The sequence below is a fragment of the Peromyscus maniculatus genome, chromosome 2 (assembly GCF_049852395.1).
Source record: "Peromyscus maniculatus bairdii isolate BWxNUB_F1_BW_parent chromosome 2, HU_Pman_BW_mat_3.1, whole genome shotgun sequence".
Classification (NCBI taxonomy): Eukaryota; Metazoa; Chordata; class Mammalia; order Rodentia; family Cricetidae; genus Peromyscus; species Peromyscus maniculatus.
The window spans coordinates 21,279,624-21,343,815 of NC_134853.1; the positions used below are offsets into that span (position 1 = coordinate 21,279,624).

The 64,192-nt window shown below is 39.1% G+C and overlaps 1 protein-coding gene and 1 pseudogene across 1 annotated transcript; both read right to left on the reverse strand.

The window, feature by feature from the left end:
* Positions 1 to 9,585: 9,585 nt before the first annotated feature.
* Positions 9,586 to 20,586, reverse strand: LOC102915639 (TNF receptor-associated factor 4 pseudogene; annotated as a pseudogene).
* A 24,779-nt stretch (positions 20,587 to 45,365) lies between these two features.
* On the reverse strand, positions 45,366 to 55,447 carry LOC102913152 (solute carrier family 7 member 13-like). The gene is made up of 4 exons (XM_006994729.4): positions 54,638 to 55,447; positions 53,271 to 53,402; positions 46,596 to 46,957; positions 45,366 to 45,761 (listed from the first exon to the last, which is right to left on the reverse strand). The coding sequence occupies exons 1-4, from the start codon at positions 55,320 to 55,322 to the stop codon at positions 45,513 to 45,515; spliced, it is 1,428 nt and encodes a 475-aa protein (XP_006994791.2). The 5' UTR covers positions 55,323 to 55,447; the 3' UTR covers positions 45,366 to 45,512.
* Between the last annotated feature and the right edge of the window lie 8,745 nt (positions 55,448 to 64,192).

The following is a 64,192-nucleotide window of genomic DNA, read 5'->3' on the forward strand; positions in this document are numbered from 1 at the left end:
TTTCTCCATACTAAAATGCAAATGGGTGCTCTTCACAACTTTTTATGAAAATAATGGTTTGGATTTTTGTTTGATTTTCCTTTCTTTTTTAAAATACTGAGATGTCTAGGGCTTTTCTCCTAGAGTTCATCATTGTACTTGGCTGTACTAAGACAGTAATTTAACACATCTCCCCCTTCCCTCTTAACCTTTCTATTCCTTCTCTCCCTCCTCTCCTTCATAAAGAGAACAGGTTAAATCACAGAAACAGAGGTGAAGATTGTCTTTGTCCACTACTTTCTTAAAGGTCTTCTACTTTGGCCTTTCCTGTCCCAGTCCCTCTTACTTCTTACATAATTATTACAGCATTTCTTTGAAATTTCAAAGAGACACAGTATTAGGAGTTGTGGATGATTTCTATGAATTTACATGTGTTGATTCACTTATTTTCTCATTTTTCCAAGATGACAAGAGTAATTCCCACTCCAAAACATCTCCTATCCTTTTACTTCACAAATACATATCTTTATATGAGTTTCAAATATCTACATTATTGCAAGAAAAGGTAAGGCAAAGTGTCCTGTGCTTAGATTACTGTAATGATACCAAGGTCTTAGGGTAACAGGCAGTGTCTGTTTCTCCAGAGCTATTAGAATTTCTTTGTAGATTGTGAAAATGGTTATTTAATACAGATGCAAGAAAACAATACTAACTCCCAATGCCAGTGAATTTCCAGTGAGGTCACTCTCAGACTGAACACTGACTGATTTAGGATCCATGGATGAAAGACTATTGTGTTCCAAATATATTTTCAACTTTGAACTCTTTGTTAGCTAATTTGTATTGAGTCTTCCAAATAGGAGTTTGCAGAAGTCATTCAACCTTATGCAACTCCATCAAGTGAGTAATAAAATCCTCCTAAATATCTCACCGAAGAGGAACTTGAGACTCTCAAGTCTCACACTCTCAGAGCTAAAATACAGACACATAATTAAAAGCCAATTTACTTTGAAATACTACATTGGACTACGTGTTCTCTGAAAGGTGTTCAGAGGTGGGCTTTGTGGAAGTGATTGGGTCATGAATGTTCTTCATGGATGGATTAACTCTGATGCCTTGACTGGGCAGTAATGGTAGGGGAGACCTAGTTAAGGGAATTGGGACTCTGAGGACATGGCTTTTAAGGGAGGGATCTTTGCCCTGTCTTGTTGCCTTGGTCTCTTTCTTTCTGCTTCAGAATTATCACAAAGGGGATAGCTTCTGGCACACACTATTGCTGTCATGGTGTTCTACTTCATCTAACCTAAAGCAATGAATCCAGCCTGTCTTGGACAAAACCCATGACAAAACTGTCATGAGACAGTTTTACTTAAAATTTCTCTTGTTCACTATCTGACACAGCAACAGAAAGTATGAATAAGTTATTGTGTCTTCCTAGAGCTCCATTTTGGTGTCAGACATGTTACAGAATTTGAAACTCTCTTAAGATCCAAGTAAGAAATGCCATCATAGTTGTAGCAAAAGGAACACTTCTCCCTATTTTCCCATGTAGGAACGTCAGATGGGAAGAGTCTACCAGAAATCCATCAGTCCCAGAAAGTGTGTGAATCACCATGCTGTTTCTGTACACTGTTTTCCAATGGCCTGCTCTGGGTAGCTTACAGATTTCTCATCATGGAGCACAGCTGAGGTCTATGTAGCCTGAAGCTACTGAAGCTATATAACTTACATTCTGCCTTCACTCCACTGCTCACTATCTCAACCCAGTCACACCCAATGCCTATCTTCAGATTTTCCATAATGTTTTCATGACAAAGCATGTACATTTCTTCTTTCTGGAATGCCCCTCCTTTTTTCTGTCACATGGCATGTTCCAAATTTGATGTCATTGTCTCTCTGTAGCCTCTTTAACTCTTCTCTGTTCTGCACATTTCAATGAGAGTTGATTGTAGTCCTTGCTTTTATTTGTTTCATTGTGACCATCTTTTGGTTGTTTATTGTCACAAAAACTTATCAGCAAACTGTAATCCCAGGAAAAAATCTGGGATTGCAACTGTTTTTCCCTGAATTTCTATCTTTCTCTGTCAACGCATGCCCACTTTTATGCTTGTATTTTCTCCCTATGTCAGTCCAACCAACCTAATAACTTCTCAAATAAATTTATTTATTTATATAAATTTACCTTCATGCTCATCAAGTTCCTATGACTACACAGTGTATTGTTAACTTATTAATTAAAATTCAAAAAGTCCTTTCCTTGGCCAAGAAAACAATCTGTCTTGAGCTCTCTGGAGCTGAATGAAGTCAAATACACATTTTTGGACAGTCCTCAAGCACCTCTCCCAAACATATGTCTCTCTACTCAGCTACCAGAATGACTTCTTAAAGGAGCTAGGCTTGTGAGTCTACACATAATATACATTTAGAGTTTTGTATCTATATATATATATATTATCAGTAAAAGTGTCATGTGAGATTCTGAGAAAACTGGAGCTTTCTGGTCTAAGGGGAAAATAGAAATAATAATGAACAGTACCACATTAATAAGTGATCACTCAGATTAGCCTGGAGCTACCAGACTGTGCAGCTGTCCCAGCAGGGGTAGGTTGTGACCAGATCTGTGCTTCAGAAAGCCATTTCAAACTTTTTTGAGGGAGACAAGGTTGAAGCCAAGAAGACTAGGTAAAAGAGACTAATAAATTCAGGCATATTTACAAAGTCCATGAAAATGAAAGGCAATGAACTTTGTAGGTGAATTTAAAAGTGATTTTAGACTGAGGTTTAATAGGCCTTGATGACTGTTTCTTAGGATGCAATGGGCCTGAATGGAGAGACATAAGGCAGAGCAGCTCATATTACCTAAGCACAGCACTATTTGCTTTACCTTTCTCATTTATCTTTCCTAGTGAAGCTTTCTTTTCCAAGATGTAACAATGACTTCAAGCCTATATGGTTGACTGGGTCATTAGGAGAAAAAAAACAAAAAAACAAAAACAAAAAAAACCCTCACCCTTCACCAAACAGAACAATCCTAGCTAATATATATGAAGGGAAGGCCCAGGTACAAAGTAGAAAAACAATAATGGGTGCCAAAGCCAGGAGAAGAAACAAATCTAGGGAGGCCAAGCAAACCTGAGTCTGAGCTGAGTTGAGGCCTCAGGGCTGGACATTAAGGTATGATGGCCCATGGAGTGGGAGATGGGATACTACACTGAGAGATGTTTCTGTCCCAGTACAGGAGCTTGAAAGGCCATCCATAAACACTTCCATAACTAAGCCTAGATGTAAACCCATTCTCCCATAAGCTTTGGGACAGTATGGAAAGGCCTCGGGAAGAGAATCACTCCCAAGAAATCAGAGCATCAAATCCCCACCTGTTCGAATGTGATAGATGGGACACTGCCCATGATAGGCCCCACCCAAGCAGAAGTGATCATTGGTGCTGGTCCAGACCTACAAAGTTAAGTGTGAACATACTCCATGGGCCATGTTCACAGCCAGGGGGCTTGCACAACAGCCATGGGAAATAGTCATTACTAGGATAAGTTCACAATTAAGTCACAAACTACTTAAGGGAACAGGCATGGAGAAGAAATCACTGATTAATTTCTCAAGAACTTAGGATCATAGAGCATTTGGGAATAAAGGAGGACACAATGATGAATATAACATTTATTGAGCATTCATCATATACAAAGTACTATGCTGATTGTTCCATGTGACTTTATATGTTGACAATGACCCTGTGAGTAGGTGTTACTTTCTTGTAATAATTGAGAAAAATGAAGCAAAGGGAAGTCCTGAGAACACACAGCCAGTGAACTAATGGCACCATGATACAAGCCAGGTTGTCTCACTCTGTAAACTCCATCCTTATTTAATTTCTGCATTAAACTGCCTCCCCTGTGAGATCCCTTTGACAAGTTTTAGTGAAAAAGAACAGACAAAGAAATGAAGCAGGACTGGAAACATAAGAACAGAGGGTTGGTCTGAAGATTGAGCAACAAAGGAATACGGCTTTGTATTTAATTCCAACTCTTAGGAGTGTGTGTATGCAGGGGTGGGAGTGGGGGAGAGGGGGGATTAAACAACAGACTGGGCGCCCTAGTTGAAAGAAATTGCAAAATCAGATTGAAGGAAATTATCCAGGGTACAGCAAGGAGTGATAAAGAAATGAAAAGCATGATGTTTGGAAGACAGGGAAAGGAGCCTCCCCTTCCCCCCACATTTACATCATAGAACCAGCTGATGAGTGAAGAGAGACAGGAGAGAGATTTGAAGAGCTAATAAAGAATTGAATGTCAGAATTTCCATTGAGGTATGCATTTGGTCTTAAACAACCTGACACAAACTCCATCATTCTGCCATTTATTAGCAATATAGTCTCTTAAAATTTTCAGCTTCTTTGACACTGGTTTTCTCTCACAGAGAAGGAATCCTAGCACTCAGTTTCTTTTTGAAAAATGATGATATTTATGTTTGAAAACTCTCAACTCAGACTCTGATGCACAAGGCACTCAATCAGTGCTCCCTTGTTCAAATGGAATTTAAATCATCAAATACTTTCACACTACAGTTCTATTTCTCTGTTTTCTCTCTGGTGTTTTCTTCAAAGCCTTATGAAAAGCAGCTTGTTGGAAAACATCGTCATGACTAGAAGAAGTACTAGCCTCACTTGTATAATATTTTTCACTGAAGACAGCAACTATTTAAAAGAGCTGAACCTGAAAATCAGAAAATTGGAGGTACATGTTATCTGATAAATTTTGAATGAAAAACATGTATTTTATAATCATATAAAATGTATATGACACACTTGGAATTGTAAAGTCATATAACTCTATGAATATAAAATCTGTTAACTTTATTGTGTCATTTCTGTAATGTAATTTTCAACCTGGAGCTTTTGTTTTAGCTAGTATCTCTCTGGTCCGCCCAAACACTAAAATACACATGTCTTAGGGCTCCATCTAGTGTCTGATGGCCAGCAGTACAATGGGATTTATGAAAAATAAGTGTCCTTGACATAGTATAGACACCCACAGACTTTATGAAATAGTTTGCAAAGGGTCATGTGTGCCTGCTGTGCTAGTACATCAGTCTCTGTCAGCATCACACAGCACATATTTACAAATGGCTACGAGTAGGTAACCATGCTTTTCTGTGTAAGGCCTACTTACTCTAACTGACTTTTCCTTTTTTTTTTTTTAATTCATCCAAAGATGAGAAGTGATTTGTTATATATAAATTGAACTGTCTTTGATATTTCAAAGAATAAGAAGTTGCCTTTTCATTCCTTGTGGGAAGTTGTCAGTGACTGGGCAGATTTGAACATTTTCTATATCTTTGATAAGAAAGCATACATTAGATAGCCACAACTACTGAAGCTGCATAAAGGCCCAGAAGGTGTGTCCAAATTGTAAGAACAGATCCGTAGAGCTTTTCTGAGAGTGTGAAGAGACACTATGGAGACAAAATCAACAAGATCCTCCCACTTTTTTCTCTTTTTTTAACCAACATTTCTTACAATGAGGAATTTTGGGCAAATGACACTCTGTTCACGCCCATGCTTCAAATCAAATGTTACAAACCATCATTACTCCTTCCCTTCCGTCCTGAGCTCAAAAGGGACTCATCTTTGAACTGTAAGTGTTCCTGCAACTCCTACTCAGTTCTGATGTTGACAGCAGGAACATCGCGGGAACACCAAGAATACCTCATTGAATAGCAACTTAGGGAGCCGAGCTGTACTCAGTTGCCAGGGTGCTTGCCTAACTTGCAGAGCCTTATGAGTGATCCCCAGCCCCTCATAAAACCAGGTTATTTCCCAAGACTGTAATCCAGGTACAAGAGAGGTGAGGCAGGAAGAAGATCAGGAGTTCAAAGTTCATCATTGCTATACTGTGAGTTTGCAGCTTAGGCTTTGTAAGATTTTGTCTCAAAATAATAAAATAAATCGTTATTTTGTATAATTTGCCAAGAAGCCGTAGTACAATGTTCTTACTATTATTTTTTGTTTATTCCTGACAAGCAAAAAGATGAAGAATATTAATAATGGAACAAATAACAGAGCAGATATACACACTATATTTCTATTCTCTAAATTGTCATAGAGATTATTTTCAATTGATTGTGCTAGATAACTTTGTGGATGGTTTTGAAACTGTCTTGTTTGGTCCTTTATCCATAAATACATGCATTAATTGACTTTATATTTTTAATTAATTGACTTTATATATTTACATTATATTGCCATATGCATTAGAAAGGTCATGCTTAAATAAATTTTTCAGAAGTAGAAAAATACTTTTGTTGCTTTGAAACAAAGTCTCACTATGCAATTCACACTGGTCCCAAGCTCATGAAAATCCTGCCTCGGATTCCCCAGGAATCCACAAAGATAACTCCACCATAGACTACTGACAATGGTCGAGAGGGTGCCAGAGCTGACCTACACTGGAGATCAGATGGCTGAATGCCCTAACTGACATCATAGAACCAGAACTCTCATCTAGTGACTGATGGAGACAGATGCAGAGATCCACGGCTGGGTCCCAGGCAAAGCTCCAGGAGTCCAAGTGATGGGGGAGAGGAGGGATTCTTGAGCAAGGGATATCAAGACCATGACTGAAAAAAGTACAGAGACAACTAGCCAAATGAGTGGAAACACATGAACTGTGAACCAATAACTGAGGAGCCCCTATAGCACTGGACTAGACCCCCCTGGATAAGTGAGACAGTTGTTTAGCTTGAACTGTTTGGGCGGCCCCAGGCAGTGGGACTGGTACCTGTCCCTACTGCATGAGCCGGCCTTTTGGAGCCTAGTGTGTGGCCTTGGTGCAGGGAGGAGGGGCTTGGACTTGCCTCAACTGAATGTGCCAGGCTCTGCTGACTTCCCATGGGAGACCTTGCCTTGGAGGAGGTGGGAATGGGGGGCGGGCTGAGGAGGAAGGCTGGGGGGTGGGAGGAGGGAGGACAGGGGAATCTGTGGCTGACAAGTAGAATGAATAGAAAAATCTCTTAATAAAAAAAGAAAGAAAATTCTGCCTCAGCTTCCATACCCAGTCAATAATATTTTTTTTTTTTTTTTTTTTTTGGTTTTTCGAGACAGGGTTTCTCTGTGTAGCTTTGCGCCTTTCCTGGAGCTCACTTGGTAGACCAGGCTGGCCTCGAACTCACAGAGATCCGCCTGCCTCTGCCTCCCGAGTGCTGGGATTAAAGGCGTGCGCCACCAACGCCCGGCTGAGTCAATAATATTTTAAAATAATTATTTATTCAAAAATTAAAAAGGATTAAAAAATAGTCTTAGATTACAATTTAATGCTAAAACACTATCAATATTTGATAAATTGAAATCAATATTTAATAGGAGTAATGCTGTGAGCAATGACTCCCGCTGGGGCAGTACACTTCTTCCTGAAAAGGAGGCCACTTCACATGGCTAGCTTTCATACATAGTCACAGTTCCAGCCTCCTGACTTTGCTACAGGACAGCAATGAACAAAGTCCCCAGCTAGTCATGTTTGGGAAGGAGCTGTGTCTTGAATGACCATGGAAAGAGGATACCCCTCAGAAAGAAGGGGCCAGTCCTGAGCCTCCTGTCTCAGCAGGAGCCTGATTAGCTGATTAGCGAAAGCCTGAAGCCCTACTCTGAGTCTCAGGCAGGTAAACCCCGTGTCTTCTCCACTCTAGAGAGAGGTTGCTTTCAGTTTGATGCTCCCTGGGAAGATGAGCCACCTAGTTACTGCTGTACTAGTAACGAGTGTGCACTAAGATGGGGTCGTGTCCTAATTCCTTTCTCTTCTGTCTTAATGAGTGCACTTGTCTCCTAGAGAGACATGAAAACCCCTCATGTGCCCCATGAACCCTCTGCTCACCTTACTGTTGACCCTAAGCCACTCAGAGGATAGGAACATTGTGTTCACTGTGGCAAAGAATGTTGTGAGCAACTGAAGACACAGAAATGCAAGGTGCCAAGTACTAACTTTCTCCAGCCACTTGAAACCCTGGCACCACTGAAGCAGGCTTCTTCTAAGTTGATCTAAAGTGTGGCCAGAGCAGGCACATCAAGCAGGTAACAGGGCCACATCCCGGGGCACAAATCTAACTTTAGATTATTTACAAGAACAGGGAGAATGTCCTTTGCATCCAGAGAACTACCCAGATGAACCCATGAGTTAATCCCCTGGATGGTGCTACAAACACGAAGTGGCCTCAGGCACTCCCTACTGGAGTCTCTCTGCCCATTTTATAAATGCTAGAGCTGTTGGCCACAAAGAAGGCAGGAGAGGTATGCAGCAAAGTCTACAGCTCTGCCTCCAGGCCACTATCATGGGAAACGAGTGAGATCAGCTTTTCTCTGGTTCAGGATTACTATTAACCAAAAATGAGCCTGCCCGCTGATAACTGTTGAAAGAAGGGCTAGTGATCTACTTTTCTTCAACGGCAAAGTCAGTTCTTAAAAATGATCCCCAACTTATTACTAGAAATGGAGTATTCATTCTGCCCATGCTAATTTAGTTCAAAATCTTTACAGATTTTTTATATTGGAATTATTTCAGTACAAACACCCGGATTTTTTTTTTTCAAATATAGTGATCCATGGCATTTGTTATTGCTTTGGGGTGACCTTGTTTGCCTTCTATTTTAAGCAATGCAGCAGACTCCTCCGGTTTCTGAACATAAAATTCAGGCAGCCTTCAAAGGTGACCCTCATCCTACCTCCACGTGAAGGATAGAAGAGAAACCTGCTCAATGCATGCAATGCACTTGCTGCTCCCTTCCCCTGATGACTAAAGCACAGGACTGTGTCCCAAGATGGCTCTGTGGGCAACCTTCCTTCAGGGACTGGTTATGACTACAGCCTAGAATCACCACTGTGACCTGAAAACAAAAAAGTCACAGCAAGAAACTACTTTGGAATGTGCTTGAGAGGTATGAAGCTATCTATTGCAACTAATTAGAACTAATTTGTTTTCATTCTCTGCAGATGTTAAGGAATGCACATGCTGTGGGATGGTCTTTCTGTATGCTGTGAATGTGTTGCTACCACTGGTTAAAAAAGAAGCTGTTTGGCCTATGGCAAGACAGGTTAGAGCCAGGCGAGAAATCCAAGCAAAGTTACAGGGGGAAAAAAGGTGGAGTCAGGAGACGCTGCAACACAACCAGAGAAGCAAGATGCGATAGTATACAGGTAAAGACACGTGAGATAGATATATTAATAGAAATAGGTTAATTTAAGATGTTATTATTGAGCTATAGACCAAACAGTTTGTAAACAGTTAATATTAAGCCTCTGACTGATTATTTTATAAGCTGCTGCGGACTGGAACTTCCAGTTACAATTTGCACCCAACATGAGGCACGAACCCAGGACCCTGAGATTAAGAGTCTCATGCTCTACCAACTGAGTTAGCCAAGCTTTTGGAAGTTCTTCCAGTTTGGATCAGGGTGGAAGGTCTCAATAACGTGCTATGGCTTTACCAGACCTGGGTCACTCTGATCTGACAGGGAGAAGGTGACATGATGGCCAAAGGGACACTCAATGAGCTTGTCAAAGATGCCTGGTAACACAGGAATGTAGACTGAGAGATGTGTGCCCCCACCACTGCCATTGAAGAATGCAGCTTGTAACTGTACTTATGCATATAGAAAGCTGGGTTGAAACACTGCAGGTTAGGTAGGCCTCGGCCTCTTGGAGATGCTGCCCATAGCTGCCAATCTTCCAGATGAGCACTCCATCACTGTCTGTGGATAGCTCCTCCAGCTCTCTCTGAGCTTGCCGTTGCTAGCTCACCAGGACACACATTTTAGCCAGATGTGCCTTTACACTTTCCTCCACGTGACGTGCCATTGCCAGCTTAGGGTACTGTTGGCAAAACTCAGGGCCATGGGGGGAAAGAAAAAGTTACCAAAAGAGGAAGGTCCAGGGGAGAGAAGAAGCAGGTAAGGGTAGCAGGCATCTAATTCCACAGGGTGATGGCAGAGGGTGTTGGGAAGAAGCAGGAGTTAGCTAGCAGGAGCCATGAAGGCCTCAGCTGTGCCAGCAAACGGATACTCTTGTCTAGGACTTCAAAGGCTAAAAGGGGCGGAGAAAGGGGCATCTCACCCTGTGCTTGCAGCCAGACTCTTTGAAAGGGCAGAGCACCAAGGCAGTGCTGCAGCTATCCTTCAGATGGCTGGGCAGGTTCTCACGACCCACAGTGCCCACGCCACATTAGTTGGGGCAGGGAACAGGCAGCTGTGGGCACTGGTACTGATGGCTCTGGATGATGTCAAAAACAAACTCCTTGGTATAGTAGGCACAAGGCTGAATGTTCTTGGGTACTAAGAAGTGACATGCTGACCAACAGTCTCATCATATGGGCATCACACTTCTCACGGTACACACTCTCTTTGGGGGCACATGCCCTCATAACTCTGGTAGGCATCTCCACTAAAGTCACAGCCACAGAATTCACACTTGAGGTGGCGCTTAGGACAGTCTTGCTGCAAGTGGGCAGGCAGAGGGGATTGCATTGAAGCTGCAAGTGTCCAAGTGGTCCTGTAGATGGCAAAGTGGCCCACTCCAGTGGCAGCCCTCCTCATTGTGAATGCAGCCTAACACCTCCAAACACTGGGCAAGCTTAACACCTGGACCTCCAGCTCCGGGTCTGGGAGGATCTTGGTATAGTCCAGAGGGAGCTAGTCCTCGGGGCATCTGTGGCTCCTTCCCTGAGGAACTCCTGCAGGCAGGTGTCGCAGAAGTGGTGGCCACAAGCAGACACCTGCACAGGCTCATGCATGGGCTTCCTGTACAGTGGGCACAGCAGCCGCGGCTTGGGCTTTTCCAGGAACTTCTAGTCGAAGCCGGGCGTGGTGGGCTGGCAGCAGGCATGGGCACAGCGGCAGCCCCACAGCCCACACCTCGCTCCAGCTCCGTTCACGAAGCTCACTAAAGAGGCGTAAAGTGGATCTCTCGAGCTCCAGGAATCCAGTTTAAGAGAGGGAAGAGGGATTCTATGAGCTAGGGACGCCAAGATCATAATGAGGAAACCTACAGAGACAACTGAACCAAGCTAGTGGGAGCTCATGAACTTTAGAGTCTGCATGGGACCTCACTAGGCCCTCTGCATAAGACAGTTGTGACCCCTGGCAGTGGGATCAGGATTTATCCCCGATGCGTGAGCTGGCTTTTTGGAGCCCATTACCTGTGGTGGGACACCTTGCACGGCCTTGATACAGTGGGGAGGGGCTTGGACTTGCTTCAATTGAATGTAGCAGGCTTTGCTGAATCCTATGAGAGACCTTACCTTTACAAAGGAAAGGATGGGGTGGGTGGGTTGGGGGGAAGGCTGGGAGCAAGTGGAAGGAGGGATGAAAAAGGGATCTGTGGTTGGTTTGTAAAATGAATAAAAAAAATCCTTAATAAAGTATACATGGTTGAGAGACATTGAAAGATAATTTTGATAATGCAAATTAGGATAGAAGGTGAATTAGGTACAACCCTTTAGATTCACCAAGATAGGATAGATAATGGAGTATTTTCTCTGAATTTGTCAAATGCAAGTGGACTATACATTGTTGATTTATTTATTGACTGTATATATTGTATCTAGTTATTATACTTATTGTATATAGTTTTCTTATATTAGTTATAACCTTTTTTAATTTTAGACAAAAAAGAGGAAATGGGGTGATACTTTATTTGTGCTCTAACAAATAACGCTTGCCTGAAAATCAGAAGGAGCAGCTAGCCATTAGTTAACCATAGAGGTCTGTAGGTGTGTACAGATAGACAGGAAGTGATGTGGCTGGATGGAGAGAGGAAGTGATAAGGCAGGGTGGAAAGAGGAGCTCATCTCTTTTTAGCTGAGGATTTTATAGAGAAAAGAACTAGTGGCTGGCTGCAATGCCTCGCTGATCTTTCAGCATTTACCCCTATATCTGACTCCAGGTTTTTATTATTAAGACCAATTAGAGTTTGCGTGCCATGCACATGCTTATTTTCTTTAAATTAATTATTAGAAAACTGAGACTCAAACAGGACATTTAACTTCATCACATTGATATTGACGATTTGATTTTTAATTTTTATTTTGTATGCTAGTCTTACCTTCTAGCCCTTTTCTCTCTCTTATATTTTCCTGTATTCATATGCTATTTAAGTCAAATATATAGCATACCTTAAAACATTTATGTTTGAAAAACTAATAAACAAGCAAATAAAGACTTGTGTATCTAATCACTTAAGTAATTATTTCCGAGAAAGAAATAAAATACTTTCCCAAATTAATATAATAAGGAATATGACAACTTTGCATCACTGGAACAATTATATATAATATTTTTTTCAAAAAATTATTTTATTTTTATTTTTTATTTTATTTTATTTTTATTTTTTCAAACAAATTTAGTAACTAATACTAAAAGCACCATTTCATGAAATATTGAAAGGCGTTTTCTAAAACTAAGGCCAGGGAAAACAGAACAAGGAAGATAATGATTTATGAAGCCAGTTTTAAGGTAAGATATTAAGTATTTTATTCAATTCATATACAATAACTTGGATGTGAAATAATTTCTGCTAGGGTTTGAATCTGAAATGTTTCACATGGGCTAATGTTCTGAATGTCTAATCCCCAGCTCTAGGTGATAATATTGGAGGCTTTGGACTCTTTAGGAGGTATTATCTACAGATGACTTGGGGTGGTCTTCCAGAGTCTAGCCTGGCTGTTTCCTGTTCCACTGTAACTGGAACAGTCCCTAACCATGAACTCCTACCACTATGACTGAGCAGATCCACCATGCTTTCCCTTGTGGTTACTACACACTGGTATTATATGTATTAGGGTAAGAAGATGACTAGATTTTGCCAGAGCATGATCTCTGTTTTTGATATTATGTCACACACATATATGAAGCCCTCAAGTATAAGTATCAGTACCCCTTACACATCATGGAAAAGAGGATTTGTTGACAGACATTTTTAAAGACTGACAAAGATCATAGTAAGATACATCACACAAGCCAGGAGATGTGGAAAAGGGTGAAAGTATAAATAATAAGATAAGAGCTCTCAGGGCACATAATAAAAAAAGACAAAATCCAAGTGCATAGTAGACAGTGCTGAAAGATGACATTAGGATTCAGAAGAAACTTGTTTTATCCTATTAGGAAATATAAACATGATTTATAACACTAATAATATGATTATAAAATGGTTTTAATACACTTATTATGAAATAATCTGGGTATTCTTTTCATTCTAATTATATCAACCTGCTAAAGAAAAGAGATCCATCCACTACTTAGACATTGGATTGTAATGCCTCATTTTACCAGAAGATGGTGGAACACAGCCAAAGCATATGAAAAGTGCAACTCTCCCAGAGTTCACAGCAATGTTGAATGATATTTCTAATCAACAGAATTGTCAGAATCTCCTCTTAGTAAAAGCAAAACGTGGAAGGATGATATGGTTGGTTGGTTAATTTGCTGGTTAGTCTGTGTGAAGCAGGGAAAGGAGAGTGGGGAACTTCAGAACTCAACACTGAAGAATAAATTTTGGCAAGTTCAAAATTATCAACATAGCAGAAAATTAATCCCATGAAATAACTATGATCATGTCAGAAAACATGTTTGAAAAGAGACAGAGCTGATTTTTTAAGACCTTTACAAATTTTCAGAAAAAGAGAATCAACTAACCACATCCATCCATTCAAAAACTTTAGCAGTTACAAGGATACTAAAGCAGGGTCAGGGGAGTGCTCAGAAGGAATGAGGGTGAGTATTTTTCTACTGGTGATAGTTTCCAGTATGTCCTGATAATACCTGTGCCCTTTCTCATTGTCACTTCTGCCTTTCCATCCCACTCACTCAACCTGAACACATTACCAAGATATTAAGATCCTCAGTGGGAAACTCAGTAGCTGAACAAAGAACTGTTGAACAAAGGAATAAATAAATATCTCAGAATTCATTTTTAAACACTTTGTGTCTGCTATATGTGGGCTATGAAGTTTTGAAGTTTCCCAGATCTGGTTAGGTCTTGGTAATAAAATATGATGAACAAATAAACCTATCCCACAGGACTTAAAAATGTAGAAGTTAAGAGCCTGTGGGAGTCCATTTTCAGATCCCTCATGGCTTTACCCAGCAAGTCTGCATAGAGAGGATGATTAGGACCAAGGGCCTGAGTGCAGGGTCTGAGATGGTCTGCTCTTGGCTGTGCTGGGGGGGAGGTCTTTTGCTCCACCCTTTGGTGTCTCTATAAATACCCTGGGGCAGAGACAGTTGGGGCCCGTTGGAAAAGGTTCCAGGCCTTCTCGAGGCTATCCTTTATTTTCTATCTGTTTATCTCCGCAATATTCTCCGCAACGAATCTTTCTATCTAATATTTCCTGCTGCTCACACTCAAGAAAACTCTGGGGAGCTGTGGGGTTGGTGAGTAAACGCCCCACAAGAACCAAAGTCTGCTTCTTAGACATTCCATCCTATTGGCTCCCTCATTAATAGTCCCTTAGGTACCATTTTGACTATGAGGATGATAGGCCAATGCCAAACCTCTTGTTAGAAAGTGATACATTATTTATTGTTTTCCATTTCCTGAGTTCCTGACTTTTCTTGTCCTAACTACTTGTCTTGTCTCCTAGTCTCCTCTGCCCCTACAGTCTCCGTAAATTTCAAACTCTGCTGATCTCCAAGGCTTGACCCTCCTTCCCAGGTCAGTTCCACCTCTCTACAATCACACTCATCTTTTATTCAGTATTATTTTCACCCAACAGCAGAGGCCTGCCTCTAGACTTAAAGGTGCAACCAGGAAGTGTATTAAAGCTACAAAAGAAAAGAAAAGAAAAGAAAAGAAAAGAAAAGAAAAGAAAAGAAAAGAAAAGAAAAGAAAAGAAAAGAAAAGAAAAGGAAAGGAAAGGAAAGGAAAGGAAAGGAAAGGAAAGGAAAGGAAAGGAAAGGAAAGGAAAGGAAAGGAAAGGAAAGGAAAGGAAAGGAAAGGAAAAAGCATCTCAAGGCAGTCTCTATGGAAAAGGAAGAGTAAGCCATAAGCCATATGGCCCTAGAAATGTCTGATACTGCACAGTAACTATGCATAACATGCATAACATTGTACCTCATTGTCTCCCCATGGCAGTGTAAGCAAACTATAAGATATCAGATCTACCCTTTGATTTTATATTTCTTGGAAATTAATTAACATAGATAGAACTTAAGAAATGAATTCTGGGTTCTTGAATCCACATCAGCTATGTCTATGATGATGTTCTATGACATCATATCTCCAAGCTTCAATTTCCTCACATAGTTTATCTCAGTAAATGTTAGGTTAGCATTACATGGCTACATGTTATAACATGTTTTGATTTGTGTTTGATTTTCTAAGACATGGACATGCTATGTAGTATAAGGTAGCCTCAATTTTAAGATTGCCCTGCCTTAGCCTCCCAAGTACTTAGGATGTGTTTGCCAGAATCTCAGGTGTATATAAGAGTGTGCTACCATCACATATTATTTATATTTTTAAAATCTCTTTTCTGGTTTTAAGAAATATGAAACTGCCAGCATTTACTATTGTTTTACTTTTTTTTTTTTTTTTTTTTTTTTGGTTTTTCGAGACAGGGTTTCTCTGCGTAGCTTTGTGCCTTTCCTGGAGCTCACTTGGTAGCCCAGGCTGGCCTCGAACTCACAGAGATCCGCCTGGCTCTGCCTCCCGAGTGCTGGGATTAAAGGCGTGCGCCACCACCACCCGGCTTATTGTTTTACTTATTATTTTGAAGATTTTTAATGGCCAATCAGCAAAATAACCAATTAATAAGAAACTAGTTCCAAGTTCATCAATGTCCTGCAAGAATCCCATAGTATTCCAGTAGTTAAGTTACTAATTATTCAATAGCCAATCTGCCTGGAAAATGAAGATGTCTGTCCTCTGACCAAAACAGTTATGTCTGAGATGCATTAATTTTTGTGTGGTAATCAAGGTCTTTCAATACTTCTGAAAGCCATTTATTATTCTCATTATAAAAGTAAGTAAGTACTTTCCATGCTTATATACAACATGTTTATATACATGTTTATATACAACATGTTATAAAAGTAAGTAAGTACTCTCCATGCTTATATACAACTATCTGTAAGTTTCTATACTATTAATTCACTTTCCTACTTGGATTCTAGAGAAAGGATGTATTTTACAAAATGTACCATACTTGAAATTCTAGTTATCAACCAGATGACTTTTCAATGGAAAATTATTACTTTATAGTACTGCAGATCAAAATGGGCCATTAAGACTAATATCAAGCTCTCACCAAAGCCATGTTCCTTCTGGTAGCTCTGAAGAAAAATTTGCTCTTTGCTTGTCTGTATCAGTTAGGGTTTCTATTGCTATGACAAAACATCATGGTCAAGGCAACTTATAAAAGAAAGTGTTTGATTGGGCTTATGGTTCCAGGGGGTTAGAGTCTGTGATGGCAGAGCAAAGGCATGGCAGCAGAAACAACTGAGCAGAAACAAAAGATCACAGTTTGATCTGCAAGCAGGAAGCCAAGAACATACTAGGGATGGCTTCAGTCCTTTGAAACTTCAATCTCTTCCTTAATGACAAACCTCTTCCAACAAAGCTATACTCCCTAATCCTTCTCAAACAGTTCCATCAGCTGGAGAGCAAATATTAAAAAAAAAAAAAAAAAGCCTATGGGGAGAATTCTTATTCAAACTAATGTACTGCCCTAGTATCTAGAGATACCCACTCTGCAGCTCATGATCTTTTCTTAAACTTAAAGCTCATTACTCCAGCTTATTTCCATAGTCACCTCCTATCTCTGACCAAGACCCTCTTGTTTTCCTGTCACAGGGCCATTGTGATCATATAGAGCCAGTGCAATAATCCAAAGGAATCTCTCCACCTTAAAATCCCTAACATAATCACATCTACACATTTCCTTTTGCATGTTAGGCAGCAGTCACAGGTTCTGTATATTAGAACATGGCCATCTATGGTGTCCACTTTCTTGTCTACTACACCTTTGCTTCCAGATTTTATGGTCACATTAATTTTCAAGTAAATGTGTACATTTAGAAATAATAAGACTGGTCACTCAGTGCTAAATAGACAATAATATGATGGTAGGAAAACACTTTTATGAATCTACCACTCTATGGTCCTTGGTGATAGAGACTAAATGTTCTTGTCTCCCCTAAATTCATGTGTTAAAACATGGATATATTTGAAAATAAGGCCTTAGCTTGTCTTAGTCACTGTTCTATTGCTGTGAAGAGACACCACAACCAAGGCAACTCTTAAAAGAAAAGGTATTTAACTGGGGAGTTGCTCATAATTTCAGGTTTAGTCTATTATCTCCATGGCAGAGAGCATGGCGTCAGGCAGGTGGGCATGTTGCTGGAAAAGTAGTTAAGAGCTCCATCCTCATCTGAAGGCAGATAGTGAGGGAGAGACTGAGCCTGGCATCAGCTTTTGAAACCTCAAAGACTACCCTCATTGACACACTTCCTCCAACAAGATCACAAGGCCACACCTCCTAATCCTCTCAAATAGTACCAATCTCTGATGACTAAGTATTCAGATATATAAGTCTATGGGACCATTCTCATTCAAATCACCACATTCAACTCCCTGCCTCCATAGGCTTATAGCCATATCATAATGCATATGTATTTAGTCCAACTTTTAAAGTCTCCATAGTCTATCACAATCTCTATACCATTTAAAGGACCAAAGTTCAGTGTCTCTGAGACTCATGGCAATCTCTAAATAATAAATCCCTGTAAAATCAAAATAAAAAAGCAGATCACATTACAAGAAAATGTTATTACAGACACCAGTTGTCTGACAAGTATGAGAGGTATCTCAAGGGGATGAGAATGCGGTACCTCACTGTCAGCACCACACTCCTGCTTTGTGGTTTGTACTGTAGGTGCTCTAGGGCTACAGGTGGACATTTTCTGAAGGAAGAGAGGCTGCCATAATAATCTCATAGAGGAAAAATGGTCAGTGCTGCATCTGAACTCTGGGCTGCTATCTTTGATATGTACATGGCCCTGCTTTGAAGTGGTTTGTTTCTAACATATTTCTTTCTCCCTTTTCCTTTGCCTTGATTTGGAGAGCCCAAGACTACTTCTATTGCTAACCCTGCTGAACAATAGATATGTGGATGACTGAAAACACAGCTATCAGCCTCTGAGCAGTGCTGAGAGGCTGAGAGGTTATGCTTCTGAAGAAGAGACTGGCCTCCCGTGACAAGGGCCACTCTAATGTCCCCTGTTTTGCATCTCTAGTCCCTTCTCTATCCCCTGCGAACCTGCCCTCAATAATTCATATGGTATGAATCCACATCTTAGAACTTCTTTAAGGGGGCTTAAAACCATAACTCCCTGGCTTTGACAAAAAAGCTGGGGTGTCCTTACAATCTTAGCACTTGAGATGCAAGAGAATCATGAGTTAAAATCTAATGTGAGCTACTAAAACCCTGTTTCAAAAAATCAAGGGCTAGAGATGTGAGTCAGGAGCAGAAAGAATGCTTGCCTAGAGCGTGCTGTATCCTACTTTCAATCATTAACAGTAAAACAGAAAAAATAATCAAGAAACCCTTTGGAATAAATACAGCAAAAGAATTTTTACATGGAATATTTTTTTTCCATCACAGGCAATTTATTTTGTTCTATTCATTCACAGTTAATACAGAAAATACTTGGAAACGTTTCCATATAATGTTTGACACAGAAATCATCAAATAGAAGTATACAATGTTGACAGGAAGCAAAACATTTATAATTTATAACCCCAAATGTATTTATAAATTAGAAATAGAAAGATCTACAAATGAAATTATGAAGGTTCACCAAAGTCATTTAATCTGTCAGTTTCTCATTCATTTTTATGTCTTAATAATATTCTATTGTATGAATAAGCCACATTTTATTTCTCTCCAGTATTTGATAGCTATTTGAGTTGTTTTAATTTTTTTACTATTAGCAACACACTGCTGTAAACCTTCATGTACATGTTTCATAGGTGCACATTTTCAGTAGTTTGAGGATATATTCCTAAGGGTAGAATTGTTGAGTAACAGAGTAACAATGTTTTGCATTTTGACCAACCACCAAACTGTTTTGCCAAAGTGGCACACCATTTTACAATCTCACCAAATCCTTGTTTTTAAGGCTCTGATTTTTATACAAAAGCATTCAATCATTCTGTCAGACCAAACCAGGAAAAGTAAGCTATAGTTCAGAGCTGTTCTATTCCATTTACTATGCAAAGCCATTCTTGGTGTTTGCAACTCTCAGCCCTTTTGAGTATTCTTGCAGTGTTCACCTTTTCCTCCACCACTTTTTTTTTCTTCTTTTTTTCTGGTTTATTTCTATCTATTACAAATGTATAAAAAATCCTCCATCAACGCTGCTGATAGCAGAACCTTGAGAAATATACCTTTGGTTTGCCTCAGAAAAGGAACACATATTTCACTGTAAAGTTTATAAAATTGGTGCAAAACATTGTGATAATGTTACAATACCAGGTTTAAGAGTTCAGTGACTAATGGGGAGCCGATGGGATACATGCAGAACTGTGAAAGCGATCTCACTTAGCCAGCTGTACGCGTAGACTATAAATCTACATTCAGATTATTTCTGAACTAAGACTATCATCTCAGTTTATCTGTTGAGGTCAACCAGGAAACCCTAGAATATACCTTGATTTTTGCAAAAAAAAAAAAAATAGGGGGAGGGGTTTCTTCAGCATTTCAGTCCACGAGTAACAGTATCCTAACGGGCAAAGTGTTCTCTCACTGTCAATATAGAATGAACTGCTGCTGGAGGTCAACTTGGGCTTTAATTTGCATTAGCACTTACATGCATAGTAGTCCAAATTGTTGACCTCATGACTTTAAAAAGTAACTCTAAAAAAGTAAAATGGCCCTTCTTGGAAGACTAAAGAAAGACAACCAGCCACAGTTGTAAAAAGTCTCATCAAAACAATATGCCCTTTTATGAATTACGCCTCAATTAAAAAAAAAATAGCCCCAAATAAGAAGCAGCTCTGAAAAAGAAAATATAACTTAAGATATTTGAAAAAAACAAGGTGAATACAGGTTCAAAAATAATTAAGATACATTTCCTTAAGGGTACCTAGAATTAGGCTTTAAAGAATTCTACCATTTCAAGTTTACCACTAGTTACTAGATACCTATTTACAAACAAGATGTTCACTTTTTTTATTCCTTTATCAAGAGAAAAATCTACCTTCAGACTATGAGGGTGGTGATGGGGAGGAACTAGAAAACAAGATTCAAACAATCCCATGCAAATATCACATTTTTCAAATGGAAGAACTCCAAACTGCACTAGAAGTTCCAATCACTAAGACACTTTCCATTGAAATGATTTAAGTACAACTACATGGCACCAAGGTTTAGGCCTAATATAGGCCTGACAACCAAGTCCTTGTTTTCTGGAAGAAAGGCCTCAAAAGTCCCACTCAATTCCACATAACAATACTTCAGCCTAAACAAGGAACTAAAAATAGCAAGTGAAGTGAAAAGGGCAGAACACCTGACCGGTTCCAAACAGGTAGATACCCCGGAGAACGTTATCTACCATCCCGCCCTTCTTCACTGCACTGCACAAGCTAACAGATTAAGTATCTGTTTTCTTACATTAACTCCCTAGGATATGGGTTCTGTTTTCTTATCCATTCTGTTAGCCTATGTCTTTTTATAGGTGAGTTGAGACCATTGATATTGATGGATATTAATGACCAGTGATTGTTAATTCCTGTTATTTTTTGTGGTTGTGTTGTGTTGTCCTTCCGTGGTGTATGTTGGTGTGGGATTATCTATTGCTTGATTTTTCTTGGATGTGTTTAGCTTCTTTGGGTTGAATTTTCCCTTCTAGTGCTTTCTGTAGGGCTGGGTTTGTGGACAGGTATTGATTAAATCTGGTTTTATCCTGGAATATTTTGTTTACTCCGCCTATGGTAATTGAGAGTTTTGCTGGGTATAATAGTCTGGGTTGGCATCCGTGGTCTCTTAGTGTCTGCATGAGATTTGTCCATGATCTTCTAGCTTTCATAGTCTCTATTGAGTAGTCTGGTGTTATTCTGATGGGTTTACCTTTATCTGTTACTTGGTCTTTTTCCTTTGCGGCTCTTAATATTTTTTCTTTGTTCTGTGTGTTTAGTGTTTTGATTATTATGTGGCGAGGGGACTTTTTTTTTGGATCCAGCCTATTCGGTGTTCTGTAAGCTTCTTGTATCTTCATAGGTATTTCTTTCTTTAGGTTAGGAAAATTTTCTTCTATGATTTTGTTGAATATATTTTCTGTGCCTTTGAGTTGGTATTCTTCTCCTTCTTCTATCCCTATTATTCTTAGGTTTGGTCTTTTCATGGTGTCCCAAATTTCCTGGACGTTTTGTGTTATGACTTTTTTGTCTTTAGTGTTTTCTTTGACTGACAAATCTATTTTCTCTATTGTGTCTTCAGTGTCAGAGATTCTCTGTTCCATCTCTTGCAATCGGTTGGTTATGCTTGTTTCTGTAGTTCCTGTTCGTTTTGTCAGGATTTCTATTTCCAGCATTCCCTCAGCATGTGTTTTCTTTATAGTCTCAAATTCATTTTTCAGATCTTGGAATGTTTCTTTCATCTGTTTAATTGTTTTTTCTTGGTTTGATTTGATTTCTTCCCATTTTTTGTTCGTTTTTTTCTTCCATTTCTTTAAGGGAGTTTTTCATTTCCTCTTTAAGGGAAGTTTTTACTTCCTCTTTAAGAGAGTTTTTCATTTCCTCTTTAAGGAAAGTTTTCATTTCCTCTTTAAGGAAAGTTTTTATTTCCTCATTGAGGGAATGTTTTATTTCTTCTTTAAGGGCCTCTATCATCTTCTTAAAGTCATTTTTAGGGTTGATTTCTTCTGTTTCTTCTGTCATGGTATGTTTAGGTCTTGCAGGTGTAGAATCACTAGGTTCTGATGTTGCCATATAGGTCTTTATGTTTTTGCCTGTATTTTTGCACTGGTGTCTACTCATCTTTTCCTCTGTGCGGTGCAGGTGGTGTCTGTGTCTGAGAGTGCCTCTCTTGTCTAATTTTTAGTCTTGGTTTAGTAGGGGTTCTTGGTTAAATTGGTGCTATTGAGCTGTTTCTTCAGGGACAGCTGATTTCAGTCGGTGAATTATATACTTATGATTCTGGTGATCTGGTTTAGTGGCTGGGTAGCGCCTTCTTCTGTGTTCCCAGGTCACGTTTTGTTCATTTGTCAACTCCTCAGCTGATCTTGTTTCTTCAGACTTCAAACTGTAGGCATCTGAATCCTCTCCCAGATGGGTTTCAGCTGAGCAGGGTAGTCTCACCAACACCTCCAAGTTGTTGGGTTTCACAGGATCAGCAGTTGGGCCCTGGGTTGCCCAGACTCGCCCTGGTTCCGACCCACGGAGATAGCCTCTTCCCCAGGTGTTGGGGCTAGGGGCATCCCTGTTCCAAGCTGTGTCCGCCCCTCTCCGTCCCCGGGCCTGTCCACCCCTGCGCCACCACCACAGGCCCACCTGAGTCCGCTTGTCTTCGCTGCCCGGCCTGTATGTCCCCCCGGCCTGTATGTCCCCCCGGCCTGTATGTCCCCATCAGCTGCCGCTGGGTCTGTCTACCTCTGCGGGCCGCCAAAGGGCCCACACATCTCTGCCGGCTGCCGCTGTGGGCCTACCTACCTCTGCTTGTCACTGCTGCCGGGGCCCATCTACCTCTGCGGACCGCCACCGGGCCTGTATGTCTCTGCCAGCTGCCGCTGGTCCTGTATGTCCCTGTTGGCCGCCGCCACCGGGCCCTTCCACCTCCGCGAGTCACCGACCTGCGTCCGCCTGTCTCCATCACATGGCCTGTATACTTCTGTGGACCGCCGCCGGGCCTGAATGTCTTTGTCAGCCACCGCCGCCGGGCCTGTCCACCTCCGTCTACTTATCTTCGCCGCAGGGCCTGTCCATCTCTGTGGGCCGCCGCCGGGCCTAAATGTGTCGCCGGCTGCTGCCAGGCCTGAATGTCCCTGTTGGCGACCACCGCCGCTGGGCCCATCTACCTCCACGGGCTCCTGCCACAGGCCTACCTGTGTCTGCTTGTCTCCACCATCTTGAATTACAACATATTTTGGAATATTTTTAAGTTACTTCTTTTCTGATTAAAAAACTACTGAGGATCATATGGAGAGCACATATCTTGAAAAACAAAAAAGTCCTTGTAAAAACTTTGTAATAATACACCATACCTTTTTACCCTCATATTTGTGACTCTCCATATCAAATCTCGGTTGACCTCATAGTAACCAATAGTGTTAGGCAAAAGTGATTCTGTTTCTAGATTCCAGAAGGAAGATGGGGCCCCAACAACAACTCTACCCAATCCAGAATGATACCATGGTAATCATCATCATACTACACTTCTTGCCAGAATTTCAGACAATCTTACTCATTACTCTAAGACTTGCTGCAGAACCTATAGTTAGTCTAACTGAGATTTAACTATCTGAGCTTTCTCACAGTACCCAACAGAGATGCCATCACCCCCTAAACTGCAGGAAGCAATTATAAGAAAACAACGTCCCTTCTCCCTTAGGTTTCATAATTCTCAGGGTTATGGATGATGGTTATAGAGTTGGGGGTGGAAGAAAATATTAGCCCCAGTATTCTCCTAATTGAAAAAAAAAATAAGAGAAAAGAAGAAATGGAATGGATAGGTATAAGATATTTTGGTAGATTATTGTATATACTAGTAAACAAATTTAGTAAAATAGCAGCCTTAGATAATTTGCACTGTTATGGATTCTTATATGTTGATACAAATGTAACTATTTTTATATTCCTCTTTAAGATAATTTGTATATTGATACAAATACAGAACTATATTTGTTATAAGGAACATATATTTCTACTCTTATTTGAAATATTTGTGTATTGATGCAAATGTAAATTTATATCTGTCATACTTTATGTATGTTCTACTTCTGTTTAGGATATATGGTATATTGATATATATTTAAGATTATTGTCATATTGCATATCGCACTATACATTCCTACCTCTGTTAAAAATATCTTGTGTATTGTCACAATTTTGAAGTCATCGTTCCTTACCATACATTTGCTTATAGACTGTTAACCTTGTTTACATGAAACCTTAGTCCTTAGGTTATTTCAGTAGATAAGACTTATAGATTTATAGTCACCTATGCTTGTCATCTCTATAGTTACGTTAGTTAGGTTATCCAGATTTACAGATACATAGGTCAGATGGACAGGTAATCTTCAAACACTTCATAGACCTAGAGAATATGGCATTTAAATAACTTAGAATTCTGTTGACGTGAGGCACGATTGCTCCTGGCAACACCAATTTGATCCCAAGCAAATGCTGGGCTTCTAAGACATTTACATTTGGAAGTTTGTCTTCTTGGCACAAAAGGGCCTACTGGGCAAAGAACTGCCCTTGCCTCGACTGTTGACAGTACGAATGCAATGCTGTCCTTTCTGGACAAGTGGGGCACGAGGAAAGCGACCACTGTATTCTGCCAAGACAGGGTAAGATGGTCTTTCAGAATTCCTGCTTCTGAAAATGGTCTGTCAAATACTCTAGGCCTGTAGCCAATTTGAATGCACCAACAAAGCTGAGAAACATTAGGTGACTGTCCAGGCTGCCAGCTGTCTCGGTCTACTCTTGCATGATTCCCGAAAGTTGCTTGCATTTCTCAGGTACCATTATATTCCTTCTCAGGTCTTTGATGGGATTGAAGATTAGCAGTTATAGTTGCAACTTAGTGTATATATATACTTATATATAATATATATTGATGTATACTTATATATAATATATATTTATGTATACTTATATATATACTTATATATAATATCTTAGATAGAACATATTAAGTATTAGATTCAGGTTCTTTAGGATAGGACACCCTTTGGAATGATCTTTGTAACATACCATTTACCTATGCTCTATACTTCTCTGGATTTTAGTATGTGTTTCTTGCTTGACATTGTTCACATTAATTGTAGTTCCATCTTATCTAGGTCATTATCCCTCATTACTCTTGGACAATATTTGATAACCATTCCTTTGTATATAGTCTTGTATTAAGTTAGAACCTTCTTATTTAGACAAAAAGGGGGGGGGGGTGTAGTGGGTAGCCATTCCAGCTTTGATCTGGAAGTTCCAACCCCCATTGAGGTTTTGGTAACTATCACGCCCACAAGGCGGGGCCAAGGGAGGGCCTGAAGACCCGAGATCTGGACGTGCTGTGCTCTCTTGCTGCTGGGAGCCCAGATGATAGAGATGCATGGAGGAGAGTTCTCCAGAGAATATTGCTGGACTACTGTTGCATCTTTCCCAGAACCCTCAACTTACCTATTCCTTCATTTGTAAGTTATGCCATTTAATAAATCTCCTTTTAACTATGTGGAGTGGCCATAATAATTTAACCAATATTCCAGCATTTGTTTATATCATTCTTTAACTGAACCAGGTGGAGAAAAACTAGCTTACTCTTGCTATAACTTTTGTCAAGAGAGAGGATGCCACCTAAGGAGGCACCAAGCATAGAACATCCCTTTAGCCTATGTGAGTGAACTGAGCCCCAGGACACTTCAACCACAGCTGTATTAATACAGAAGAGCACAGTGACTGGGATATTACAATAGAGGTTTGAACGATGGTAGGAGTAGGATGGCCCGCTCTGCAGTCACAGCTCATCACAGCGCCTACATCCACCCCAATACACTTGCAGTTTTTGTGATGGACAGAATCCTAACATGAGGCTTAGGACAAGAATGTATCAATCATCTCACCAAAAGGCCAGAGCATGCACTTAGATCCAGAAGCTAGGAATCTTAAATTTGAGTGCTCTTTGTATACTTACTTAAATTTAAGAATTATATCAAATTTAACTCTATCATTATTGAAGTAATGTTGAGGAAATGCTGCACTTAAAATCCATGTTCTACAGCTAGAAATGAGATTAAAAGTTGATTTAATCAAATCCCTTACTATGCAAACAAAGAAATTTAAAAAACAGGTTAGGTAAATTGTCATTAAAATTATGGAGTCAACATTAGGACAAAGATTCCTTCACATGCACCATAATTTAATGTTCTTCATGCTTCTGTATTAAAAAACCTTTCCCAGAAGCCAGACTTGGTAGTACACACCTATAATCATAACACTTGGCAGGCTGAGGAAGGATAATTGCCAGTTGGAGGTCAGCCTAAATCTGATGGTTAGATCCTGTTTCAATGCCGCTATTCACACATTCTCCCAGGGAAGTATGTCAAAGGATGAAATGTGCTCAGCAGCACCAGTATTAGGTAATTGTTATATTACATATTCAATGCCAAAATTTAAAATGCAAATATCAATGTGTGCTTTAATAGTCTTGGTCCTACTCAATGTATTTAATTTTCTAGCCAATTACATTATCAAAGAGATAGTAATGGAGCAATGTTAAACAGAGTCCTCTCCTCCCTATCCCACTTTACTTTTTCATTCACACTATTCACAGGGTGGTGCTGAAGATAATCATGGGCATTGCAAAACCTTTTCAGACCAAATAAGTCTTGCATTATCACTAATGGATGAAGGCACTTTTCAGATACTTATTTATCACTGCAACCTCAAATATTTAAGAAAAATCATTCACTCTTTGAATTAACCAACAAATATCAAAGAATCTACCATTTGTGTGGAACTGCACTCTTCAGCTCAAATAAAAGGAACATTCTTCAGTATTGTGAAGGGGACATCATGGGTCAAATATTTGCAAAATGCTAGCTATTTACCATTGAGACACACAGTAGGCCTAGACCTACAGGCACAATTTAGAATAGTGGAAATTAATGATCTCATATTAGCAACTGAAGGCCATCTCCCACTATAAGTTCCAGTGACCACAGCCTTGTTCTGGAGTCTCTGCCATTTTGGGGTGTTAATCATCTATGACTAAAGCATTCTGCAGTGCACAACAGGACAGGCAGCAATAAAAGCTGCATGAGAGAATCACTACTGGAAAGTATGATTTTCCTAACCCATCACATGAGTTTTGAAAACATTAAGTGGCAATGGAATCTGGCAGAGAAGCATGCATTATGATTTCTTTCTGTTTACTTCACCTTATGCCCTCCACTCCCACCTCCCATTCTCTACCCCTCACCTCCCATTCTCTACCCTCACCTCCCACAAAGCAGTCTCAAAACCAGCTTTGTAGGTGGTATAATTTGACACATCCCAATGATTGTATAACATAAGATCTATTACATTAACCTCAACTGCTACAAGCAGGTACTTTTTGAACATGGATTTTAAAATTAAATATGGAAATCATACATTGTTATTACTACCTGTCTGATAAAAGAAGTGAATTCATTATAACGAATTCTCTAGAAGAAAATATATATTGTCAGATTTGAATTCTATCACCTCAGGTGCATGATATGCTCAATGGTAGAGTACTCGCCTAACATGTGTGAGTCCTGGATTAGACCTCTAGGACTGTCAACATCATCAAGACACAGAGAAGAAGAGAAGGGAGGCAGGATGAGGAGGAAGAACAGTAGGTGGCTCTATAATTTTTATTCTGCAGGAATAATAAATAGTTTCACTATGTAGAAGAAAGACAACTGTGTTGTATGGTGCAATTATGTTACTAACTTGACAAGTGGCTTCACCTTCTGGAGATCAATTCTTATAAGTTAAAAAAATAAAGTTTGACTTAGTCTCTGAAGTCCTTATATTGTTGAGATTCCTTCCTATTCTAAGATTTGGGACTACTCAGGAGCAGAATTTAGAAAGGTGGGTATGGACTAGATCACAAAATTATCCTGTCCATAACAATATCTGATCAGCGTTGCCATTAAGCCAAGACCTGCCCATCCACTCAGACTCAAGTTCAGTTCACATCAGGCTGCTGTGCAGTTCTCTAAGTTTAGCAGTTACTGTACTGTGCTGCTCAAAGCCTAAAAGCTTATCCAGCCAAATGCTTCTAGTTTCTGGTCTTCACGCCTTATATATCTTTCTGGTTTTGCTATCACTCTCTGGCATTAAAGGCTCATTTCTTGGGATTAAGGGCATGAGTCACCACACCTGGCTGTTTCCAATGTGGCCTTGAACTCACAGAGATCCAGAGGGATTTCTACCTCTGGAATGCTAGGATTAAAGTTGTGAGTGTCACCATTTTCTAGCCTTTGTATCTAGTGGCTGTTCTGTCTCCAACCCCAGATAAGTTTATTAGGGTACACAATATTTGGGGGAATACAATACCACCACACTGTCAGTCATTATTGCCCTTAAAATTGTCTATGAAACAAGTTGTGCTAAGCCTATATGCGGAGCACGTGATAAGGTGTGCACAGGTATAGGAGGAAAAGGGAAAGCCAGCTGCTGTGTTTCATCAAACACTGAAAAGCTGAAGGAGAGACTAATTTCTTTGGTGAACATGATCAACATGGCATGAGGTATTTAGTTCTCATGACAACAAACTTGCAGTCTTCACTCATTTCCTACATGGGACAGCCATGTCTTCCTTGTATTTCATGAAGGTAGTAATGAGTGTTGCACTGATGGCTGAATGAGGGCTTGTGACATGCTCTGTCAAGTGCAACTTACAATACTGCTTTAATAATTTATTTACAACAAGTAAACATTGTTATTGCCATTGTACAGAAAATGGAGATGAAGAGAAAGAAAATAGACAAAGTTAAAGATCAGAAAGTAGGAAGGTTTAGAAGTTAGTCTGTAGGCAACTGCCTGAGGAAGGGACTTTGGAATTATGAGCATATATCCTGTTATGGGGGCAATTAAATCTTCCATTTTCTTTTCTTGTCTTCAAGTATATTGTGCTGCTGTGGGATGTCCTGTATGTCTTGATTGTAAAGGCAGTGTAGTTAAACCAATATGTATATTTTAAAGGTACCTTGACTTAAAAATTTGGATGTAAGGATATGTTGCTTTGGAAAAGAGGCTCTGCTTTTGTTTCCAAAGAAAGCCAGAGGCTATGGATTTGTTCCAGATTAAGATACATCAGGTTTGACCAACTAAGACCCCCTGAATGGTCTCCAATGACATCATGGCCCAGATGGGCCAATATCCAAAACAGTTTTAAGGCAACTGGCTCAGACAATACACCCTCACGGACTACTCCATAATCCTAAAATTTTCTTTGTGTCCCCATAAGATACAGCGCCCCCTCCAGCAGGAAGTAGTAAAAAAATAAAACTTTGCCCAAATTCTCAAATATATCAAACTGGGTTTGGAGATGGAATTGCCTCACACCTTCTCTAAACCCAGGCATATTGCTAAAAAAAAAAAAAAAAAAAAAAAAAAAAAAAAAAAAAAAAAAAAAAAAAAAAAGGTTAAGAGATTCTTCTGTCTCAAATCAGAAGAGCCCTCTGGTGTGGGACAGAGAAAACCAATATTTTTATTTAAAACAGGTTGATTATAAATGCAATCTCTTTTGAAAGAAGAAAAGGGAATATGATATAGATATGATAAGATAAAAGGGTAAATTGCTGAACCTATTTTAAAGAGCAACAACTTGTTTGAAATGTTTTACATTGGTATAGATTTTAGTTTATTGATATAAACTTAAAATTAACTTCTTATACTGCGTGTATATTTCTACTCTTGTTTAAGGTATTATGTTTGTACAGCTCATTTAAAATTGTAATGGATTAATTAAAAATAGATTAATAATTAGTCATCTATGATAATCATACTCGTAGCCATATTAGTTAAGTCTTCTAGGTATACATAGATATATTTCAGATAGACAGGTAATTTTCAAATACTTCAAAGACCTACAGAATATGGCATTTAAAATATTTTTAAAATTTAGGCTTTCTAGACAGTAAGACATGTCTGCTCCTGGCAGCACCAATTTACTTCAGAGAGGAGGATGGGCATCAAAGACACTCCATATTTTCTTCTGGGCAAAAATAGCCATTTGGGCAAGAAACTGTTCTTGCCTGGCCTGCTTGATCGACTGGACATGCAGGACCCATAGGAAGATGAGCACTGAACTTTGCTTAGCAAAAGGTCCTCCAGGTTCCTGCTTCGCAAAGGAAACTGCCAGACATTCTACAGGGCACAGAGAAAAGTGACTGAGAGACTATAGGCCTGTGGGCTGAAGACAGATGCCCCAACTTTATAGAAGAACTTTGGATGACTGCCCAGGCTGCCAGCTGTCTCTGTCTACCCTGCAAGACTCACAAAAGTTGCTTGCATCCTTATCCCATTTCTCAGGAAATATTATATCCTTCTGAGGTCTTCGATGTAGTTGAAGACTAGAGATAGTTATAATTTTCCTTGGTTATGATAAAAGATAAGTTAGATATGAAACCTTAGACTCACAGATATAGGATAGATAGGATATCTTCTTTAATTTTGCCAAATACAAATAGGTTAGATATTATAAATAGACTAGGTATTGTAACTATAATTCTTGCTTGATAATTGTTTTGTTATATGTAATTTTACTATGTTAAAGTTAAAACCTTCCTTTAAAAAAAGAAAAAAAGAAAAAGGGGAAGTGCTGTGGATGATTGTTTGATAAATAAAACACTGACTGGCCAGTAGCCAGGCAGGAAATATAAGCAGGAATAGAGAGAGAAAAAAGAAAAGGACAGGAAGGCAGGGAGGGAAGACACCAGCTGCTGTCCAGGGAGCATCATGTAGAGGTAACAGGTAAAGCCATGGAACACGTGACGACATATAAACAAAAATGGGCTTAATATAAGAATAAGAGCTAGACAATGGTAGGTCTGAGCTAGTGGCCGAGAAGTTTAAATAATATAAGAGTCGGTGTGTTTATTTTATAAGTGGGCTCCAGGACTGGCGGGGCTTGGCGGGAGCTTGAGAGAAACCCTCCAGCTACATTGTACTTCTTTTCACTTTTGGACTTCAGATTGGTCATTTTTAAGTTTGTAAAATATATTTTGCCTGTACTACAGGCTGTCTCCATGTTTATATACACAAGAGAAGTGCCTGCTGCCCACTTCAAAGTGATGTTATCAACTGCATAGTGACCCATTTATGGAAGGTATTACTGAGGATGTCAACATTTTGGTATTCTACTTCTCAGAAGGGAATTCCAGAAACAGATAGCACCCATTGTCTACATCACAAAGGGTGTTACAGTCATTGTTCATGCCATTTGTTTCAGAAGAAGCTAACACAGATACACATGTATCCCAAATGGTGTCCAGGAAGCAGCTGGCTGTAAATGGCCCTTTCCTTTTTCCTACCCAGCATACCATATCAGGACCACATGCTGTTCTCTCATTAACTACTTATAGTTTGTTAAGTTGTATATGTTGACCTATTTAAAATCATAAAAAAACATACAGATGATATTTATTGTCAGCTCTGTGAACTTTATTCCAGTGGTGTTTTATGTAGACTAAGTAGTCTGAAGTTCCAGCTTTTAAACAAAAATATCTCTCCTGAACTGCATTTACTGTTTCAATGTCACAAATGTTTATGTGACAGTCAGGAGTGACATCAGAATACCCCATTTCAGTCCTTCAATGTTTAGCTCCCACATACATTTAGTTTACAAAATGCAAACTCCAGAATGTATAATCGGCAATACAGATTCCAAACCATTGAAAACTGTAGATTCACAAACTTTTTTCATTAATTAACTTGGTTTGTGACAGATATACTCCACAAGGTATAACCACCACAAAAGAGTCTTACTGAAATTGTTTAGAGATCTATGTCAAACCTACGCTACCTTTTAGGATCAGACTATCATGTGGGGAAAACTAATTTTTCTCTCATTTGAATACTATTGCCATAAAATAAGAAAAAAATCTTTACAAATGTGTTATATTCTTGTCTATTTCCAGTCTTTAATACAGTTCAGTAAGTTGAAGAGGGCAAAAGAAATTGTTAGGGAAATCTCAGGGAGTGATACACTCCAAAGTCCTATGATAGTATCATTCCTAGGTCCTAAAATGGAAGCTAGAACCAGGTGTTTTTTAAATTGAAAATGGATCTTTTTACATATTTGTCTGATTATTGTTTCCCCACATCCAGCTCTTTTCAAATTCTCCTCAGTACATCATCCACCCAAATCCACATACTTTCTCTCATTAGAAAACAAACAGGCATCTGAATAAGTACATAAAATAAAAATAAACAAACAAGAATAGGACAAAATAAAAAAATCAAAAAAAACTAAAGAACAAACAAACAAAACAGAAACAACAACAAAAAAAACAGAGACAAAGAAAAAGCGCAAGAAACATATGGGACTGTGACACACAAAAGTCAAACATCCAGAAATCCCCAAAAACACAAAATTGGAAACCATAATATATAAGCAATAGACCTGTAACATTAAAAAAAATACCTAGACAAAACATAATGAGGCAAAATAATTCCAAAAACATTATTTAATTCACCTTGTGTTATCTGTATACTGCTTGGTATGGGGCCCACCCTTAAGTGTGGTTTGTATATTCAGTGAGGCAAGCAGATGTCAACAAGAGATATATTCTGTGTTAGCAATGGGGGCTTATTGCATCCTCTCCCAGCACTGGGATGCCATCTGGCTTAGACTTGTGCAGGCCCTGTGCAAACAGCCACAGACTCCATGGGTTCATATGTGCATCACTCCTGCTGTGTTGAGAAGACCTTGTTTCCTTGGTGTTCTCTGTCCTCTGCCCTCTCTCTCTTACAATCCTTCTGCCTCTTCTTCCTCAGAGTTCCCTGAGTCCTGAAGGAAGGGATTTGATGGAGGCATCCCATTTAGGACTGGGGATTCTAAGTTTTCTCACTCTCTGTAAATTGTGGTCTCTGTCTTTATTCCCCTCATCTACTGCAGGAGGAAGCTTCTCTGTGGTGGCTGGGGAAGACACCGATTCATGAGTATAACAGAATGCCATTGGGGATCATTTGGTTGCTACCTTCCTTTATCAGAACAGTACTTGATTGTCCTTCAGGTCCATGGCCTAATTAGTCTCATGTTCTTGGCCCCTCAAGCTGCATCTACCTCGTGAAGTGGGTCATAAATCCAATCAAATAGTGGTTGGTTACTACTACAACTTTGGTTCTACTGTTCCACCAGTGCATCTTGCATGAATGTCAGTACTATAAATAGAAGGCTTTGTAGCTGGATTGGTGTTTACCTTTTTCCTTTAGTAGTATGCAAAGAACCTTCCAATATAATGAACACTAGTCAGTAGAGGTCAAGGCTCTAGGTAGACACCAGCTCAACTTCTCTATATTCAGTAAGTTATGCAGGTGTTGTGCTCAGAAATAGTATCTTACCATTAGTTTGTAAGTATCCTTGGCAATCACCTCAGCTGTTTGGAGCTTTGATGGGGTACCTTTGGCCAACAACTCAATTAGATGCAACCTATTCCCAGAGGCTTCCATTTGTGGCCAGAAATGTCTACTTGGGTCCCTGTCTCCCATATTATTTGGTGACTCCACTTAGATTTCTTTTATATATGTATACATTTTAAGAAGCTTCTTCTGTAGTAGGTTTCCATACGGCCCCTCAAATGGTCCTTAGTGTTAGCTGTCCATCTCAGTATTCCCTCCTTCTTTCCTCCTCCTCTGTTTAATCTTCCCATTCCAGCTTGTCCCCACATCCATTCATAAGTATATACTCTATTTTCTTTTCTTCTGGTGACTGTTCCCTCCCCCAAATCCTTACTCTATACCTAACCTCTGTGCTATAACAATTGTAGCCTGTTTATTGAAGACTTAACAGCTAACACCACATATAAGCAAATACATACCATATTTGCCTTTTGGGGTTTGGATTACTTCACTCAGGATCATTTTTTTCTAGCTCTGTCCACTTAACCTGTGAATTTCATTTTTTTTTTGAAAAAAAAAAAGCCGATTGATAATCCATTGTATAAATGAACAATGTTTTCTTTATCCATTCATCTTTTGATGGACATCTAGGTGGTTTCCAATTTTTGGCTATTATAAATTGAGCAGCATTGAACATGGAGAAGGAGGTGTCTCTATAGTAGGATTTAGAGTCCTTTGGGTTCGTGCCCAAAGCTGGATCTTTTGGTTGATCTACTATAAGCTTTTAGAAATCATCTTGGACTGGCAGCTGGGGAGCCTGCATGGGACTACACTAGGCCCTCTGAATGAGGGTGACATTTGTATGGCTTGATCTGTTTGTGGGGCCAGGACTCATCCTGGGTACATGAACTTTTTTCGAGTCCATTCCCTATGGTGCCATTCCTTACTCAGCCTTGACACAGGGGGGAATGGAGCTTGAGCCTGCCCCAACTTGGTATGCCAACCCATGTTGAATACCCGAAGGAGGCCTTACACTCTATGAAGAGTGGATGGGAGTAAGATGGGGAAAGGTGGGTGGAGCAGGAGAAAGGGAGGGAGGGAGGGCGAACAGTGAGTGATATGTAAAATGAAAAAATTTAAATACATAAGTAAATTTAAATAAATAAGTAAAACTTAAAAAGAAGAAATCATATTTCCTTGAATACCTGAAAGTTTATTGTTCTCTTTCAAGGTTTATAAATGAAATGATAATATGACTGCTCCAAGGTATGGTTGAAGAGAAGGATTACATTGTAGATAAGGGAGAGCAGAGCCAGAAGCATCTGGAAAGTCTAGACTGAATCAGTCCTGAGAGAAGAGAGGAAGAGAAGAGAGAGGGACAAGATTGGGGAAGGAGAAACAAGGAAGCCTGTAGTCAAAAATGGCAGTGTTTTGGGAATCAGAAGCAAGAGAAGGGAAGAGACATCCAAGGGCTGGAGAAATTTAGGGTAGGGGGCAGGGGCGAGGGGCAGAGAGGAGCCTAGAGGCCAGCATGCACTTTCATGTGATACTAGGCACCTCAGTTAGCCATTTGTCCTGAGTTTCTTTAAAACTCCTCTGTTGGGATTAATATTTTCTGTAAGACAAATTGCTAAACTGTCTTATTAATAAAAAAAAACAGAGCCAGATATTGGGGTGAAAGCTGAGAGATCAGAGGAATAGAACAAGCCACAGCCAACCTCACCTTACTAACTCCTCAGCCTCCAGAGAGAGTTACTTCCTGTATACTTATGCCTATATGCCTTTCTGTGCTCTGCCATCTTACTTCCTCTTTCTGCCCAGTTCTACCACTGTCTGTCTGTCCAGACCTCCAGACCTCTATGGTTAACTAACACTGGGATTAAAAGCATGTGTCACCACACCTGGCTTTGTTCCCAATGTACCCTTGAACTGAGAGATCCAGATGGATCTCTGCCTCCCAGATGCTAGGATTAAAGGCATGAGCTACCACTGTCTGACTTCTGTGTTTAATATAGTGTCTGGCTTTTTCTTCTGATCCCCAGAGAAGCTTTATTGGGATGCACAAATAAAATGTCACCACAAATTTCTATTGTGATTTTTTTTTGCCTTAAAGATCACATTGAAGGTGTTGGATTTGTTTTTATAATGGTAACTAAACTGGAGGTCTTTTAAGACTTTCACATCAGGTGTTGCAGCAGTGCAAAAATACTCTCAGGATTTTCTTGCCTCACAGGAAAGAAAAATGCAATTGTCCCTAGGCAGACGTGTTTTAGTAAACTCAATAGGGTAAGTATATTCTTTCTAATCTTGTCAGACTTGAGCTTACCATCCCAAAACTTCAGAAATGAGTTAAACAGGTCATAATAGCTTTTCAATTATTGGCTGTATTCCTTCACCACATTAGTGGATATGTGTGTGTAAATAAATGTAAAATATATACTTATAAATATATGTGATTATAAATACATATTTATATTTAGCACTAAAGAAAGATTTGGGAGCTGGGGATATAGCTATGCTAGAGTGCTTGCTTAGTATGTATGAAACCCTAGTACAACCCCTAGGACAACAAAACAAAATGAAAGAGAATTTAACTTTGGAAGATTTCAGATTTTACTCGTTATTTATCTTAAAAATACAAAAAGAAAACAAGTATCAGTATATAGTCATCAATAAGTACATGAAACCAAACTGCTATCAAGTTAAACCAAAATAAAAATCTTCACTGACAATTTGAAGAAAGAACCAGCTAAGGCAGTGAATGGAGCTTCTGTCTTAATGCACAACATAAAAAAGATAGTCAAAGATATTTGGTTACATTTCAGCTTATTTGCATAAAGGACTTTTGTTTTATTAACTTGGAAATTTTACATGCAAAACTGATAATCAGAAATATAAATATGTCTAGTTATATTAAAATGCTGACACTATTTAGATTAAAAAATAGAAGAAATTTCTATAGCAAGATCTGTTATTTAAATCTCTAATGAAATGAGTTCCTGAAGTAGCCCAGAGACTGGAAAGGCATAAAGGGCCAGACACTAAAGCCTTTTCAGAGTCCTACCTTGATGAACACATATATAGTTGAATTAAACACACAGAGGCTTATATTACTTGCAAACTGTATGGTCTATGGCAGGCATCTTGCTAGCTAGCTCTTATATCTTTTTTTTTTTTTTTTTTTTTTTTGGTTTTTCGAGACAGGGTTTCTCTGTGTAGCTTTGCGCCTTTCCTGGAGCTCACTTGGTAGCCCAGGCTGGCCTTGAACTCACAGAGATCCGCCTGGCTCTGCCTCCCGAGTGCTGGGATTAAAGGCGTGCGCCACCAACGCCCGGCCAGCTCTTATATCTTAAATTAACCCATTTCTATTAATCTATGTTTTGCCACATGTTCTGTGACTTTACCCATTTGTTGGCTTGTTGATTCTCCTTCCATGGCAGCTGGCATCTCTCCCCACCTTCTTCCGGTCTCTCTGTTTAGATTTTCTGCCTGCCTCTAAGCCGCCTTGCCATAGGCCAACCAAATGGCTTTATTTATCAACCAATCAGAGCAACACATATTCACAGCATACAGAAAGACATCACCAATTACACATAGATTTAACAATAGCTCTATCTGAAGCCTCACCTGAGCTTCCTAAGAATGTACCTCTGAATTCAAACTTCCTGAGTTCAAGTCCTGATTTGAACACTTATGCCTAACCCTTAGGAAAGTTATTTAGCTTCTCTGGTCCCCTAACTTTCTTTCTAAAACTGGTATAATAATAATGTAAATGTCACTGGATTCTTGTGAACAACTTAGTCCAAATGAAGCAATTAGAATTAGTACCTGGAATTCTAGAATTGCTCACTCAAGATTTGCTTCTGTAATGGCTTTAAAGTATTATATATTTAAAGTTATTTATTGCTGCATAGCAAGATACTCATCTGCTCTCTAGAGCTTGATGGTTCACATTCCCTCCTGGCTGTTAGAAGGCCAGTTGCCATGCTATGAGGATACCTAATCAGCTTTTAGACTGTCTTTCTGATGCACCATGGAAGCCTTCTACCAATAGCCAGCAAGGAACCCAGACCTGCTGAGATCACATGTGTGAGCATGGAAGTGCTCCAGCCAGAGAGCTTGTAATGAAAATAGCTCCACCAGATAGCATGGCTATAATCCCTCTACTAGGTCCACAGCTTCCACCAAAATAGAGCTAGACTAAAAAATGAAGTTTCTTCCTTAACAATAACATTGAAAGTCAAAGATAGATCTCTGCATAGACACATACCTAGGAAGTCCAAGCCCTCTGTGACTACAGCTATTCATATAGTCATGGTATTCTGAGCTTTGCTGAGGAACAGGAAAGTGAAGCACATTCAGATCTGTCCCTAAGCCTGGGATTCTATGTCTTTTTCATTGATGTAGGCAATTTTTTTTAATTGAAACTATTTTTTTTCATGTAATATATTCTGGTCATAGTATCCTATGGGCAATTTTAAGCATAATTAGATCCTAAGGTCTTAAGAATCTGACTTTTGTGTCCATCCAAGTTTTGAAAACAATAGGTGACTTTTTTATGATTTGGTCAGTAGAATATCTGATATTAAAACTGTTGTTTTGTTTGGGTATATTTTACCTCCTGTTATTTTGTTTGTATATTATGGCTTGCAGTTTTGTATTTTTATAGATCATGTCTGTGAGTGAATTGTGTGTATGTATTTCTACTGCTTTTTTTTAGTATTGCTTGTTTTAATAGTTATTTGTTTGTTTTTCTTATTTGTCTGTCTGTTTTCTAATAAGAGACAGTAGGCATAAAAATGGATAGGTGGGGAGGTGAGGAGGATCTGAGACAAGATGAGGGTGATCAGAATATATTGTATGAAAAAATTTTATTTTCAATAAAAAACACTTGTTAGAATAAAGAAGCATTTATGTGTTTATACTTTTATAATTTAATATGTTCATATAATTTTGAGATCAAATTCTTTGCTTTTTGTATTGCTGTCCTCTTCTGTTACCTGACTGTAGGCAGTTCTCTCTTGTTTTGTTGTCTATTTAAAGGTTTAGGACAGGAGTTTTCAACCTTCTTAATACTGTGACCCTTTAACACAGTTCCTCAGGTTATGGGGACCCCCCCAACCATAAATTTATTTTCATTGCTCCTTCATAAATGTAATTTTGCTACAGTTATCAATCATAATATCTGATATTTCTGATGATCTTAGGTGACCCCTGTGAAAGGATCATTTAACTCTGGTGTGTGTGTGTGTGTGTGTGTGTGTGTGTGTGTGTGTGTGTGTGTGTGTGTGTGTGTGATGACCCACAGGTTGAGAACCACTGGTGTAGGCTAACTACTAATGAGTGTGATTCCATCTCCTAAGAAAAATGTGCACTTTCTTTAGGCAGAGAAATCCACAAAAAAAAAAAAAAAGGAGGATCAAATTACCCAAGATAAATAATGAGAGAGTGAAAACACAAAATAATGACATTACACACTAGCCAGGGCAGCAAGCCCTAACTCCACCTGGCACTCCCTGGGAACCCACAGGCCACTCTGATCAGGGAGACATAAAGGCTAACTACAGATCTTCACCTCTCAGTCTAGTCCTCTAAGTCCAACCCCCTAGTTTCATCCCCAGCTCTTGAGAAGAACATCTGGTGCAGCCCCACCACCCCCATCTCCAGTGGAATACAGATCTCCACCTCCTGAACTCCCTCCTCACTGTGTGTGCAGTCAGGAAGATGAGAGAAAAGGGCTGATGCTCACCTTGCTTTTCCTTTTATCCTTCCTGTGACTGTACCCTACCAATGGTTCTTCTCAGTTCAAGCTCAGGATTTTCTTCTCTAGCGAAACCCTCCTGGCAACACACTCATAGACACACCCATATCTGTGTTCTAGTGGTGATTCTAAATCTAATCAAGTTGACACTGAATATTAACCATCTAAGACCTTAATATCTTTCTTAAATCTACAGACCCATCATCCAGAGAAAAAAAACAAAAAAAATTAAGCATCTGATTTAAAAGTTTTAACTCATTTATTGAACATTTTTTCCCCTACAGCTACAGAAAAAAAGAACATTTTTTTTGCATGTGTATGTGTGTGGTGTATATATATGTGAGCTTGAATGAGTTTGGAAGTGCATGTATGTGGTTGCATGTGCACATATGTTTGTGTGCATGTAAATGTGGGGGGCCAGATTTTGTCATTAGATATTCTCTTAGTTAGGGTTTTGATTGCTCTGAAGAGATATTATGACAATGGCAATGCTTAAAAAATAAAATATCTATTTGGGACAGCTCACTTACAGCTCAGAGATTCAGGCCATTATCATCATGGTGGGGAGCATGATGGTGTGCAGGCTGACACAGTGCTGGGGAAGTAGCACTTCTAAGAGTGCCCCTCCCTTTGGGGGGCATTTTCTTTCAAAATACCACAGATATCTTCCTCAATCATGCTCCATCTTTTTCACCAAGGGAAGGGTGCTTGCTGAACTCATTAATTAGGCTAGTCTAGCTAGCCAGCTTGCCCCATGGATCACCTGTCCCTGCTTCCTATGAGCTGGGATTACAAGCAGGCTGTCATACACACCTAGTTTTTATATAGGTTTTGGAGATCCAAACTATGGCTTGCATGCTTGCATGCCAAGTGTTTTATCCACTGAATCATCTCTCCAAGGTCTTACTATTTTGCCCAGTCTGGCCTTGAACTCATAATCCCTTATTTTTACTCTTCTAGTGATAAGATTAGAAAAACATACCCTTATACTTAATCACACATTCCTTTTTCCTTCAATAAATGGATAACACTATAACATAGACCTTATGAGGTCACAAACAACTTTTAGACACCCAGAAGTACTGAAATAAGATCATGTACTGCTCTGACTATTATGAAATCAAACTTGAAGTTAAGAATAATCATTGCAACAGCAAAATCTTCAGAGTCAGAAGCAAGCAGATCTCTGTAAACTCAAGGCCAACTTGATCTGTATAGTGAATTCCATACTATCATCTAGGATTAAATAGAGAGACCCTATCTCAAAAAAAAACCTACAGAAAATATGCAAGTTCATGAATATTTACCAAAATGCTACTGAACAAATAATGGGAAATGGAGAAAATATACAAATTTATGGAAATTAATGGGACTGGATATGAAACAGCCTGAATCTCAGGAGGCACAGTAAAAGTAGCAGCAAGAGGGAAGTTTGTGGTAAACTCCTTCATTACAAAATCAGGAAGGTTTCATAAACAATTTAACAGTGTATCTCAAGGGTCTAGAAAAGCAAGCAACCCAAACACAGAATTGAAGACAGAGAAGAGAGGTGGTGGAGAATAACTAAGAAGAAAGTATATACGGAAAATGCAAGGCTGAGAGGAGGATCACTGGGTAAAAGAGCTTTCTGCTCAAGCATGAGAACCTTTGTTGACATGGCCCAGAACCCACGGCACAGCTGAAAACAGCAATGTGAGCTTTTTAATCCTATCTCTACTATGCAGTAATGGGAGGTGGAGACAGGAAAATTTCCAGGAGCTTGACGACCATCTTGTGGAGTAGACAGAGAAAAGAACAACAACAAGGAGACTTGTCTTAAACAAGATAGAAGGCAGGACTGTCACCTAAGGTAGCCATCTGATCTCTCTCTCTTTCTCTCTCTCTCTCTCTCTCTCTCTCTCTCTCTCTCTCTCTCTCTCTCTCTCTCTCTCTCACACACACACACACACACACACACACAGTGCTTGCATGTGTCTGTATTCACACATGAATATTGGTACATAGACAGATATACATGTACATATACAAATACACACATTGTGTATACACACACACACAAAAAAAGAAATGAATACAAAAAAATATAAGCAATTAATGAATCAAAGAATTGGTGTTGTAAAATGTTAAAATAAGAAAAAGGTCCACTATATTAAAAACCATTGAGACAATGCCCTGTTGCTGGAGAGCTTCTCTCCAGGTTCCACCAATCCCCGCAGTCCCACAATCCATGTATAAAATAATCACTCAGACAGTTATATTACTTATAAACTGTATGGCCGTGGCAGGTTTCTTGCTAACTGTTCTTATATCTTAAATTAACCCATTTCTATAAATCTATACCTTGCCACATGGCTGGTGGCTTACCGGCATCTTTACATGCTGCTTGTCCTGGCGGTGGCTGCAGTGTCTCTCCGCCTCAGCCTTCCGCTTCCCAGAATTCTCCTCTCTCTTTGTCCCACCTACTTCCTGCCTGGCCACTGGCCAATCAGTATTTTATTTATTGACCAATCAGAGCAATTTGACATACAGACCATCCCACAGCAATGCTCAAATAAATAAAATTAGAAACAGTCAAAACAAAAAGAGTATGTGCAGAACTGCTATAGGATGAAAGGAATTTGCACAATACATCAAAGCTAAAACCCAGTAGCCTACAAATATAACTGTATTTGGCACTAAGTCTTTAGAGATACAGTAATTAAAATGATCTGAGTCCCTGGAGTGTGACTCCATCCATCATGCAAAAAAGGGGACATACACAGAGATAGGCAGAGGAAGGAGCCCATGTGAAGACAGAGGGAAAGATGCTACCTACAAGGCAGAGAGAGGAGCCTAAGAAGAGAACAGCCCATCAAACATCTTCTGTCTGGGATTCTAGACTCAAGAATTGTGAGGACATGTTTGAGCATTGTTTTTAGCCCTTCAGTCTATAGTACATTACTATGGCAACCCTGGCAAGACAGGCACCATTAAGAAGAACACCTGGTACCTCTTAAGGAGGTGGAAGTAGGTAGTAAGACTCATTATGTGCAGGGAAGGTGGAGGACAGAGCACACAGTGAAGAACCACACTGAGGGAGGGTGGAGCTGAGCAGCTGTAGGGACAAAGAATCATTGCCCACATCTACCACTTATGTCTCAGACTTCTCAGACTCCACAGCCTCAGTGCGTGAGCATATAGTGCTGAGGATGAGTTTAGGCAGCCCCATCAGCTGCTTCTGAGACAGCTCTGCTTCTGAAGGGGCTCAGAGCTGGAGGGATTTAAATAATTCTTCTGAAAAGAATTTTGTCAAATGAGGCGTTAAAATTTCATTGCTGTTTGAAGTATGATCTGGTTGGACACTTCTGGCTACCCCTGCAGCTGATGGACCTATGGAGCCAGTGCTCATAGGGGTCACAGACAGTGCCCTCACCTTCCCTTCTGTGGCAGTGCCTGTGTTTTTCTGGAGCTGCTGGATTCTATAGGCAGGGCAGACCCACAGGCAAGGAGGAATGGATTCTACTGAGACATAGCATCAGGAGTGTCAGCAGCAGGACACTGTGAGGAGTCTCAGGGCAGGAGTCAGGGTCAGACAACATGAGATCTAAGGAAGTCTGCTCTTTCTGATGTCTGTGAAGATGAGAGAACCTATTCTGCTCTGAAGAAAAGAGATGCCTTGGTTCTCTCTGCACACAATGACTTAGTGTGAGATGGGAACCATGTCTATTATTTAGAAATAAAAATAATGTGGTTCAGGCAGCTGTATGGGGGCAGCTGTTCAGGGTACATTTTCAGAAAGACTCATAAACCTAGCAGAAATAATCCTTTTCTGAAACTTACACTGTATCCACTTAGTCCCTAAGGGCCTGTTGAGGCTGTGGTGCCTCACTAACTGGTATCTAGTCCAAGACAAGCTAGGAAACCCTGTCTACTCTACTTCCCCTAACCCCATCCACACTGAGAAAACTTTGAATTGAACGGTGCCAAAAGCCCAGTTCCACATTTCTGGCAGATGTTGTAACTGCCTTTCTGACATGGCCAGCCCACCCAAGTGCCTTCACAGGGGTTTAGCCTTTCACTATACTTGGACACAGTCCCATCTATGGGCTGGTAGGTCATCACCCCTCACCTAAGGTCTATTAAAAACTCCCTGCCTTCACCCTGGTGCTCAACTTCTCTGTCCCCATTATTTGGGATCTACGAACCCACCCAGAAGCAATGCCTATAAACTTGTATTTATCTGCTTTTAGTCTGGTCTGATCTGGCCTTTTGCGTCAGCAGAAACATATCATCTACCTTTGATAATGAACTGTAATTTAGAAGGGTAAGCCAAATAAAGCTGCTTTTGGTCACGATGTTCTTGTAATGACATTTCATTTACCTCTCTGCTTCAAAATGTTAAAACCCATTTGTCAATTCTAGTGCAGTTGAGTTAAGAAAATCACTCATTTTGCCTATTGCCCTAGCTTCATTTCTATTGCCATGATAAAATGCACTGATAATAGCAACTTAGCAGAGAAAGGCTTAATTCTGTCTCTCTATTCCAAATTGCAGTCCTTCACTGATGGGAAGTCAAGGTGGCAGGCATTGGAAACAGCTTGTCATGTTACTTCACAGTCCAATGCAGAGAGAGAATGAATGCATGTCTGCACACCTCAACCTACTTTCTATGTTCTTCATAAACATTCCAGGACCCAAGCATGGGATGGAGAGCCTCACAATGGAATGGATCTTCCTACATCAACTAATGTAATCAAGGAGATCTTCCACAATCATGCCTACAATATACCTGATCTAGAAAACCCCTCCTTGAGTCTCCCTTCAGGCGATATTAGATTGCATCACATTCTGAGTGGTGTAAGGAGATACCCAGAAAGACAAACATGGTATATACTCACTTATAAGTGGATATTAGATATAAAGTAAAGGAGAACCATGCTATAATCCACAGACCATGAGAAACTAAGTAACACGGAGGGCTCAAGAGGGAAAACTTGGGTCTCCCTTGGAGACTGGACTACATTGTCTACCTTTAATATGAAGGGAGGCACTTAGTCTTCCTGCAACGTGTTATGCCATGTTTTGTTGATATCACAGGAGGATTGCAAATTTCTAAACAAATTGAGAAGTGGATGGGGGTGAAGCAGGGGGGAGGTTGGGTGAGTAGGGACTGGGAGAAGAGGAAGGAGGGGAAACTGCAGGTCTGGATGTAAAAATAAATAATACAAATAAAAAAAAGAAAAAAGATAAAAAATCATCTTAAGTGATGTATCCCAGACCAAGAAAGAAAATGTGGTATGTATTTGCTTATATGAGAGTGCTAGGTATTAAGTCAATAATACCCAGCTACAATAAAACCACAGAGTTAGGTACTAGAGGGAACAGATAGATCTCATTAGGAAAATTAAGTAGAATAGATAGATCTTGATGAAATGGGAGCTGGAAATGGAGTATCAAGTGATGTTGGGTATGAGGGACTTGGGGATGAAATACAGGGACAGGCAGATAAAATTAAGGTGAATTCAAGAGGTATTATAGAAACCTAATACTGTATAAATTTCCTAAAATATATACATATATGAAGGTGGTCTAAATGAAATTGCCAAATAATGGGGCAAATAGATTCCCAACTAGCCATTTCCTGACACCACATGATGCTTCCAGTATTGGGTTTGGGTGACATCTAATTGAGTTGCTATTCAAAGTGGCACCAAGGAAATCCCCCAAATGATCCAGGCTGTTACCAAGACTATAGGTTGTTCTCCACATACCAACTGTAAGGCTCCATTGCTAATAGCAATACCCACACAATCAGTGAAAATGGATATGTCAACATAGAGCCTTTATTACTGTGTTTCAGTGTCTTTGTTGCAGGGAGATGGTCTATATGGCATCAAAAAAGAAATATAACCCCAAGCCAGCCACACACCCTTTTTGGGTATAGTACCTTTAAGATATGCTAGGGCAATAGTGGCACAAAGCTTATGGAATAATCAACCAATAACTGATTTGACCCAAGGCCCACTTCAGAAAATGGAACCCGTACTGGGCACTGCTTGAGTGACTAAGAATTTGAGACTAGTTATCGCAGGGGCCTGTGGTAAGACCAAATCTACAACTCTAACAAGGAAATGCAAACAGGACAGATAAAATTGATCTTTTTATCTTCAAATCAGCACCAAATAAGCACTCAAGAAATATAAAGACAACACTTTTTTAAAAAAATTTAAATCATTAACTTTGATTTTAAGGAAACTAGAAATTCAATAGAAAATGGAAGCTCTAGAGAATAAGCAGAAAAATGGAAAAATACATCAACTGTATATGGAATTGCACAAACTGAGACTTAAATTTTTGCATCAAAGCAGGGCTTTGGTCATATGTAACAATTATTTCCTTATTTTAAAGCCAAGCCTTTCTTGGGTACTTTTATTTATATTATTTCAGTTTTGAAAGTTACCATCATTAATTTTTTTTATTTGAAATTTGTTTTTAAAATGAGGATGTCTGTTTATCAGATACATCAGGGATGCAAATATTAAACAGTAATTGCAGATAGCAGGTCAGCTTCTCAAACCAAACCAACTTTACTTTAAAGTGTATCAATGGCACGTAAAACAGCAGTCCACTGAGAAGGAAGAGGAGCACATAGATGTAATGCATCTTTGGCGACTTGACAAGGGGAATCAAGACCAAGCACAGGCTGATGGCCATTGCTATGACTGTGAATGGCAAAAATACCTAAAAAGATAAAATTTAATAAAGTAATTAGATGTGAAAATCCATGTGTGGTAGCTACGTATCTACAAGCAAAAATACTATGCTAATGATAAAATCAGACCAAATAAGATACTTTGTTAGGCAGATATGCTCAGCACTCAGATAAACGCCCCAGAAAGAAAAGTGTTGGAGATTCCTGTTGGTGAAGGTGTGGTGTGAGAGAATGAACTTCTATTTTGAGTCTTCCTGAATGGAAATAGTCATAAACATTTGCTGAAGAGATGACCACTGTGGGCATAGATGGCATGGCTTATTCAGAAGGAGTTTTTAAGACACAGTGAAGATCCCAACAATCTTCCAAAGAAGATTTCTTCTAGGATTAAAGAACCATTCCCTCTCCTATAAACTATTTCCTCATCTAGGATGAAAGTTCATAAGTAGAAAAGTTGAAGAGATAGAATTTGTTGTTAAGCAAGAAGTGTTGGAATTTCAGAATAGCATCTATTTCTCATTTGTTAAATCTGCTCCTGACTGTAGAGGATAATGGCATACACAGATAGGAACATAACTAAACAAAGAAATACCATGTCAAAAGATTCATAATGCCCTGTCCTGTCCTTTGCCTAAAGAACTATCTTTATCTTACCTGAATCCTTAAGTAGAACTTTAGAGGTTTTCTGTTGGGTAAAACCAATGAACCAAAATTTAAAATAAAAATAAAGACCAGATTGTCATTATTTGCTTCTCAAGTTGCTGAGTGATAACCTATTTACTCCTGCATCTTTTGAATATATTCCTTCAATAAGGTTAAGTATCTTGCTTCACATAGAACAAATTTACCCAGCCCATTTTTACCTTATAAGGTCTGTGTAGATTGGGCTCCTGGTACCTCAATTTCAAGATTCCTATCATAGATAACATAGTCCAAATTGAATCCATAAAATAAAGATAGTTGATCAGTTCAATTAAGTTTGTTAAGATGATTGCAATGGATCCCATACTGACATTTAGAAGCACAGCTACGAAGGGGGATGAGTGAACATTAAGGGTACTAAACATCAAGGGCAGCTGGCCTTGGTCACCTGCAATATATGACACTCTTGCTGACTCAAGTACATTAATCACAAGGTTGCTAAATAATGAGGCAGAAATAACAAAGGGAACAGTCCATGTTAATTGTGGAAAAACTCTGTCAGTCCATGTAATAGCCACAGCATCTGCAGAGAAAAAATACACAAAAGCAAGTGTGTTGAGAAAGAAAATCTAATGATACAACAATAATATTTTACAAAGAAAAATCTAAAAATCTAAGAAGAGATTTTAACTTTGTTATTTCCTTTTTCACATTTAAATCATAACTTAGGTTTATGTACATTTTAGTTCATCACACTGCACAATGAATGGTTCTTTTTAATGTCTTTCCCCAAAGACCAGGAGCTTCATGAAGACAAAGATCCCTCCTATCTTGTATATAGCATGATTAATTCATTCATTGACAGGCACAACCTAGTTAATTTTTAGTAACTACTTAAATGTGTTAATTGTGTTGAGAGAATATTTGAAGGCATGCTTATTGTCTAAAACTAGCACATAGAATGCTGATAAACTGCTTCAGAGTCAGAAAAGGACAGCAGAGCACTGTTTATAGAGAAATGAAACTTATCCAACTACAGTGCAATATTGAGAGCCACTGGCAGAAAAAGTCCATGAGAGTATACAGAAGTGACAACTAGAGTTCAGAAGGTCAACCTATCAGAACTAAGGGTTCTGTTAGAGAAAACCATCATACAAGGCGTTATGGAATTACTGCCTTTTGAAAGAATTGGCTGTTTCCTGATGTAAACTTCTTGCGCAATAACAGCTATGATTCTCCCCATTTACCGTGCATTTCCATGTTATGTGTACATGTAATCTCACGATTGCATCTCAATCTTGGGCACAACTTTCCCTATACATTTGGGATAATTGGATAACTGTCCCCAGCTTTGTTTATTTTTCATTAACATAAATCTGGCCAGGGCCATTCTCTGAACAAAAGTATTTCAGAAAAGATACCTTTTTCCAAGGACAAAACTGAACATAGATAAACATTAGCTCATCTCACCCACAGATAAAGAAAATAACCACTAGCAACTAAATCTTCAACTCCTTACCTTCACCCCGGATTATTTACACAACACCTTAAGAGATTTACTGCTCACATTCCTGGGATGATGTTTTAGCCACTTGCTAGTAGCACTGACTCAAGGAGATTGCCATTAAGGCCAGGGAAGTGATAGGTGCCAAGCTTCTTTCTTGTGCAAATTAAGTTTAAATTCCTCCTCAGTCGAGTGCTATTCCTAGATTTTTCTCCTCAGCAATTACTCTGAGAGAAAGTGCTTTTACTAACCAAATGCTACATGCTCTTACATAGGTTGCTTAGCCACTGAGCATATGTCCCCTTCCTTAATGAGAAAGCTGCTGCAGCCAGGATGAGTTGGGGTGGAAGGGTTGGGGGTGAGTGGGGGTAGGAGCGGCACCAAAGACAGTTTACTTTCTAGTGACTTACTGATCCCTAACATTCTACCTAGCCAATTCTAGATTACAGTTTGAGCACATAAATTCCCTGATTGATCTTAGTCTTTAGTTGACCCTACCAGAGAACTCCCCTTTAGTCACTCCCCTTTTGGGGTTGTAATTGGAAGCTGACAATTATTGCTTATCACCCCTCTCTCTGCAACCCTGAAAACTTCAAACCTCGTGTTGCCTTGCCAAAGAATTACTGCTTGTGTATATATACTGGTTTCCTCACAGCACTTGGGGAATTGACTGAGAAGAACAAGATGAGGATGAAGATGGAAAGAACTGGATAGACATGAGAACAGCAGAAGGGACTGAGAGCCGAAGGGACTGAGAAGAGAACAGAAAAGAAACTGTGTAGATAGAATTGACTTAGAAGAATAAAGTGAATGGACTAAAGAACTCAGTGTGCTTAGATTCATGTGATATCCCTCAGATTAGTATCCTTATCTTCTTGTAGCATCTCTTCTAGACCCTGGTAGAAATCTCCTCAAGGCGGGCACTTGGGAGGAATTTGTTAGTTCAACATAAAGTACATAGAAGATGAACATAGACATTACAAATAGTTAAAATACTTATAACTTCTGAAGCTTGTCTAAGCTTCTGAACAGTGGTTCTCAGCTAGAGGTGACTTTGCTCCTCAGGAGTCATGTGACAATGTCTGGTGAGTTGTCTGATGTTCCATAAATTAGGTAGCAGCTTGCTGTTGGCATCCTAGTAAGTAGCAGTCATGTGTTCTGGTGATGGGAAGGACAGCTTCAAAGAATTAGCTCAATGTCAGAATACTTGTCATCTGTGAGGCTCTGTGTTCAATACCCAGAACCCCAACACAAAATTCACACACTCCAAATTGTTGATGATATTGAAGCTGGGAACTCCTGTAGTGGACCTACTGGTATAGAACATTCTTTTTTATTTCTTTTGTTGTTTCAAGATGAAGAGATATTATGAACATTGGTTTAACCATTCCAGGTGGTACAAAAACCACCAATATCCATCACTTGTGGGAATTTGCTTGAGGCAAATTTGTATTATGTAGATTCATGTTGCTGGGCAGAGGATTCTAACAGAATGACAACTCTTCAGGTTTCAAGAGAATGAGCAGAGCGGAGCCTAATGTCCTTGGGAGGTAGATGTCCTTTGAGTCATCATTTTATGCATAGGTAGTTGGTTTCTAGGAGGTCCCTAGGACTTCAGTATACCGAGCCGTAGCAAGCCATAAGATTTTCAAATGTTTTTTTCATTTAGAAATAGGGTCTTCTATGTAATTCAAACTGTCCAAGAACTTGCTGTGTAGCTCAGGTTAGCCTCAAACTCATGATCCTCATGTCTCAGTTCCCTAAGTTCTGGAATTATAGACACATATCACCATGCCCAGCTCTTAACCCATTTTAAAAAGACCTAAGTGTCACATCGCTTTTCTCTTGAATCTCCCACCATTTGGGGTGTTACTTAAAAGAACCCCATGCTGCAGCTCTAATTAATTTGAAGTAATGTCTTGTTGTTGCTCCCCCAAACACTCACACTGCACACTTTCAGATAGAGTTAGAAATGATTTCCCTACACTGCAATGGAAATCTTCGATTTCTTGGTGGATGTTCTACAGTGTGATTTAAGACAACCAGAGACAGACCATGTGTAGCTCTGCCAGCATTGAGTAGAAAAACTTATTCACAGTACTCCTTCCTTCATCTTAACTCTATTCAACAAGTGATTGTTTTCATTGTTCTATTCATTTCCATATTTATTTCATTTAAAAACTACTTCATACATGTCTTTGGTAAAATGAACATTGAATTTGCTTTTGTTCACTTTCTAACATACTTTGATTATATGCACATACACATCCATATAAGTGTTTTAGGTAAGTCTCACTATTTTGTTCTTTAAACAGAAGTCATGTACTCATTCTGTATTGATAGATTTATATAACTTTTTTTTAGTGTTTTGGCAGATAGACAATGTGCTTTAAAGCTGCACTTGGTGGAACACACCTGTAATGCTAGAACTTGGACAGCAGGGGGCAGAAGGAGCTTATTGCAGGCAACCCAGGGCATGTAGCAAGCCTGAGAATCCAAAGAAAGAAAACGAAGAAATAAATGACTTACTGAAAAATCATCGAAAGTAAAATAGTTCAGACTTGATACCCCTGAGAATGACAGCATCTAAATATTTGACTTAACCCCTCACGTGTTCAGTTCTAAATAGTTCTATAATTACCCACTGAGGTACTAGAGGTGGGACTTCTTTGAAAAGGAACTAGTGAGTGTATACATTCTTCAATGAGAGAAATTTTACAAAGTTACCCTCCAACAAATGAATGTATCTATCTATCAGAAACTAATTCTAAAATTCCCACTTACATATACAACCCCTTAAACACACCTAGCACTTGAGACAAGCTTCCTACCAGCTGTGCCTGAACAAGGAAGCCTTAGCTTCTGTCTCCACGTAACCTCTTTATGTTTCACACTGTCTTGCCATAGGTTAATAGCCCCTAGTTTTAGCATGGCTTAGAAGCCTCTAGAACACTGTGTAAACACTCTGTCAGCAGGATTTCTGGAACACTTTTGTTCTTAGGGTGAAAATGGTGGACCCAGGAATCCTTACAATGCTATGTCCACATCCCTCATTCTAATGGGACATCCTTCTTCATAGAACTTTTCACAATGTAAATTCCATTTTTCCCCTTAAGGGAACAATAAGTAAGGAAACAGGTCAGAGATCTAACACTAGGACTTGAACACCTTACACAGGAACTAATAGAGCAGATTGCCATAATTTTATCGACTGTGCCTTGAATAAAATGTAACATCCAATTCATACTGTTATAAATATCCCACATTTCCTTTACAAAACTGTGAGGTCTTTTTGTTATGCTCGAGTGACAAAATCTACCCCCAACCCTTTGAACTCATAACTTTAAGTGCTTATTTTTTTTTTGTTGATAGCTTTCCACACTAGTCATAAAAGTCATGAACCTATTTAAATTTAGTATTAATAATAAATAACAAATCACCCACAGTCCCATCCCAGCTGACCACTGTTGTTCACAAGTTTCTATTTCATGAGAATCTGGAGCCTGCCATTTCCATTATTCATACATTATAACCATTGTCCTCTTAGTATCCACCAACAATAGGGCCTTTTCAAGGCTCTGGGTGCTCTGTTATACAGATTTACTTATGTCATTTACTGGAAACTACTGGTTATTTTGGTGATATTTACTTTTGTCCTGCCATAACTAATGATACAGTGACTTTCCATAAATCTACATTTTTACATATGGTTCTGCATATTTTTTAAATTTAAATTCCTAATATAATAAAAGAATAGGTATTAAAATTTACATATAGTAATTTGGAGTTTACCTTAAGTCTGTGGATTAGAAGACCCAAAGAGAAAGCAGTAAAAAACCAAACTACTAGCTACATTAGTCAGAAACTTCCCAAGTTTCCCACACAATCCCTAACTATTGTTCTAACTATACAATGACTTCAATCATTGCAACATGCCAGAGAAGGTTTTCCAATTCATAAATGATCAATATGTCAAGAACACTGTCAGGCATAATAAGTACCAGCCTCAAGAAATCGCAGCAGCCATTCTCGATGGCCAGTGGCTGTGGTCACACCCACAACTAAGGTTACAAATGGACCCAAACAGTCAAAGCAGTTAGTGAGTCACTGTCTAGGTTTATCCAGGGTTACATTTGGTTTGTTCCCACAAAAACTTGGTTTCATTTATGCTCTCATCACTAGGATACCTAGAATGATAACATGTCAACTCTGGAACAATACACCACAAGACAACATTCTGGAGAGCAGTCACATTCCACTTGAGGCAATTTGCTGTTGTTAAACCTTTTCTTAGGCTTGAATGCCCCACAAATAAATAAATTATTGTGTTTATGGAGATGAGAATAATGATTTTTAGTATTACACATTGAATATAATATAATGAACCACCACATAATGCTACATAAATATGTAGTTTTACGTCAATAAATAGTGTTTTCTAAAGCTTCACTTAGATTTACATACAATGCTTCAGACACTTACTAAAATAAGAATAGTTGCTCAAAATGGGTTAGTTCCAGAACACCTAGTAATAAATTTATCTCAGCAAGTGATAACTAGAAGTTGAAAGATGGTATGAGAAAATTGTTGGTATTCAATTTTCCTTGTTTTACTTTTTTCTAACCCATATTTCATTTTATCCTTTGAATCTGTTGTTCAATTTAGGATTTAGGGTGCTTATTTATGTCATGATAGTCTTTCAATTCGTGAACACATACTTACTTACATACATACATATATGGTCTGTCTATTTATTCAGGCTTGTTTTAAAGTCATTACATCCTGACGCAGCTTTGCATATTCTGAATTACAGTTAAGCATCACAATACCAGGTATATTCTTTTTGCTTTCATTTGAAATTTTTAGCCTGTAAGACAAGAATTTCTAAAGAATTTTCAATATATTCAGGGTCCTTATCTACCACAAAATTTTAGAGTTCTTTAAGATAAACATTTTATATATTAATCATAGTCACCAATTGACATTCAGTGTTTCCTTATTCAACCAATATCATAAATTTCAAATTTTTCTTTCTTGGTGTTACTCAAATTATTGAAAAGCAAGCATTTTGAAAGTTTTTAAAAATCCCACTACTGATTGCATTGTGTCACTCTGTTGAGATCATTAAAGCAATAACTAATGTTTTGAATCTGATCTATGACATGGGCCAGCACTATACATACCTTTTCCAGGTTATCAGAAAATGCAAGGCTGTGCTGGAATGTGAATCTTGCTTCTAAACCAAATCATATGCTTTTCAACCAGATTAAAAAATGAGTAGATTCAATATAGAACAATCATCAGTATGAATTTGTAATAAATAGCAAAAATGACACTTAACTGTACTAAAAGGATTGCATTTTATTTATGGTCTTGTCATTTGTATACTAACCTGTTGAGAGGATTTCCCTGGGAGTCAGAACTGTCAAGTAGGAAATGTTAGCCAGTAAATACACCACAGTTATCAGAGGCAGTGCTGTAAATATACATCTAGGAATTGTTTTATTGGGTTTCTTCAGTTCTCCTATAATGGATAAAGAGAAGCATCAGTCTCTGTTTAAAAATGTGTATCTTAAATTTATCTTTAAAATTGTTCATGTGTTGCCAGGCAGTGGTGGCTCACACCTTTAATACTAGCACTCAGGAGGCGAGGGCAGGCGGATCTTTGTGAGTTTGCGGCCAGCAAAGCTACAGAGCGAGATCCAGGAAAGGCTCCAAAGCCACACAGAGAAACCTTGTCTCAAAAAACCAAACAAAAAAATTGTTCATGTGTCAAATTTTGGACCTTGTTCTTTCTGTCCACTCTATAGCCATCTTTCTCCCCTCCCCCTTCTCTCTCTCTCTCTCTCTCTCTCTCTCTCTCTCTCTCTCTCTCTCTCTCTCTCTCTCTCTCTCTCTCACACACACACACACACACACACACACACACACACACACACACAGTCAAACTTTTGCGCACTGATCCTCTTCTGAAGACACTAGAGTATGGGCTCATGATTCTTGTTCCATTTGTACCCTTCCTTCATCTCCAGGCTCCTCAAGTGGAAAATAAGCTCTGTGTTCAGAGCGTAGGAACAGAAGGTGAGCAGAAACTTCATGAGGTTTAACCCCCGCCCCACTCTTTACTGTCATCTGTTTGAAAGAGATTCTACATTATTCAAGATGCTGTAAGCAGTGTTCTAGATCTTTTATGGCAGAGAAAGCTACCTAAACATGAAACATCTCTAGCACAAAAACAACAATGTGAAACTGGGTTCAAGTAGAAGCTGGAGATAACCTCTTTTGAGACAGTGGAGAAGAGAGGGAAAGAGGAGAGAAAGAGAGGGAGGGAGGGAGGGGAAGAGAGAGAGGGGAGGGGGAGAAAGAGACATTCATCAACAAAAGGAAAAAATTAATAAGAAAATATAATCGCAAAAATAGTAAAGAACCTAAATAACTAGCAAAGAACCTGAATGCACTATGGTCACTACACCAGCACAATCAGGTTTTCCTGAATTCATTTACACATTAACAGAAAGAAAACTAGATTCACTGGGAGTGTCAAATATATGGTCCCAGAAAAGAAAGAAGAAAAGGGGAGATTGTTCAATAAAAGACAAGTTTTGTCATGAAAGTAATCGTTCGATTTCCATAAACACATTGGGAAAGTCAAGGAAGATAGTTGAATCCTTTAAATACAATGAAAGATGTTCATTTCATACATGCACTGTATCAGCCATGAACTGATTCCTACCCTCTCCCCAGAAGATTGATAATTACCTGCTACGAATGTAAAGCATCCCCCGCCTGAAAATGCAAAGTATCCTTGGAAGACAGCTTCTGTTATCTGGGAGATCTCCGGAAACTCTGCATCGAAAGCATTCTGAAGCCTTCCCACAGTCTCCTTCTTCCCTCTCACCAACATGAACACCCCACTGAGGGAAATGATGCCCAGTATGCCAATCTTCAGCACGGTGCTCACTGTCTGAAGCCATGACAGCTCTTTCACACCACGAGAATTCAGAATTCCCACAATCCACAGCACTGCCAGGGCAAGGCATTTCTTTGGTAGATTCGGAGAAGAACAGCTGGGATAGAAAGGCTGAATGCCATACTCGGCGAGTAACAGTGCTTGACTGGCAGTTAGCCCTGGGCCCAGAAACAAGGAGGTCCAAAGATTCAAGAAGGCCATGAAAGGGCCAAAGCATCTCCTGATGAAATAGTAGTGAGCCCCACTGTATGGGAAGGCTATTCCGATCTCTGCATAGCAGAGAGCACTGGTCATGGACAGCACCGCACAGGCAGCCCAAATACACAAGGAGACTCCCACATTCATGCAAGAGTACTCCAGCACCCCCTTAGGGGACACAAAAATTCCTGCACCAATTATATTAATAATTAGAAAATTGACCCCCCAGAAATATCCAAGGTCTCTCTTGAGCTTTATTTGCTTTCCTTTATCCATTATAATTGAAAAAATCAATTCTATCTAAATTATAATCTCTAAATATGTCTCAATGTACTACTATAATAGATGTTCATGGACTCTCTGAAATTTTAAAATCACGTAGCCCATCTGTTTCATTTTCCTCAAACTGGGCTACTTTTAATAATTAGCAAAGTATTTGTGACACGGTTAAGTGAAATAAAATAGATTACCTATAAGGGCTTAATTTAACTTGTCTTTTAATTATTATCAAAACAGGACATTCAATTGAAAAAGAAAGGAACTTCAAAGAAAAAAGGCTACGATTACAGTGTAAAGCTCAGCCAAAACTCCCAAGGCTAGAACACTGGTCCTACCTCTAAGACAGGTTCTAAGAATACCTCTCAGCTCTTAGAAAATGCTCCAACTGAAGGGCATAAATTAACTGTTCTGACTCAGAGACGGCTCAGTAGGGAAATTCCTGTCTGCAGGTCATTAGTCTGCAGCCACCAGCTGTGGTTGTTTAAAAAAATTTTCTATGTTGAGAGTAGTAGTTTGGAAAAACAAAACTCCATAATGGACTTTCTTGAGAAGATGTACACAGGACCTCCAAAAAGACCTTACATACCCCTGACAGCTACGTGACTGTTCAGGGCCATGACAATGTCCAGGAAATATCAGAAAGAATTCCATACACAGCACAATTCTCACAGCTGATGAGGAAAAATGGATATTCCTAGAGAAAGAAAAACTAAGTCATTCATGACCAGCAGATCTGTCCTAACTGGCCTCCAGCAGACTAAAAGACATGAGATAATAACTCAAATTAACATGAAAAAATAGCCTATCAAATCAGCTGTACAGAAAATATTTAAAAAGAAATATGGATGTAATTTTTAAAACTATTTTGTTTTCCCATCTGATTAGAAGGCTTATGTTGATGGTCTTCTTCTGCTCAAAATTACAAACTGAGATGTAGGATAATGAAAAGTTGTTCACAAAAGTTATATAGTAAATTATACTTTAGCAGCATCCAGGCACAGAAGATTTTATAGAAAATATATCTTTTGGTAAAAAGTTTTAAAAGTCAACAATAAAATGATTTTTTAAATTGAAATGCCCAGCTCCATAAACCTATAGATCATTAAGGAAATAAAGCTGATTGTTTTTAAAAGAACGCTATGCCAGAAACATATTTGAACACTTTTGTATCTTTCTACAATGTCAGAATTTATTGAATGGCAATAAATTCACAAGGTTCAGCAGTTTCACAGACACTTTGTTATATAATTCCACCTACATTGGTAGATTGGCCAACATGAAAGCAAGCTTTCTTATTTCATTCTTAATTACAAATATTAACTTTCATATCACACAGTATACTCTAAATATATCTGTGCATATATATATGTATGTATATATACACGCACACATTTTAAAGAATGAGTACAAGTTCAAGAAAGAACTTGATAAGAGTTCAAATATTTCTGATTTAGGCTGAGAGAGTCTATATTGATAAGATAATGAACCAGATTATTGTCTTGGGGGAGCTGTTTCTGGAGCTGTTAGAGTTGCAATTTTAAGAAGTCCATATGTAAGGTTAAAGACCAAGACAGGGTCTGGGATCAGGAAATGGAAAGTTCAAGCCCAAGTTCAAGGTATAGATGGGCAGGCAGTTGAATAGGTCACATCAGAAGCAAGGATGGAAGCTGAGTCAAAGCTCTGAGGACAGTTGTGGAATCTTCTGCTTGGAGGCTCATGATGTACGTAGCAGGTATCAACTGATACATTGGTGTGGGACCATGCCATAGCAAATTAGATGTCCATCACATTATGGGGTCCAAGTGAAGAAATTACATCATTTCCTTGGTTTAACATGGTCTGATAAGTTTAGGGAACTGGTTTCTCTGATATAATTTTAACATACCCATATACCCTACAGTAAGTGTCTCTTCACCTTGATAAATTATAGGGTTGTAGATGAATTTCTAAGTGGTCTAATTAAATAAAAAACATTGAGCCAAATACAGGGGTGAAAGCCATAGAGATCAGGGAAATGGGAATAGTCACCAGCCAACCTTACCTCACCAGCTCTGCAGCTTCCAAGTGTGAGCTACTTTCTGTCTTAACCTCGTCTTTATTGCCTTGCTGTTCTGCCCCCCCACTGGCTATCTTAGTCCAGCTACCTCACTTCCTTGTCACTTCCTGTCTGTACAGGCCTCCAGGTCTCTATGGTTGGTACTGGAATTAAAGGCATGTGTCACTACGCTTGGCTCATTTCTCTGGTGTGGCCTTGAACATACAGAGACCCATCGGATTAAGGGCCCATGCTACCACTGCCTGACTTCTATATTTACTTAAAATGGTTTGCTATTTCTGCTGATCTCCAGGCAAACTTTATTAAAGCACAAATAAAACATCACCACATAGGGTGGCTCCTTTCTATTTCCAAAAATAACTTATGTATCAGTCTGTGCTCAGTGGGTGGTGCTTGACAGATATTTAGCTTCTCGGTCCATCCAGGGGCTGCGATCATCTTTCTTCCTTAAGACAGAGTCAAAGTAAAACACAGTCTCCCGGGCCAAGGCACAGCCTAAACATCCAATGTTTTTCTTTTTCATTTTTTTTTTTTTTTTTTTTTTTTTTACAATTTGGAGTAAATTAGATTTCAACAATTATCTTTGCTTTTTTGTTAAGAGATATAATACTATTAAAAGCACAGTCATCATTAACAATAATTTGATTTTTAAAGTTAATCGTAAGTACCATCAAACATTTTAAAATTCACATTGTTTTTTAGATAGAGTCTTAAGAGCAGTTTACCCAGTCATTTCTTTCCAGTGTGTATTATCCTCCATGATAAAATATAGGCTAAGTGAACCATAAGTCATAAATCATATGATACAAGTATTAATGAGTTGATAAGCCTGTAAATTATATAAACAGAGCTCAATTTGAAATCAAAAGTCGAATGAAACATAGTAATTAAGACAGTGTGAGCAGTTGTGTTTGACAAGACTGTGAGCCCAATACTCAGGACATGCAAGTATACAGAGGCCAAGGCTAACTGAGCTACATAATAACTTTGAAACCAGGCTGTCTTCCAATTCACAACTTCTCTGCCTCTGTCTACCATAACTGATCTTTAACAAATATGGAATACCCAGCGTCTAGGAGCTTAGCTACATTCGGCGTAGGATTATTTGAGGGAGAAAAATCTACGTACACTATGTTCTTATATCTGTCAACTTTATTCCTCTAAGACAAAATTCTATCAATTCAGCTATAGCTCCACCAGGCATTCAAGGTAGGAATAACTCTAGACACACCAAGCTCCATATCTGTTTACTTTATTTCTCTGAGATGAAATCCTGTCTCCATAACTACAGTTCTGTCCAGTTCCCTAGCTCATAGTCCAGCTAACAACTAACTCTTATGCTTTCAGCCTCATCTTCGTCCTCTGTATCCTCTTTCTCCATCTCTGCTGCTCTCTACTCCTGGCACTCAGAAAACTCTACCCAAGATCTGTTTACTCTCTACAGAACCTCTGTCATCCTCTCTTTTCTCTTGCCATGACATTCTGACTGTTTCTCAGTCAGAATGGGCACACAGTTCTCTGGCTCCTCAGGAATGTTGTTTTACTTCTCACCTTGATAAGTAAACCCTCTTTTGTTCTCAGTCAATTGCTCTGGAGAACCACTAGGCCTCCTCAAGGCGAGGGAATGGTCTGTGCTTCATTAGCACAAGAAAGAAAGCTATGCCTCTCCTGCCAGCTTGTCTCCTAAGCTCAGCAGGGCAGTTAGTAACTTAGTAGGTTCAGCAGATCTGGGGAGCTGAACTGTTTGCCAATTGGTCTGGGCACCCAAGGATCTCATAGCAGAAGACAGCTGGAATATTAAAGGCTGGGTAGCACCAAATATTCATAATAAATGGCTTTGCCTTTTGACAAACCTTTGGCTGGTCAAAGTTTAGCTTTAACACACAGCTGAATCTCTATAATATATTCATGTGGTCTGCAAGAAACAAAGACTTTTTTCTTAGAAGGAATTTGAAGTTATTCTGGTAAAGGCTAAAGACAAAAGAAGACTCCAAAAAATGCAAAGCTTGTTTGAGACCAGAATGTTAACTAAAATGTAGACACATACACAAAAATCATTCTGGGATTCAAGATGGCAGCAGCTGCCAGCACCACTGTTCTGAGGTGCTGCTCTGAGGAGTCTGACAGACCCATGGAAGCTTAGGCCGGCCTCCAGTGCTGCCCACAGGCTGCAAGCAGGCTGGCCCTGCTGGGGTGCCAGCAGGGTGGCTGGCAATGGCACGGTGGTATAGAGCAGCTTGGAGCTCCCACAGGTCCTGCCCTGGGACACAATGCCAACCTCACTGACTCTGAACAAGAAAAAGATATAGGAGACGAAAAATGGCTGTATTTTTTTAATTAACTCTCCTTGAAAGACTTCTGTTGTTCCTGCTGCCATTGAAGGTCTTATTGATGTCTATGGTCCTTGTTTCCACTGGAGGCCATGCTAATGTCCACGATGGTTCATGGTGCCAGTTGGGGACCATGTGGATATGCATGATCTGAGCTGCCACCAGAAACCATATTGAAGTCCTGTATCCAACAGGTTGTCTGAGACCGTGTTTATGTCCATGATCCATGCTACTGACAGCTGCTATGGGCAAGGAAGCTTCTTTTCCAATGACTACAGACACATAACTGAGAATGAGAGACATTAGAAACCTCTGTGACAATCTCCTCCTCTCAAAAAAAAAAATGAGAAGTAAACGTAACAGGGGTGCATTGTATGAAATTCCCAAATCATTAATATAAAATATTATGTTGAGGACAAAAATCATTCTCAAGAGGTCTCATACACAATTGGCTAGCAAGATTTTGGAAACTGGAATAATCATCTTCTTTGCTATAAAGTTGCAAATTACTTGATTACATTGTATCCACCTTGTCCTAGGACAATATGGAAATTGTCCACCTGCCCCATGACCCAAAAGGCTAAGTCTTGAGGATCAGAGGATATATTACAAAGATCTGAGTGGTGATACCAGGGGCTTCTGAGCTCACAAGTAGTACAAATGAAGAGATTCTCATTTTTATTATTAAACCAAGCAAAACATATTAAACAGTTAAACAAATATAGTACAACGAGAGATATACCTGTGTTATGTCTTATCACCTTTGGTCATGTGAAACAAAAACAAGAATCTTCATCCCAAGTATTTCACTTTCCTATAAGAGATAGTGCAGACATGCTAGGGCATTCCTGCATGTCCTTGCTCATAAGTGTATTAATTTATCATTGTTTCTAAAGTCCACTTTGTGAGAACATTCTGTATTCTACCCTATCCACAGTTCACAGCTTTCACAGGCTCCCACAGGAACTGATCAGGTTAAGAGGGACTCTAAGAAGCGATGAATAGGGATACCACTAGAAAAAAATGTAAAGCTGAGAAACCATTAAACTTTCCATGGAAGTACTTTCAGTTTGTTTGTTTGTTTATTCCTAGCTTGTTGGTTTCATTAACAGCCTAGTATTATATAACATCTGATGGCCTCGTTCTTGGTATGAAGACCAGGCTAAAAACCTGTAGAAATCTTCCCGCCTCTGCTTCCCAAATGCTGAAATTACAGGCATTCATAAAATCATCTTTTGTGACTGATCTTAATTGTTTATGATTAAATAAGAGATTGGAAAGAGAACTCAATGGCAAAATTTATTATCAAAAAGAAAACAGAGTAAAACATGGCAGAAAATGCAGGCATTCTCAGTTGCACAAGATGGAATGTACCCATCATCTCAGCTCCTCAGGAGGCCTAGACACAAGAGTCACTTGAGGAAAGGAATTCAAAGGACAGCCCAGGCTGCCCAGTTATGCCACAAGTGGGGTCAAGAGTGTTCTGAGTACAATATAAGTTCATCACATTCTCAGAAAAGGACAAAAATGAGGAAGCCTTAATGTTGTTCCCATGGTAATAATTCCATACTTGTGCAGAGTTCAAGAGCTGAGGGAACACATCTAGATGACCTGTGAGGGGGGCAAGGCAGAGATAGAGCCACTGCACAAAGCCCTGTATAACAATGTCTTTGTACAACAATCTCCTCTCAAAATGTGAGATCAGACACATCACAGACAGCCCCTTCTAGGGTGTTAGCTCGTAGAATCAAGAACTACACACAATCTCACCTGGAAAGTATGCAGTAGATCCACACAAATAGGGTAACTATAGAGACCCAAGAACTGATGGCTCCAACTGTGTGATACTAGAGTAGGAGAGCTATACTGGAGAGACTCTAACCCAAAAGATGGAAAGAAATGAGGGCTAAACTCAGCAAATCCTTGGAGGTAGGATATGAATCAAAGAAATTATTCTCCAGGTTTAAAACTTAATGTGTTCACTGTTGGCTTTAAGCACAGTTGGGGCCATTTTCTTTCTGTGCTTACCTATCATTCTCCTTTGAATGGCCATGTCTGTCCTATGCCTACTCCAATATGGCATTTAGAAGTAGGTGATTTAATTTAATTTCACACTTTCAAAACTAGAGTAAATTTGCCCCAAGATAGCTCATGCCTTGGGCTGACCCATACTTAATTCATATGAGTGGCCTTTTGAGTGAGTGCTAGAAGGGTTTAGATTGAGGCTATTTGAATTTAATTAATGTTTTTGGCCTGTGATTAAAACATACATTTGTATGCAAGGACAGAATGCTATGGTTTCAATATATCCTCTATTTTTATCTATCTATCTATCTATCTATCTATCTATCTATCTATCTATCTATCTATCTATCTATCATCTATCTATCATCTATCATCTATCTATTTATCTATCTATCATCTATCTATCTATTATCTATCTATTATCTATCTATCTATCTATCTATCATCTATCTATCCATTTATTTTAATTTAATTATCATCCTGGCTGCAATTTCCCCTCCCTCTTCTCCCCTCAGTCTCTCCCCCGACTCCGTTCCCACCCCTAATCCATTCCTCCTCTGTTTTTGTTCAGGAAAAGGGCAGGTTTCCCATGGAGATCAACAAAACATAACAAATCAAATTGCAGTAAGACTAAGCACCTTGCCTTGTATTAAGGCTGGGCAGAGTGACCTAGTGTGAGGAATAGGATCCCAAAAGCCAGTAAAAGAGTCAGAGATAGTGCCTGCTCCTGCTGTTAAGAGTCCCACAAGAGGACCAAGCTGCATAACTGTAACATACATGCAGAGGGCCTAGGTCAATCCCATGCAGGCCCCCTGGTTGTTGGTTCAGTCTCTGTGAGCCCCTATGAACCCAGGTTAGTTGCTTCTGTGTTGTTCCTTGTGGTGTCCCTGACCCCTCTGGCTTCTACAAGCCAATGTATCCTCTGGAGATTGTTCATATGTCAGAGAACTGATCCTCAAATTTATAGGTTAATGGTATTTGGAGGGAGCTCTTTGGAGGTAATTAGATGAGGTGACTAAGACAGAATCTCTGAGGCAGCACTAGCAGCTTCATAAGAAGAAGCTTCTCTTGTCCATTCTCATAATGTTATTAGACATTAAGAAGACTCCCAGTAACTGCTTAGCAGACACCAGCACCATGTTGTGTACAATACAATCAGTTAAAGGACAGAAGACAATCTAAAATCCTACCAAAAAAAAAAAAACCAGAAATATCACTAGTCATGGAAGATGAAACTCATATTACAGACAAAGAAGTTGAAAATTAAACCCTGGCACACAGAATCTAGAGGAACTTTGCCCTTGGCCACTCTAAGTCCATTTATTCCACATACAAATCATTTACTACACAAGCACCATCTGCACCATTGAACTCCACCCAAGTCACCATCCCTACCAAAAAGAAAGTGAACCATTGCATGTGGAAGACCTGACAAAGAGATCTAGTAACTTAATAACCTATTGTAATAATTTACAGATGAAGGATAAAGATCTACTCCTCATAAACTATTATTTTAAAATCAGGGATGGTTGAACTATTTTCACCCTGGCTTTGGAATCTAGCTATATAATGTATAATAATATTTTCAGATAACACAGGAAAAGAAACATTGTTTTAATGCCTTCTTCCATCCTTTGTGTTCAAACATTCAGAATTAGGAAGATTGTCATGCTTTGTTTCACTCATTTGCACACCATCTAGGTGTCTCTTTTTGTGAAGGAAAATGCTATGAGTCTACATCTGATATGCTGTACTCAAAAGTAAGCATTTTCCAAGATTGAATAGCTTAAAAAAATTATTAAATGCCAAAGTATGTTATTTTGCTGTGCCTTATTTTTCAAACACTGATGGAGCTATGTTTAATTTAAGTGAGAAACAGTCCAAAAATGTTCATTTTCCTGTACATATGAATGGAATAATATTGTAAATAATGAAATGTTAACTGTTATTTGTTCTTTTATAATTTGACATGGGTCAAAAATTGCAACTATGATATAATGTCATGTGCATCAGATAAGAATATTTTAACAGAAGAAAAAAAGAAGGGAATTATTTGAAACTGAAAATTTGGAAAATATTTTTGTTGCTGATTTTGTTGTTAGGCATCCTTGAGGGGAAAATTCACAGAATTCTGAATGAAAATGTGTTACATAGTTGAAGAAGGAAAATGTCTTTAAAAATATATCACGTTGCACTGATAAAAGGAGCGATGCAAGAAAGACAAAGCATGGCAGGTAGGAAGATGCCAGAATTAAAGGAGGACAAAGGAGTCAGAGGTGAAAATGAGAGGGATGCAGCTGAGCCTTTGACTATTGATTAAGTTTCACCATTCAAGCTAATCTTCCACATCACATGATGTTGAGGAGGAAATAGTCACTCTGTAAAACCCTTCCTTGTTAACACAAGTTTTCCCTATTGTAAGAGACAATGTATGTATGTAACTACATTTAGAGAGA

Excerpts from the sequence above, each read along its gene's own strand:
- LOC102913152 (XM_006994729.4), bottom strand. The coding sequence starts at position 55,322 with ATGGATAAAGGAAAGCAAATAAAGCTCAAGAGAGACCTTGGATATTTC. Across the intron at positions 46,958-53,270 it reads CAGGGAAATCCTCTCAACAG|ATGCTGTGGCTATTACATGG; the intron begins GTTAGTATACAA and ends TTTTCTCTGCAG. Across the intron at positions 45,762-46,595 it reads ATCTACACAGACCTTATAAG|GTATTTTTGCCATTCACAGT; the intron begins GTAAAAATGGGC and ends TTATCTTTTTAG.